Here is a 72089-nt window from a genome sequence, read left to right on the forward strand (position 1 = left end):
TAAAACCCGACCACAATGCTTTTTTGGGTACCGTCATTACACCAAAATCGGTAACCTCCTCCGAGGCACCTGACTCAAGCCCCTCCAAAAAATTGTGGATATCAGCCGACTCCTGAATGCCCACATAGGACCGATCCTCCAACATGCTGGCCTCTCGAATCATGGCATCCCAAATCTGAGGAGATCCGTTAATGTCAACTATCCCGAACTCATCCCTTGAAATATCTTCTACTTCCCGAGAAGACCCACCCTCGGTATCCCTTTCAATCATCTTAGCTCGAGAAGGGATAATCTCGGCTTCTTCTTGTTCTGGGATTATGGCCAGGGTTCCCTGATTTGCTTCTACCAAATTGGAAGACTGTTGAATCACAACATTAGCCCGTACGCATGCTAAATTCTCCTCTCCTTCTTCGGGCTCATCCCTTAAATAGCGGACCACTTCCGAAGACATAACACCAGAGCCCCCCTTCGGCTTTCGAGATCTCTTAGTCGGTTTCTTCTTTTCCGAGCTCGGGGAGCCCGATACGTCTTTTCTCTTCCTTTCTTTTACCTGTTTCAGGGTAGGAATTCTTCACCACCAGATGGGGGCCTCATGACTACATCTTTCCCGAGTCCTACAAAGGGGAAAATGGGAGATTTACCGTACAAACTGATAAAGAGACAAATCGATAAAAAGATGTACCATGACTGCGGGCCTCCTATCGACCCTTAGATAATTCGACCCAAGCACGCTTGGAGTACGGTCTCTACAACACCAGACCTTCGACCCATTATTTAAGATCCGGGATCGGTTCCGGCATCCGAGCTACGGTTGTGATAAGAAAAGAAAAATGGATCAACAAAATGAAAGGCAATCATAAAATCAAAATGGGCAAAGAGAAACGTTTACTCACGGCTCATATTCTATTTTTCGGGAAATGGCAAGTCATCGGCAGGGATCAGGTTCAAGGTTTTGATTCGAACAAAACGGCCCATCCAACCCCGATCCCGAGTCTCGTCTATGCTCGAGAATGGCGCTTTGGTTGCTCGGCGAGCAAGCTTGATCAACCCTCCTCGATAAAGTCGGGGACTGTAAAGGCGCATAAGATGATCGAGGGTGAAGATACGCCCCTCGAACTTGCTCGAGAAAAATCGAAGAAGAATCACTATCCTCCAAAAGGAAGGGTGGATCGGGCTGAGGGTCACATCATACCTCTTACAGAAGGCAACGATGACAGGGTCTAGAGGGCCCAACGTGAAAGGATAAGTGTAAACACTTAAGAACCCTTCGATATGGGTAGTAATTGATTCATCAGGCGATGGGATTACTACGAGTTTATTATCCCAGTTGCATTTTTGTATGACCTTATCGAGAACTATCTCGTTAATTGAACATCGGTACCTCGACATCGGCTCACACCGACCCGTATCAGAGAAGGCTTTTCAATTTTAAAATCGCTTACAGTCGAGCACCCTACCAGAATGAATTCCTCAGGGCGGGGCTCTTCCACATCCTCACCACCAACAGGTCGAGATGAAGAAACAGTCTCTTTTTGCGGGACAATTTTAGATGTTTTTGCCATTTAAAATCCCGTGAACAAAGAACGAGAGTATTTGGTGTTTTAAGAAAGAATTTGCAGTAAAACTCACAGATTTGCAGACAGAAAACTCTGAAAAGACGAAAGGGAACTTAGAAAATTTAGAAGATTGAAGACGTAAAAGTGATGAATGTGGAAGGAAGGGCTATTTATAGATTGAAGCAATGACGGTTCAATATCAGCAGTGGCTAACCATCATCTGACACACATTAAATGCCTTGGCAAAATTGAACCGACGGGATAACTATCACGTACGTCATGCTCGGGATCGATGCAAACATCAGCATATATCTGATCGAGCTGTTGGAAAATTATATCGTTTCTCGCCACATCCTTTCCCGAGAAACTAGGGGACTATCTGTATACGGTCGAAATAGATTTCGACCTTCGTACGATTGATCGAGGTTGAAACATAAAGGATCGAAGAAAGACTTCATAATATCAAGATGGGTTCCGAAGATGGTATGAACGAGCTTCAGATTTCAGGTATAGATCAAACACCGAGTTCGAAGTCGTTATCGAGGTCGGGTCCGAATCAAATTATGATGAGATGATTTCGAGCTCTAGAAGCAATACCGACCAGCATCGAGGCCGATCGAGCCCAAATCATCACCTGGTTTTGAGTCCATATCGAGCTCTAGAAGCAATACCAACCGGCATCGAGGCCGATCGAGCTCGATATCACAGACAAGATCCACTGCAAACACACTAAGGAAGAGAATCTCGGCGGAAATTAGGGAAAAGCTGATTTATCATGGGTTCTCCACTATATATTTTTTTATTATATCTAAAGTAGGATCCTTCACTATAAAGAGGATGAATATATTTCTGTGGAAGAAGTTTTTTGCTTATATTGTAATTCAAGTACCATATTGTTCCATATTGAAGAATTGTTCTTGTAAGCTTCATTAATTGGTCTATTGTGCTAAGTCCTAAAAATCATCTTCTTTCCTACCTTGTTTATATCGCATTCTTTACAATCCATATTCAATATTTCTATTTATCCCTACGGTTTGTATCAAGTTATATCATATATCCTTAGAACTACGTACTAATTCAACTCTATCTATTTTTCGGGTAAACATTCTGACATTCTGTGTGTAGAGGTGTTAGAAAGTAGTTAATTTAACAATTTTAACAAGATTGAATAGATGTCAAGTTATCGCGTATTTTACAACTAGAAGGGAACGATAGGATTTGTTGGCTATGAGGTGCAAATTATTTTGTTACTTTGTCTATTACGGTTAAATATTGAGGTGAGTTACCGGTAGTCATACAAGGTAACGATTCCTTTTTTTTTTATACCCAAACATCAATGAATGTAAAGAAATATATTTTTGAGATTTTCAAATTGTATAGTCACTCATTCAACAATATAGTCGGCAACAACAATAACAACAACAACAACATTCCCAGTATAATCTCACATGTGGGATTTGGGGAGGGTAATGTGTACGCAGACCTTATCCCTACCCGGGGAGGTAGAGAGGTTGTTTTCGATAGACCCTCGACTCAAGAAAGTGTGGAGAGGAAGAGAAGGAAGAAGAAGAAGAAATAGGGGGAAGAAAGAAACAAGAAGGAGACAAAGGGCGATAAGGCAAGGGGGAATAATAACATCAAATAATATCAATCAGGGAGCGGCAATTCTAGTAAAAGTCGGAAAAAAAAAGTAGCATCAAATAGTAATAATCAGGGAGCAACAATTTCCAGTAGCAATTTACAAAATACTGAACTTGCTGCCAAGTACCAGATATAATAATAAACAAGAAGAAAGTATCTTTCAACTGACAACAAGACTATTACTAGTACTACTGGTAACCCCAGGAGAAACTCACAACTACCAGTCAACCCACCACCTTAATCGTCGACCTCCATACCTTCCTATCGCTAGTCATGTCATCGGTTAGGTAAAGCACTAACATGTCGTGCCTAATTATCTCTCCCCAATACTTCTTTGGCCTACCCCTGCCCTTCCTCAATCCCGCCATGGTCCATCTCTCACACCTCCTGACCGGGGCATCTATGTCTCTCCTCATCACATGCCCAAACCATCGCAACCTCGATTCTCGCAACTTGTCTTTCATGGCTGCTACTCCCACCTTGTCCCTAATAACTTCATTCCTGATCTTGTCTTTCCTGGTATGGTTCACACATCCATCTCAACATCCTCATTTCAGCTACGCTCATCTTCTGGACATGGGACTTCTTGACGGGTCAACACTCAGCTCCATACAACATAGTCGGTCTAACCACCACAATGTAAAATTTGCCCTTAAGTCTAGGAGGAACATTCTTATCGCATAAAACCCTCGAATCTAGCCTCCATCTCATCCATCTCTCTCCAATGCGGTGAGTAACATCCTCGTTAATCTCCCCGTTGCCTTGGATTATAGACCCAAGATACTTGAAACTATCTCTTTTGGGAATTACTTGAGTATCCATCTTTACTTTCACTTCTTCTCCATGCCTCTCATCACTAAACTTGCATTCCAAGTATTCAGTTTTCGACCTACTCAACTTGAAACGTTTGGACTCCAGCGTCTGTCTCTAAATTTCCAACCTAGCGTTAGCACCCCCACGTGTCTCGTCAATCAGTACTATGTCATATGCAAATAACATACACCATGGCACCCTCTCTTATATGTGTTGTGTCAGCACATCCAACGCTAAGGCAAACAAAAATGGGCTAAGGGTTGATCCCTGATGCAACCCCATCTCCACATGGAAATGTTCTGAGTCTCCTCCCGCCATCCTTACCCGAGTCTTAGCACCTACGTACATTGTCACGACCCAATTTCCCCTATAGATCATGACGGCGCCCAACGTTACCGCTAGGTAAGCCAACAGTGAACTAACCATGTGATTATTTCTTTTAATAACTTAGAAATAGTTGATTTTTAATTATTGAACAATTAAGAAGTGAAAATTTTCATAAAAGTGAGTAATAGACAATTTAAGAGTAAATGAGATGAAATAAATAATCAAAATCGACAAGTGTCTACTAGCATAAATTTTCAAGACCTGGTGTCACAAGTATATGAGCTACTAGTAGAATATACAAAACATGCTATCAAGTAAATAAACAGCTCTTTCACTGATAGTAAATCCCAGATCAACTTCCATCATTTAATCATTTAACCTCTCAAACCAACAAAAATGATATCAAGTAAAATTGGGCTCCAAGTATTATTACGCACAAATTATGCCGAGGACGTACGACCCGATCTAATAATACATATACATATATTGTGTGCACTATCGAGGATCGAACGAAATGAACCATAGATGTATCTATTAACCTGCCGACGCGAATGGCCCGCTCCCATGAGAGTAGTAGAACTTTTATCTCGCTCGCGAAAATACTTGCGGCGCGAGTGAACATAGATTTCTCAAGTTATTATAAAATTTCTTCAATTCTTTCCAAAAATAAGGAGGCTAAACTGGAAACTTTAAATCTTGAAATCCTCAATCTCAGTTCTGTGCAAGACAATTAATAAACATAATCAAATCACGGCATCCACAAAACATGATGTGAACCTAATACTACTCGGACATCACATGGAATATAGCTACGCACGGACTCTCCTCACCTGGTGCATACGTAGCTCCCCACACAAGTAATTTATAATAAAACACACATAAGGGGATGAGTTCCCAATTACAAGATTAGAAAAGAAACTTACCTCGTCTCAAAGCCCACTTTCTGGCCACCAATTCGCTCTAAAGCCTCAATTCAGTGCGGACAATCCGAAACTAGTCAAATGTTATTTAAATTAATCAATGCATGTTCAAAAAATCATAACTTAACTATATAAGTAATTACCCAACCCAAATTAGAAAATTCTTAAAATTCATCCCCAGGCCCACGCGCCCGGATACCGAAAATTTTCGAAGAAAATTGTTACCCATAACCCTACGAACTCAGATATATGATTTCCACCAAATTCCATAACAAATTTCGTAGTTAAATTCCATTTTTATCAAAACCTAGGTTTTCATCTAAACCCACAATTTTCACTAATTTACATGTTAAAATCTACCCACAAACTATGTATTTAACTCACATTAGATAGAAATTACTTACCTCAATTAGTTGGTGAAAATCCCTCTTTAACCAGCTCCAAAATCGCCCCAAGAAGTGTAAGAAATGAGCCAAAAATGCTCAAACCCCGACTTAAAACAACCCCATTGCCCCCAGCGATTCCCGCACCCGCGAAGCCACTGCCGCACCTAGGGACCGCTGCTACACCATTTCTTCTGCGCCCACGGCTCTGGTCGCTTCTGCGGTTACTGCCTTCACACCTGCGCATTCGCAGGTGCGCAAAAATCCTCCGCACCTGCGATTTCTGGGCAGCCCTTGCTGGTTCGCTTCTGCGGCTTGTGGCTCGCTTCTGCGAGCTCGCACCTGCGGCTGGCCAAGCGTATGTGCGATTGCACTAGAAGCTGGGAGCTTCAACTGTTGCTCCCAAGTCCAAACTTGGTTCGAGCCTCGTCCGATTAACACCCGAGGCCCCCAGGGCCCCGCCCAAACATACCAACAAGTTCGAAATAGTAAAACAGACTCGCTCGAACCCTCAGAATGTGTAAAACAATATCAAAACTAAGAATCACACCCCATACTAATTAAATCAAAACATGAACTTCAAGTTCTTCAAACTTACTCCGAACGCGCCGAAACATACTTAAAATACTCGGAATGACACTAAATTTTGCGTGCAAGTCTTAAATGACATTACGGACCTACTCCAACTTCCGGAATCAGAATTCAAACCCGATATCAAAAAGTTCATTCCCAGTCAAACTTCTCAAAAACCTTCAAATTTTTAACTTTCGCCAAATGACCCCGAAATGACCTACGGACTTCCAAATCCATATCTGGACGCGCTCCTAAGACCAAAATCACTATACGGAACTATTACCAAGCTCAAAATCCCAAACAGGCATCGATAGCAAAAAAATCCACGTCAACCCAAACTTATGAATTTTACCCAAATGCCAACTTTCAATATTAGGCGCCGAAATAATCCTGGGTCATCCAAAACCCGATCCAAACATACGCCCAAGTTCGAAATCATCATACGAACCTATTGGAACCGTCAAAATCTGATTATGAGGTCGTTTACTCAAAATGTTGACCAAAGTCAAACTTAGCTCTTTTACCAACCTTAAGGAACCAAGTGTTACTATGTCAACCCGAACCCTTCTAAATCCCGAACTAACCATCCCCGCAAGTCATAAAACGGTAAAAGCACATACAAGGAGTCTTATTTAGGAGAACGGGGTTCTAGAAAGCAAAACAATCGGTCGGGTCCTTACATACATGTCCTTAATCACCCTGATGTACGCTACCGGGACTCCGCTAACCTTCAAACATCTCCATAGCACCTCCCTCGGGACTTTGTCATAAGCTTTCTCGAGGTCAATGAACACCATGTGCAAGTCCTTTTTCCTCTCCCTATACTGTTCCACCAAGCGTCTCACAAGGTGAATGGCTTCTGTAGTTGACCATCCCAGCATAAAATTGGTTCTCAGAGATAGATACACATGTCCTCACTTTCTTATCGACCACCATCTCCCAACCCTTCAAAGTGTGACTCAGCAGCTTGATACCCTTATAGTTGTTGTATTTCTAGATATCCCCTTTATTTTTGTATAACGGAATCAACAAACTCAACCGCCAATCTTCGGGCATCTTCTGCGTCTTGAAAATGACGTTAAACAAGCTAGTAAGCCACTGTAAGCCTACCCTACCCTCTTCCTTCCAAAATTCTACCGAGATCTCATCAGGCCCAGTCGCCTTGCCCCTAATCATCTTCTATATTGCCACTTCCTCCTCCTCACACTTAATATGCCTACAAAACCCAAAATCTCTCTGACTCTCTGAGTTCTCCAACTCACCCAGTACGATGTTTCTATCCCCTTCCTCGTTCTAGAGTCCGTGGAAGTACCCCTGCCATCTACGCCTGATACCCGCATATTCCACTAATACCTTGTCGTCTTCGTCTTTGATGCACCTTACTCTATCCAGGTCCCGAGCCTTCCTCTCCCTAATCTTGGCTAACGTGTACAACTTTTTATCCCCGTCTTTGCCCCAAGATCTTTATATAATCTCTCAAAAGATGCAGTCTTAGCCGCCGTGACCGCGAGCTTCACCTCTCTCTGTGCCTTCTTATAACACTCCCTATGCGACATCCGTTCTTCCTCGTCCGTGCTCCCCACTAGGTTCAAATATGCTGCTTTCTTAGCTTCCATTTTTCCTTGGACCTCCCCATTCCACCAACAGTCCCCTTTGTGGCCACCTAAGTAACCCTTCGAGACCCCTAACACCTCCATAGCAACTTTCCTAATGCAGTTCGCTGTCGTGGTCCACATACTACTCGCATCCCCACTACTCCTCCAGGCCCCCAGAGCCAACAGCTTCTCCCTCAACTCCTGAGCCTTTCTCTTAGTCAAGGCTCCCCACTTGATCTTAGGTTGGACATACACCGCTCTCTTCTTCCTCACTCTCTTGATGTAAGGCCTCGGAAAATTTTGCTAAGGAATTTAAGGTTTTGTGGTGCCGAGATAGGCTCATATGTTTGAAAATTATAGAAAACGAGCCACGGTGCAAACGTTTTGGGTTGAACAGTGCACTGGGGAGTAAAAAGAAAATTTTTGCGCTGGGTACACTACCGCGCTTCGCGCCATGCGGCGCGCTTGTGGCAATTTCCAGTGAACTTCAAAAATGCATTTCTAGCAAATTTATCATTGTCGCGTCGCGTCCCATGCGGCGCGCCTGTGTTAATTTTGGATTTTTATAACCCGACCCCATTTTGTTAAATAGTCTTTGGGGCTTAATTTGGGACGATTTTCTGGTGAGTCTAGAGAGAGGTAAGAGCATTTTAGAGATAGAAGGAGAAAACCTAACACCCCAATCATCCAATATTGCACCAATCTTCAAGAATCAAGGAAGCCAATCACTAGATTATCATTCATCCATTTAAGTCCTACTTCTAAGCTTTCATACAAGAGGTTATGAGTTCAAATATATTGTGGGGTTGGAAATAGGCCATGCATGTGACACAAAGTTATAGTATGTGGGGTTAATGAACCATTTTGGGTAGTTCTTGTTGAAATTGGTTGGGTGATGAAGGGATCTCCATTGTAGAGCCTTGTAGTCTATTTTGCATGTTAGGTGTTTGACAAAATTCTTTAGAGAGTTACATCATGGGAATCCTTCTAATCATTAATTGATTTTCGCTATCTTCCTATAGATTGTTATTGCTAGAAGTGTTGGGGGCGTTGTAGTAACTTAAGAAAAGCTCGGACAAGGTATGTTGGCTAAACTTTCTCTCTTAGAATCGAATTCTATAATGTTCCCCTAAGTTCAAGTATGGTTGGCTCAAGATTCCTAATTTTTATATTCCAGGTTATCCCCTATAAACTTGACTATTCCGGATGAGCCTTATGTCAAAAGATATATATTTAAAGTATGGGTTGCGTATTAAAATGTTATGGCTTTGAGTCGTGTTTCAAATGAAGGCAAGTATGCCAAATTGTGTGAGAAAAACTCAATATGCTTAAGACTCAAATTGCTCATATGTGCACTTAAAGTCTTAATTGGAAATGTCTTGTTGTTGATAATCTTTAAAGATGTTTGAAAATGAAATAAGTGAATTGGGGATATAGAGTGTGGCCAACGTGCCAAGAATTTAAGTTATAATTGTAGCTAGTGGTGCTAATGAAATGAGAGGATGTGATAAAGATTATGAAATGGGCTTCGACTCAATTGTTTAAAAATAAATTCGAAAATAGAATTGCCTAAAAGCTTTTGTACTCAATTCATGCCCATAAGTGGCTGTTATAACTAATGTTTTGCTTTATAAATATATCCAGTGTGATTCGAGTTCTTACATACTCAGGTGTTGAAATTGTACGTTGTCATTTCTGGGAAAGAGTATTGCAAGAATAAATGGTGTATTGCTAGTTGATGATTTTGATGTATGTTTCTATTGCTGGTCGGTATGCCCCATTCTTTGGGAAGAAACCTTTTGTGTTTAAAATTTACATCACTAATGAATTTGAGGTTTATGATTTCCGAAATATTCTATATGTTGATGTTTGATGGTGATCCTTGAAAGTAAAAGAGGTGAAAGTGTGGAACATGAAATTCGACCACTGTGCCATAAATAAAGAATCTTATGAATGGCCAAAAGAGCCAAGAAAATATTGTGGTTGTGAGTGGTTAAAAATACTAATGAATATTTATACAACGTGAAAGAAGTTGAGGTAAGTAACATTTCTAAACTTGGTTATGAGGGTATGAATCCCCGAACTTTGTGTTATATCAATTGTTTGAGGTGACGCACATGCTAGGTGACGAGCGTGTGAGCGTGCACCATAGAAATTGTAACTTAAATAAACTCTGTGGAGTTATAAAATTAAAGAATCATGTTGTTATCCGCGTATCCTCCACTTGTTGGAGAAATTGAGCTTAGGCTCGTATTAAAGATCATGTTTAGACTACGTGCCGATATTTTAGGATGTTGCTGAATTAATTATTTTAAAAATATACATTTCATACTCAGTCATGTTCATCCATTGTGAGGATATGTATAGGATCGGGGCTGCCCGCCTGTAACTGGCCATATCGGCTGTATATATATTTTTATTTTTATGGGATCGGGTTGCATACCGCAGCAAGTCTTATAGGCTTTATTGTTCTGGATCGGGCCCGCACGCTACAACGGGCCTTATAGGCTTTATTATTATGGATCGGGGCCGCACGCCGCAGCAGGCCTTATAGGCTTTATTGTTATGGATCGGGGCTGCCCTCCCACAGCATGCCACATTGACTTTATATCACGCTTGGGCTGAAGGAGCCCCTCCGGAGTCTGCACCCCACACAGTGAGCGTAAATGATTATATATTCGGGATGGACTTCCCAGGGCATGGACTTGCCTTACTTATTTATTTATAATTGTAATTGAAATTGTGATTGAGATTGTGATTGTGGTTGATGTCTCGGATGAGATGGCCTAGTTGATCGGGTCGTGATCGGACTCCGTGTCAAGAGTACGGTGGTATTGTGAATAGTGGTATTGTAGGTTGTGGTATTGTGAACTGTGGTATTATCAGTACTAAAGATCTCCCAACAAAAAATATATATTATTTTCGTATTTTTAAAATTGTTAAGTTTCAACTGGGCATTTAGGTATTGTTGATGGTGACTTGCTATTTCTATGATTTTTCTTTTCTTATATGTACATTCTATTTTGAAAGAGGACTTTTAGCTTTACATACTAGTGATATTCGACGGTACTAACGTCTCTTTTGCTGGGGGCACTGCATCTTTAATGGATACAGGTGGTTTTACAGCAGGCGACATTGATCAGTGAGAGTGGTACACTCTATTCCCAGCTGACTTGGTGAGCCCCACTTCATTTCGGGGTCATGTATCTTTTGTTCCTCATGTATTGTGTTTGATGTATAGTCGGGGCCTTGTTACCGACATTTCCATATTACTCTTCAGTTGTACTTAGAGGCTCTGTAGATAGGTTGTGGGTGGTATTTGATGTTGGGAATTGAATTAGAAATGTTGGTATTTGGCAAACATGTTTTTCATTATATCTATAAATTAGTAATATTTTGGAAATTTTGAATGAAGCTGCTAATGGAAATAAAATGAAAGTTGCTAATGAAATCTTATTAGTGTTTGATTGATGGAGTACATCTCCTCTTTATTTATGGATGAATTTGGATAGAATAAAATCTAACATACTTGCTCAGCCGGGTTTACTCAGTTGAGCGCCGTTCGCGCTCCCCGAGTTTGGGGCATGACACTTGACCTCCAAGTCCATTACCAAGAGCCTATACTGCGTCGAGAGGCACTCACTTGGGATAACCTTGCAATCCGTACAAAGGCCTTTATTTCCTTTCCTGAGGAGAAGATAATCAATCTGAGTCTTTGTAACCCTACTCCGGAAAGTGACTAAGTATTCCTCCCTCTTCTGAAAACCCGTGTTAGCTAGTACCAAATCAAAAGCTTTAGCAAAATCCAACAACGAAGTACCGCCCTCATTCCTAACCCCGAAACCAAACCCGCCATGCACCTTGTTATAACCCCTAGACGTCTCCCCAACATGACCATTGAAGTCACCCCCTATGAAAACCTTCTCGGACTGCGGGATACCACGCACAACCTCGTCCAAATCCTCCCAGAAATGCCTGTTGACCTCCTTGCACAGCCCTGCTTGAGGCGCGTAAGCACTAATCACGTTAAAAGTGAACCCATTAACCATTAGCTTAATAATCAACAGCCTATTATTCACCCTTCTGAAATCCACCACTAACTCCCGAAGATCCCTATCAACTAAAGTACATACCCCGTTCTTGCCGCCAACACCCCTCGAATACCATAGCTTATACCCATTAACATCCTGAGCCTTCGTACCCTATCTAGACTCCTGGACACATGCTATATTAATCTTCCTCTTCTGGAGAATCTTCCCCAACTCTATCGACTTACCCATCAGTGTCCCTATGTTCCAGGATCCAACTCTCAATCTTGTGTATGCCTTACTGTCACGACCCAAATTAACCCTCCGTAAAGTGTCGTGATGGCACCTAGTTTTTACGACTAGGTAAGCCTAACATTTGCGAAAAATATAAAAAAAATACAACATTTTTTTTTGATAAACAGTATATTTTAAATAGCCAAGAATAGTACCACTCGGCATACATAAAATAATTTCCCAAGACCCGAAATATCAATAAATCACAAACTGCTATAATCTATGTAGCTCTATACAAAAGGCTGAAGATAATAAGGAAAATCTCTAGACGAGGGAGTAGAAGGGGACTCCGAAAATCTGCGGACGCAAGTAGAGGTACTTTGAAGTCTCCTAGAATCAGCAGCACGTACTAACCCCGAGGCTGATAGCTCGCACCTGGATCTGCACACGAAAAACATGTGCAGGGAAGGGCATGAGTACACCACAATGGTACCCAGTAAGTGCCAAGCCTAACCTCGGTCGAGTAGTGACGAGGTCAGGTCAAGGCCCTACCAGAGTAAATATAATAAATTAAACAGTAAAAGATATAAGTAGAATTTACGGTAACACGGTTAAAGAAATTCTCGAATATTTAACAGTTAAGGGAGCCCTCGGCTCAAAACAAGGTAAACACAGTAGGAAATCTCTCGGGATACCGTCCCGTAGTTTCAAATGAATATGCAGTACAGGGGGATTTCCCGAAATACGTCCGTAGTCCCAAAGTAAATATGCAGTGCTGGGGGATCTTCCAGAATACGTCCGTAGTCCCAAAGTAAATATGCAGTGCTGGGGCATCTCCCGGAATACGTCCGTAGTACCAATTTAAATATGCAGTACATGGGGATCTTCCGGAATACGTCCGTAATCCCAATTTTAATATGCAGTACAGAGGGATCTCCCGGAATACGTCCGTAGTTCCAATTTAAATATGCAATGCAAGATGAAATGGCAGGTATGGCATCGAGTTATAAAGTTTATACTGGACATAGATAAGGCAAATAAGGACTTAACTAAACATGATGCACAAAATGTCAACTAGGCAGTTAAAACACGTAAATATGCTTTTCTAGTCTAAACTACACAATTAAACATATTAGTACAATTAATAAGAGAAGCAATTTATGATTTAAAAAGGTTAAACATGATTTTTGAAATAATAGCCCGTGTACGTACTTGTCACCTCACGTACACGGCGCCCACACACCAAATAATATCAAGATATCTTAAGGGAAAAGTCCCCAACACAAGGTTAGGCAAGCCACTTACCTCGAACAGCTCAAATCAACTTGATATCACGTTCTTGCCACGAGTATACGACTCCAAATGGCCCGAATCTATTCAAAACAGTACAATACCATCAATACGCGCTAATGGAATGAATCCCACAAGAAAAACTACAAAATTAGGCCAAAACCCGAAATTGGCTCAAACCCGGCCCCCGGGGCCCACGTATCGAAACCCGACAAAATTCATGAAACTAGAAAGCTCATTCACTCACGAGTCTAACCATATCAAATTTACTAAAATCCGACACCAAATGGTCCTCCAATCCACAATTCAAACTCCCAAATCCCTAGTCTCCAACTTTAAATTTCCACCTTAAATACACATTAACTAAGTGGGAAAATACATGGCAAGCAAGATTATTGACCAAAAATAAGCACAAGGAACTTACCTCAAGAAATGCCTCGAAAATGCTCTCAAAAATCGCCCAAACCCGAGTTTGCAAAGCCAAAAATGATAAAAATTGCGAAGCCCTTCGGTTTTAATCACTGCCCAGGTATTTCCGCACCTGCGGAACCTGGGCTCGCACCTGCGGGTGCGCTTGTGCGGAACAACGTGCGCATCTGTGCAACTCACTTACCCCCTCTGCCTTCGCACCTGAGACGAAAGGGCCGCATCTGCGCCCTCGCGCCTGCGGAGTCCCTTCCACTTCTGCGCATCTTGCGTATGTGCGAACATCCTTGCACATTTGCGGGCATCGCAGATGCGAAAACTTCCTCGCACCTGCGACCCCAGGTCAACTCTTGATTTATCGCATTTGTGCTTCCATCTCCGCATGTGCGGCTCGCGCACATGCGGTCTCTTTTACGCAGGTGCGAAAACAGCAGAACCAGCAAAGTTCAGAAATTCCTCTAAGTCCAAGTTTTCACCCGTTAAGCATCCGAAACACACCTGAGGCTCTCGGGACCTCAACTAAACATACCAACCAATCCTAAAACACCTTACGAATTTAGTCGAGCTCTCAAATCCCATCAAACAATGCAAAAATCACGAATCACCCTCCAATTCAATTTTAAAGAACTTGAAACTTCAAAATTTTACAACCGATGTCGAAACCTATCAAACCACGTCCGATTGACCTCAAATTTTGAGCACAAGTCATAATCAACATTATGAACCTACAGTCATTTTCAGAATTCCATTCCCAGCTCGATATCAAAATTTGCACTATCGGCCAAAATCGCCGAAAAACTAGCTTTCGCCAATTCAAGCCTAAATCTGCTACAGACCCCCAAAACATGTTTCGGATGCGCTCCTAACCCCAAAATCACTCAACAAAACTAACGGAGTTGACAGAATTCCATTTCGGATCCGTCTTCATGCAGTTCCAACTACGGTCCAAATCCTAAGTCTTAAGCTCTCATTTGGGGACTAAGTGTCCCAAAACACTCCGAAACTCAAAACCAATCATCCCGGCAAGTCACAATAGCAGAAAAACATTTGGGGAAAGCAGTTAATAGGGGATCGGGGCTATTACTCTCAAAATGACCGGCCGGGTCATTACATCCTCCCCCTCTTAAAACAATTGTTCGTCCTCGAACAAGTATAAAGACATACCTGAAACTGTGAAAAGATGAGGGTACTGGCTGTGTATATCCTGTTCAGTCTCCCAAGTCGCCTCCTTGACCGGATGACCCCTCTACTGGACCTTTACTGAAGCAATATTATTTTACCTGAGCTTTCTGACCTGCCTGTCCAAAATGGCTACTGGCTCCTCAACATAAGATAGATCTTTGTCCAACTAGACAGAGCTGAAATCCAATACATGAGTCAGATCACCGTGATACTTCCGGAGCATAAACACGTGGAATATCGGGTGAACTCCTGCTAGGCTGGGAGGCAAGTCAAGCTCATAAGCAACCTCCCCAACTCGCCGCAATATCTCAAAAGGACCAATGAACCTTGGACTCAGCTTGCCTTTCTTCCCGAACCTCATGACACCCTTCATAGGCGATACCCGAAGCAAGACCTGCTCACCAACCATAAATGCCAAATCACGAACCTTACGGTCTGCATAACTCTTCTTCCTGGACTGGGTTGTGCGAAATCTCTCCTGAATTACCTTCACCTTATCCAGGGCATCCTGGACCAAATCTGTACCCAACAATCGGGCCTCGCCCGGCTCAAACCATCCCACTGGGGACCGGCACCGCCTACCATACAAAGCCTCATACGATGCCATCTGAATGCTGGACTGGTAACTGTTATTGTAAGCGAACTCTGTAAGTGGCAAGTATCGGTCCCATGAGCCTCCAAACTCTATCACACAGGCACGGAGCATATCCTCAAGAATCTGAATTGTGCACTCGGACTGCCCGTCCGTCTGAGGGTGAAAGGCCATGCTTAACTCCACCCTAATACCCAACTCCTGTTGTACGGCTCTCCAAAACCGTGATGTGAACTGTATACCTCTGTCTGAAATGATAGATACTGGAATACCATGAAGGCGTACAATCTCTCTGATATAAATCTCAGCCAACCTCTCCAAAGAGTATGTAGTCAGCACCGGAATGAAATAGGTTGACTTGGTCAGCCGATCCACGATCACCCAAATAGTATCGAACTTCCTCAAAGTCTGAGGAAGTCCAACCACAAAGTCCATGGTGATCTGCTCCCACTTTCACTCTGGGATCTCCAACCTCTGAAGTAATCCACCCGGTCTCTGATGCTCATATTTAACCTGTTGACAGTTAAGACACTTGGCCACAAACCCAACTATGTCCTTTTTCATTCTTCTCCACCAATAGTGCTGCCTCAAGTCTTGGTACATCTTCGCGGCACCCGGATGAATGGAGTACCGCGAGCTATGGGCCTCCTCAAGAATCAACTCCCGAAGCTCATCTACATTGGGCACACAGATCCAGCCCTGCATCCTCATCACACCATCATCACCAATAGTCACATCTCTGGCATCACCTCGCCGAACCCTATCCTGAAGAACTAGAAGATGAGGATCATCATACTAGAGTTCCCTGATACGGTCATAAAGAGAAGACCGAGCAACCACACAAGCTAATACTAGGCTAGGCTCTGAAATATCCAATCTCACGAACTGGTTGGCTAAGGCCTGAACATCCAAGTGCCTCTCAGCTGCCGGAAGATATGCCAAGCTCCCCAAACTCTCTGCCCGATGACTCAAGGCGTCGTCCACTACATTGGCCTTCCCCAGGTGGTATAATATAGTGATATCATAGTCTTTAAGTAGCTCCAATCACCTCCACTGAAGCAAATTAAGGTCCTTCTGCCTGGACAAGTACTACAAACTCTGGTGATCAGTGTAAATCTCACAGGGAACACCGTACAAATAATGACGCCAAATCTTCAGGGCATGAACAATAGTTGCTAACTCGAGATCATGAAATGGATAGTTCTTCTCATACACCTTCAACTGTCTAGACATGTAGGCAATCACCCTACCGTCCTGCATCAATACCGCTCCAAGGCCAATCCTCGAGGCATCACAATAGACAGTGTATGACCCTGAACCTGTAGGCAATACTAATACTGGGGCTGTAGTCAAAGCTGTCTTGAGCTTCTGAAAGCTCTGCTCACACTCCTCGGTCCACCTGAACGGAGCACCCTTCTGGGTCAGCCTGGTCATAGGTGCTGCAATGGATGAAAATCCCTCCACAAAGCAACGGTAATACCCCGCCAAACTAAGGAAACTGCGGATCTACGTAGCTGATGACGGTCTAGGCCAACTCTGCACTTCCTCCACCTTCTTCGGATCTACCTTGATCCCATCACAAGACACTATGTGGCCCAAGAATGCCACTGAATCAAGCCATAATTCACACTTAGAAAATTTTGCATACAACCTCTTCTCTCTCAAAGTCTGAAGCACGATCCTCAGGTGTTGCTCATGATCTTCCCGAGACCGGGAATATACCAGGATGTCGTCAATAAATACAATGACGAAGGAATCAAGATAAGGCCGGAATACACTGTGCATCAAATGCATAAAGGCTGTTGGGGCATTGGTCAGTCCAAATGACATGACAAGAAACTCATAATGACCATATCTGGTCCTGAAAGCAGTCTTCGGGATATCCGGCTCCCGAATATTCAACTGATGATAGCCAGAATACAAGTCAATCTTGGAAAACACCCTGGCACCCTGTAACTAATCAAATAAGTCATCAATGCGAGGCAAAGGATACATGTTCTTCACTGTAACCTTGTTCAACTGCCAATAATCAATACACATACGCATAGAACCATCCTTCTTCTTCACAAATAAGACCGGAGCACCCCAAGGTGATACACTGGGCCTGATGAAGCCCTTATCAAGCAACTCCTGCAACTGCTCCTTCAACTCCTTTAATTCAGGAGGAGCCATACGATATTGAGAAATAGAGATGGGCTGAGTGCCCGGCAACAAATCAATGCCAAAATCAATATCTCTATCGGGCGACATACCCGGAAGATCAGCTAGAAACATATCTGGAAAGTCCCTCACTACTGGAACTGACTCGACTGTAGGGGTATCAATACTGACATCTCTCACATAGGCCAAATACGCATCACACCCCTTCTTAACCATTCGATGAGCCTTAAGAAATGAAATGACCCTGCGGGGAGTATACTCTAAGGTACCTCTCCACTCTAATCTCGGCAAACCTGGCATAGCCAGCGTCACGGTCTTAGCGTGACAATCAAGAATAGCATAATGGGGCGACAACCAGTCCATGCCCAAGATAACATCAAAATCTACCATACTGAAAAATAACAAATCGGCTCTGGTCTCAAAACCACTAAGAGCAATCAAACACGACCGATATACATGGTCCAAAACGAGAGAATCTCCCACAGGAGTAGATACATAAACAGGGGAACTCAATGAATCCCGAGATATCCCCAAATGTGGGGCAAAATAAGAAGACACATATGAATACGTAGAGCCTGGGTCAAATAATACTGATGCATCCCTATGACAGACGGGGACGATACCTGTGATAACTGAATCTGAAGCAACGGCCTCTGAACGGGCTGGAAAGGCATAGTACCTGGCCTGGCCTCCCCCTCTAGGGCGACCTCGACCTCTCCGACCTCCACCTCGAGCTGGCTGAGGAGGTGGGGTAGCAGCTAGTGCCGAAAAAATGGTCGGAGGACCCGGTGGAGCACGTGGAGGCTGATAAGTCTGTGGAGGTGCACCCCTCCTGGCTCTGGAGCAATCTCTAACCAGGTGACGAGTGTCACCACACTCAAAACAACCTCTCGGAGGACGCGGCGGCTGAGACTGACTCGGACCTGACCTACTGGACTGGCCGGTAATAGCACCTCGAGTATGAGGCATACTGGATACTGGTGGTGCATAATAGGGCTCCTGAGGTCTAGGAGGAGCTGGGACACCGCTGGATGCTGGAAGAGCTGAATGAACAGGGCGACTCACAAAACCCCTACCATAGCATGTTGTTGGTGCACGAGCTCCTGAATAATGACCAGCCTCCCGAGACCTCTTGGCCTCTCTCTCCTCTCGGTCACGGGCGAACATGCCCTCCACTCTCCTGGCAATGCTCACTGCCTGCTGATAAGTGATGTCCATCTCCAACTTCCTGGCCATACTGGTCCGAATACTGGGGTGGAGTCCCTCAATGAAGCGACGAATCCTCTCTCTGACTGTAGAAACCAGAGCAGGTGCATGGCGAGCTAACTCACTGAAACAGACTGCATACTCCGACACAGTCATAGAACCCTGACGCAACTGCTCGAACTCTGCACGCCAAGCATCCCTGAGGCTCTGAGGAACATACTCACACAAGAACATCTCTGAAAAGTGAGTCCAAGTGAGTGAGGCTGCCTCGTCCGGACTACTCAGCTCATAGGCATGCCACCACTGATATGCTGATCCCCTCAGCTGGAAAGCGGTGAAAGGAACCCCACTCATCTCCACAATGCCCATATTGCGGAAAATACGATGACACTTCTTAAGAAAACCCAGAGCATTATCTGAAGCTAGTCCGCTGAAAGTATGTGGGTGTACTTCTTGTTCCTTTCAAGTCTGAGCTGCTCTGCCTCAGAAGCAGCTACCCTGATCTCATGCTGAACCGGAGCCACTGGGAGCATAGGAATATACTCTAGGGCCTGATCAACCTGGACCCTCTGCTCAGGGGTGCGGGCTGCGGGAGTCTGTGCCCTTCCCCCGGCCTGAGATGTAGCGGGAGCTATCGGAAATAGTCCAGCCTGAGCCATAGTGCTGAACATGCTCAAGAACTGAGCTAAAGTCTCGTTGAGGGCTGGAGTAGCAATAGGGATCTCCAGCGTTGGCCCTCCAGCTGAAGCTACTGGGGGCTCCTCTGACGCAGCTCTCGCAGGTGCTCGGGCTGCACCGCATGGTCATCCTCTACCCCGACCCCGGCCTCTGGTGGCTCTGGCAGGGGGCTCGGGTGCCTGATCATCGGTCCTCCCATTGCGGGTCCTCACCATCTGTGAGAAAGAATATAATAGAATCTTAGAATTGTTTTGGTGTCAATAACTCGCACGACAAGGAAATCAAAGAAATATGATTGTTCTTAACAGTTACATAGCCTCCCGAAGATAAGTACGGACGTCTCCGCACCGATCCGTGAGACTCTAATAAATCGGCTTGTGACTCATGATTCCTACGAACCTAGTGCTCTGATACCAACTTGTCACGACCTAAATTAACCATATGTAAGGTGTCGTGATGGCACCTAGTCTTTACGACTAGGTAAGACTAACATTTGCGGAAATATAAAGAAAACGCAACATTTTTTTTTGATAAACAATATATTTTAAATAGCCAAGAGTAGTACCACTCGGCATACACAAAATAATTTTCCAAGACTCGGAATATCACTAAGTCACAAGCTGCTATAATCTATGTAGCTCTATACAAAAGTCTGAAGATAATAAGGAAAATCTCTAGACGAGGGAGTAGAAGGGGACTCCGAAGATCTGCGGATGCAAGCAGAGGTACCTTGAAGTCTCCTAGAATCAGCAGCACGTACTAACCCCAAGGCTGATAGCTCGCACCTGGATCTGCACACGAAAAATATGTGCAGGGAAGGGCATGAGTACACCACAATGGTACCCAGTAAGTTCCAAGCCTAACCTCGGTCGAGTAGTGACGAGGTCAGGTCAAAGCCCTACCAGAGTAAATATAATAAATTAAACAGTAAAAGATATAAGTAGAATTTATGGTAACACAGTTAAAGAAATTCTCGAAAATTTAACAGTTAAGGGAGCCCTCAGCTCAAAACAAGGTAAACACAGTGGGAAATCTCTTGGGATACCGTCCCGTAGTTTCAAATGAATATGCAGTACAGGGGGATCTCCCGGAATACGTCCGTAGTCCCAAAGTAAATATGTAGTACATGGGGATCTCCCGGAATACATCCGTAGTCCCAAAGTAAATATGCAGTACAGGGGGATATCCCGGAATACGTCCGTAGTCCCAATTTAAATATGCAGTACAAGGGGATCTCCCGGAATACGTCCGTAGTCCCGATTTAAATATGCAATACAAGATGATGGCAGGTATGGCATCGAGTTATACAGTTTATATTGGACACAGATAAGGCAAATAAGGACTTAACTAAATATGACACACAGAATGTCAATTAGGCAGTTAAAACACGTAAATATGCTTTTCTAGTCTAAACTACACAATTAAACATATTAGTACAATTAATAAGAGAAGCAATTTATGATTTAAAAAGGTTAAACATGATTTTTGCAATAATATCCCGTGTGCGTACTCGTCACCTCACGTACACGGCGCCCACACACCAAATAATATCAAGATATCTTAAGGGGAAAGTCCCCAACACAAGGTTAGACAAGCCACTTACCTCGAACCGCTCAAATCAAATTGATATCATGTTCTTGCCACGATTATCCGACTCCAAATGGCCCGAATCTATTCAGAATAGTATAATACCATCAATACGCGCTAATGGAATGAATCCCACAAGAAAAACTACAAAATTAGGCCAAAATCCGAAATTGGCTCAAACCCGGCCCACGTCTCAAAACCCAACAAAATTCACGAAACTAAAAAACTCATTCACTCACGAGTCTAACCATATCAAATTTACTAAAATCCGACACCAAATGGTCCTCCAATCCACAATTCAAACTCCCAAATTCCTAGTCTCCAACTTCAAATTTCCACCTTAAATACACATTAACTAGGTGGAAAAATACATGGTAAGGCAAGATTATTGACCAAAAATAAGCACAAGGAACTTACCTCAAGAAATGCCTCGAAAATGCTCTCAAAAATCGCCCCAACCCGAGTTTGCAAAGCCAAAAATGATAAAAATCGCGAAGCCCTTCGGTTTTAATCACTGCCCAGGTATTTCCCTACCTGCGGAACCTGGGCTCGCACCTGCGGGTGCGCTTATGCGGAAAAACATGTGCATCTGCGCAACTCACTTACCCCCTCTGCCTTCGCACCTGCGACGAAAGGGCCGCATCTGCGCCCTCGCGCCTGCGGAGTCCCTTCCACTTCTGTGCATCTTGCGCATGTGCGAACATCCTTGCGCATTTGCGGGCATCGCAGATGCAGAAACTTCCTCGCACCTGCTACGCCAGGCCAACTCTCGATTTATCGCATCTGTGCTTCCATCTCCGCATGTGCGGCTCGCGCACCTGCGGTCTCTTTTACGCAGGTGCAAAAATACCAGAACCAGCAAAGTTCAGAAATTCCTCTAAGTCCAAGTTTTCACCCGTTAAGCATCCGAAACACACCCGGGGCCTAAAACACCCGAGCCCCCGGGACCTCAACCAAATATACCAACCAATCCTAAAACACCTTACGAATTTAGTCGAGCTCTCAAATCCCATCAAACAACGCAAAAATCACGAATCACCCTCCAATTCAATTTTAAAGAACTTGAAACTTCAAAATTCTACAACCGATGTCGAAACCTATCAAATCACGTCTGATTGACCTCGAATTTTGCGCACAAGTCATAATCAACATTACGAACCTACAACCATTTTCGGAATTCCATTCCGAGCTCGATATCAAAATTTTCACTATCGGCCGAAATCACCGAAAAACTAGCTTCCGCCAATTCAAGCCTAAATCTGCTACAGACTCCCAAAACATATTCCAGACGCGCTCCTAACCCCAAAATCACTCAACAGAGTTGACGGAATTTCATTCCGGATCCGTCTTCACACAGTTCCGTCTACGGTCCAAATCCCAAGGCTTAAGCTCTCATTTGGGGACTAAGTGTCCCAAAACACTCTGAAACTCAAAACCAATCATCCCGACAAGTCACAATAGCAGAAAAACATTTGGGGAAAGCAATTAATAGGGGATCGGGGCTATTACTCTCAAAACGACCGGCCGGGTCGTTACACTTACCCCCCTTGCCACCCTTGCTCCCCGCCTCCTGACCCACCCGCTGACCCATCCGAAGACATGAACTTACTCTACCATTGCTCGGAGTAGCCACTACACCAGCAAAAAATACAGTGGTATAAACTAAGCCTTAACTACTACAAAAGCGGACGAGCAGATCAAGCGTAAAACAAACAAAGCCTAAATATAAGCTGAAATGTAGTGTAACTTGAGCACGCCAAAGATACGAGTGATATACCTAATGGCAGATAAATGTAAGCAAGCCGAAGGGAATACAATAGCCAAGAATAAAAGGCAGCTGACCCAATATTAACAAATAGTAAATTCTAAGCAAGAACAATAGAACATGGAGTCACAACAAGTGCCGAGAAAGGTGTTGTCCGCAACAACTATTTTGGAAGTTCCCGCCCGCTTCGCCCGAAGCTCGCTGGAAAATTGTCTCAGCCACCGCTAGGCTAGGTCATTGCGCCAAAAAATAAGGGGACAGGGGGTGGAAGAGACGAGGTATAGGGGAGAGAAAGAAAGGAGAAGAAGAAAAGGGGAATATAAAGGGGGCAGATCTGGAAAGCAAGGGGAGGGGGGAAGGGGGGAACAAGAAGACAAGAAAGAAAGGGAAGTAATGGGGAAAAAGAAGAAAGCATGAGAGAGAAAGAGAGGAAAAGAAGACATGGGTGGGTGGGTGGTGGGTGGGTGAAGGTCTTACCTGGTCCGGTGGTCACCGAAGGTCTGATGATAGGGACGTTAGAGAGATCAGAGAGAGACGTTAGAAAGAGAGCGGAGAGACGTTAGCTTTTGACGGCAAATATTTAATATATGTTAATGCATGTATATTAACTATAAATATTTTAGGTGGAGAAAGTAACTTTTGCTAAAATTACACCACCGGTCCAAAAGTCAAGAGCAAGGAAAAAAGTCAAACAACAAAACCAAACTTTCACAATGTAAGACTAGGCAACCAACTTTCTGTTACATTTATTAGGCTAAAGTACACTATAGTTTTAACCCTTTTGTTCCACTCATCTGGCAAACTGGCAGTGCCAGCTTAAAACGCATCGTCCCCTTCCCCTCGTGTGTATCGCCCCCTTTTCTTCCAATTCCTTTTCTTTGGATTTCCCTTGCTAAATCTCATCAATTTCACCGTCCATTTCTCTTCTACAAAACCCTCCAATTCCCACTCACAATCACAATTTTCTTGAAAAATCCCCTTTTCTCCAATGGCTTCTTTCAGTGTCCCTTGTCCCAAGATTTCTGTTTTATCCGTTGCTTCTTCCCATTCCAGCTCGACCCAACAACCCCACGTCTCCGTTTCCTTGAGATCCACTCCTGCATTGCTCCCTCGTCTTCAGGTTTGTTTTCCCTTTGACGTAAATCTTAAAGATTGAAACTTTACCATGCATTTGATTGAATTTAGTGTGTGTGTGTGTGTGTGTTTTCCTTCAGGGGTCCAGTCGACTCCAATCTCAGGTGTTTAAGGTGAATGCCCAGCTCAATGAGGTAATTTTCTTTGATATTCCAGGTTTCTTGTTAAAATTTTGAGCCCCGCAAAGAAATGTTCTGTGATAAAATTATAATTCTGATTGTGTAATTTTAGACAAGGAGATTGCTGTAGGCTGTGACATCTAAGTGGAAAAGTTTTATCTCAATGTATCATTTGAATCATTATAGGTTCTGATTTATCAGGAAAAAGAAAAGAGACAGAAGATTCATATAGTCTGAATCCAGTAAATTTGGGATTGAAGCTTACTTGATTGAATGAATTTTGTAAATTTAAGGCTGCTATTGAGAGTAGTAGTTGAAGCTTACTTGATTGAATGAATTTTCTAAATTTAAGGCTGCTATTGAGAGTAGTAGTTTATAAAAAAATTCTAGTACTTTTTTTGTACAATATTGGCGTGAAATGGGTTTATATGAAGTAACATGGTCAGTCGGGATTCAAACAGATGACCCTAGCTTGTTTGAGACTGAGGCTTAGTTGTTGTTGTTGTAAGGTTGCTATTGACAAGTCGACCAATTCAAAACCGGTTTCTGAGAAAAGCTTGGAGGAAGTCCCAAAGACTGAGTACTCAATTCCAGATGCTTCATCCATTCAAGCATTCATGTCTCAAGCAGCCGATCTTGTTGAGTGCGTTGAGCTCTCGTCACCTGTTTAGTTCATTTTCTTGTCTTTTGCTAGAGTTAAAAGTTTTTGGGTTTTTGTGCTTAGGCTTGTAGATTCGAGGGACATTGTGGAGCTGCAGCTGAAGCAAAAGGATTGTGAAATCCTTATAAGGAAGAAGGCGGCATTGCCCCAGCCACCTGTTGTTATGGCCCCACCTTCTGTTCAGCAGGGCTTTTATCAACCACAGTTGCCTCCTGCAAGTGCCCCGGCTCCTGCGGCTCCAGTAGCTCCAGCAGCTCCTGCACTTCTGCCACCTGCACCTTCAAAGCCGAAGTCTTCACATCCTCCGATGAAATGTCCCATGGCTGGAACATTCTACCGATCGCCTGCCCCAGGGGCACCACCTTTTGTAAAGGTAAACACACACATTGCTTTCACCTGTGTTTTAGTTGCCATTGGATCAAGAGCACTGTATCCTGATATTTTGCCAAAAGTTATGAGTCTCATTATGAAGTAGGCTAAGGAGTACCTTGGTTTAATCACTCCATATATTTAGTAAATTAGCAATTGAAGTAAAGGGGGTAAAGAAGAATGGAGCAGTTATTAACGATTACTATGAAGCAATTAGACTTGCATCGTTGCTCTTATAGTTTGAAGTTCGGAGTAAATTTGTCAGAGCAGGGGCCTACTCGCACTGTCAGTAGATTGCACATTTTGCTGCTGCTGTTGACTGTTATCCCCCCCTCCCTTTATTATGATATTTTTTTGGGAGGGGAGAGAAAGGAGGGAGCTGTTGCTTTTTGGTCTATATGTAGTGTCCTGTAGGCAAAAGAACATCCTTGAAGTTTTGTAGAAAGAGAATGAAAAGAGGAAAGTAAAAGCTGATTAATATTTTCATGTTGCACTATAGCATGACTCTGGATTCCTTAATTTTATGTGAATTTTGGCGTTAAATGTTTAGATTAGTCCGGAAACCAGAGAAATATTTAATCAAGGGCAAATTCACTATAACACGGTTCACATCTAGCGACCAAAGTAGAGAGTGTTTGCCACTATGTGCTTGCCTGCAGCTTCTCTTTTCCCTATACTTTTTGGTCTTCTTGTTTTCTCATGACCCTGACTAAACTGACGAATTACCAGGTAGGAGACAAGGTCCAGAAAGGGCAAGTAGTTTGCATCATTGAGGCCATGAAATTGATGAATGAGATTGAGGTAAGTTCTAGATTAAGATTTGTGTTCCTTCATGTGCAAGCTCAGTTCTATAGTTGCTGTGACAGATAGATTCATAAAAAGATGATTATGATAAGGTACAAACATGGATAATCAGATAATTTCTAATGTGGAACATGTCTAAGTGTTGTATTTTCAGTTTTCCTTTTCTGTTGCATCCATTTCATGGTAAGAGGCCTATAGGAATGACGTAAATAGGCAAGTGATGTGTCATAAAGAGCAGCTCCTCTCAACATTTCCCATTTTGGTGAAATTGGTCGTAAATTTACCTAAAACCATTATCATGTTGAATGTTTAAAATTGAAAGGTATCGTGAACTCTGGGGAGAGTCGCACCATCACCTATAAGTTTTTAGTTCCTTTTTTACCTACTCCATTCATCATTTTTGAATTCTTTATCAGGCCGATTCATCTGGAACCATAGTTGACATAATTGCAGATGATGGTAAACCCGTTAGTGTAGACACGGTACGTCACTCTCTTTCTCTACCATATAACTTTAGACTAGTTCTACTTGTGCTTTGTGTGATTTCCAATATTTTCTTGCAGCCTCTATTTGTCATTGAACCATGAAAGGGAGAAGTCATCTAGTATGCAACATAGGTGGAAGGCGCAGAGTGATATTCAATAGTTATTGAGGCCAAAATCTGTCTTTAGCTCTAGGCAGATATGCTCTTCACAGAGATTGGATCACCATATGACTGTAGTTCAAATCTAATGATCATATTTTTAAATTTTATTTGTCATTTTGCTTATGCTGCTCATAAATTTTGGAACGATGTATTTATCTTTATAAAGTTGTGAGTTACTTATATCCTCTAGTCTCTATCACCACTCCAATATCTCTCTCTCTATATATATATATATCTCTTTAAGTACTTTAATGCTATGAGCCCCCAAGGCTTTGGTTCAATGATACATGCAGCGTGTGATGTGTCATGTGTGTGGGTTAGGCATATGTCACGAGTTTGAACTTTGCGGTGGATAAAAGCCTGAAATTTAAGTAGAGAATGATAGAGGGACGAGCCTACCATCATCGAGCTTCGAGTTTTGTGCAAGTTGACTATCAAGGGTTTCTGGATTATTAGAATAAAGTTCTTTAATGCTATGAGCTGAGATATGATAGATGGCTGCAATCTAATCTTGTTTATCGTTCAAATGTGGCCCAGTTCAAGATATATGCCTATGAGATTTGTTGTTTGTTTTATAGGCAAAGAAATGTAGGTCTAGGCCCTAGGATCCAACAATACACCAGTTTTGGAATATTATTCAGACTCGACTATTAAAATAATGATGAACAGTTTCATCTGAAAGGTTGATAGCCATGGGAGATGAAGAAATTATTACAAATAGAAGCATAAATAAATTTTCCCCAACTGTTTGTAAAATCTGTGATTACTTTACAAAAACATAAATTATACATAAAGTTCGTCTACAATTCCTTACACATACAAAGTATATACCCTTGTACTATACGAAATTGAGCACATTTGTCATTCGTTAATACTTTAGGTCAAATATGTCCTTACCATCACATAGTTGGTCCATATATGCCCTTAGAGTTACACAATTAGCTCATATATGCCCTTTTCGAAACGGAATTCACCCAAACTAATTAGCTCTTTCGTTAATGGTACTAAAGTGTATTACAAACACTATTTTCTTTTCATTAGTACTTTTTTTTCTTTACCTTTCTCTTTTCTTTCTTCTTTTTTCTTTTCTTCTCTTTTTTTTCCCTTTTTCTTTCTCCCTTATCTGATTTCCTCCATTACTGATGTCTTCTCCATTTTCGTCACCAATTTCACTTGACAAAACTCATGAATTCCAATTACTAAGAAAATTCTCCCATAAGAATATTTTTATAGATCATATGTTTGTCAATTTTTTAATTTTTACTGAACATATATTTAGTTCTAAAAAATTTAATAAAGTAAAATTGAAATAATATTTATGTAACAAAAAATCCGAAAAATCCAACAAAATCATAATTTAAATATTTTGGTCTTTTGAGTATTGTTAAAGGTTGAGATGCTTTTATTATTTTAAAGTTTAAACCATAATTTTTGGAACAATTTAATTTCGTTTATTTAGAGGGCCAGTAAAATTGGAACTTGATTACCTTATGGGAGAATTTTCTTAGTAATTGGAATTCATGAGTTTTGTCAAGTGAAATTGGTGACGAAAATGGAGAAGACATCAGTAATGGAGGAAACGAATAAGGGAGAAAGAAAAAGGAAAAGAAAAAAGAAGAAAGAAAGAGAAAGGTAAAGAAAAAAAAGTATTAATAAACTTTAATACAATTAACGAAAGAGCTAATTAGTTTGGGTGAATTTCTTTTCGAAAAGGGCATATATGGGCCAATTGTGTAACTCTAAGGGCATATATGGACCAACTATGTGACGGTAAGGACATATTTAAGTTAAAATATTAACGAAGGGCAAATACACTCAATTTCGTATAGTACAAGGACATATTTGGACCTTTGCCCTACAAAGTATTGCTACGAAATGGTGAATAAAGCCTAAGAGTGAGTAGTGAAATGACAAAGCAAATATATTAACTGCGTAATTGAAAGAGTGAATCTGATCCATAAATTTTAATTAAGTTGCAAGAGCTGAAAATCTAAAAGATGGCTTAAACAATTCCATCAAGTTTTCTTGCTTCGCCGGGAAGTGGGAACCAATGCCCATGTAGTTTGTTATGAGACCCATAATTTCCCACCTGAGTTAACAAAAATAACAAGTTCTGATTAGGCGTGCAATCTTTTTTTGTTTTGCATTTCTCATCTAACAAATAGGCGACTTTTTCATTACTCCATTTATAAATAGCTTATTATAATATTTAACCAATTCATAAAATATTACTAATATTAGCCAATTAGCTATTTGTAGCCAAAAAAATGTCAAAGTTTTTTACTTTCTTTTGAGTGAGTGTTATTAGAATAGATTGGGTACATCTTAAAGAGCTTGAATCTCAGTTTTGGATGATTTGGTGGAGTTTTGAGGTGGTTCGAATTGAAAATTTGAAGTAGAAGATGAACATGAAAAAAAAATGATGTGTATCACACTGTGTATCATTTATGTATCACATATGTATCATATTTGTATCAAATGTGTATCACATGTATATCCATATATACCTACCTGTATGTGAGATACATGCGTGATACATGTTTGATACATGTGTCGCAGAAAAAAAATTGAACTCGATTTTAACTACGAATTTTGATATCAAATCACTTTCAATCTTCCTTGCATTTTGTGTATTAGCTTATCTATATGTTTTCAATGAATTTCAACCATACCCATTGAAAAAAAAGATATTTTTTGCTTATTTTTTGGAATCGTGTATATATATTTTCTTGTATTTCATAACCTTATTTGATGCCCTATCCTGAAATTTCATTTTCGTCTTGCATCTAATGTTGATGATCACGCTTAAAAATATGGAAGGAGATCTTTGCTTATGATTCTTGGAGAGAAAAATTCTTATTAATTTGGGGTTTTAATTTTTATATGTGCTTGACTAATTTTGGTAAGCGTAAAAGTTGGTAAATTGGGACTTATTTAAGACTTTTATGTAAGATTCCCTTAATTATTTATTAGTTAAAATCTGATGTGGCAATCCGTTACTTTTAGGGGTAGATGTGAGCCATTGGACTAAAAACGAGGGCATATTTAGGACCAAATTCAGACGAAAGTTATAGTTGTTTCATTTTCAATAGGTGAGGGGCAATTTTGGCCATTTTTCCTTTTTAAATAAATTTTCTCAATTTATTTTAGAAAATAAAAAAAAAATTGACATAGGAATCAGTAGCCAAAATTGGATGATTGGACTAAGGAATTTGAATCTATTGTTCTTTTTAAAATGGAAAACTATTACTTACTACTTCTCTAATTGGAGTTACTTATGTATGTAATTTTCTTTTTTGAGGTTTCAAAAGGGACGTGTTACAATGACAATTGATTAATCGAGGGATCTAAGTGCTAACTTTCTAAAATTGAAGGTGCTAAATGATCCCTTTTACATTCTACCTGTTTACTACTAGTACCTTAGCCATCAGTCTGTCACAACAATGGAGTCCAAATTCCTCTCTTCAATTGCTCCGGCGCCGTCGCCGACACTTTCTACCTTTCCGGTTTCCTCCGACGAAGCCACGAACCGGACTATTCAAAGTCCGTCTGCAAAATCTCCGGCGCCCCCAACAACGCCGTCGACGCCGTTATCCACTCAAGATATACGGCGATGGAGACCGGCGGCGCAACGAAACCTGAGAAACCAATGGTCGAAGTTGGCTGCTCTGAGGACGCAATGGTTTTCCTTATCCTCCACTGCTCGATCATATGCCACTTCTGTAGTCAATTCACATCTCTCCCAAAGGTAAACTTCAAGCACACGTTTAAATAAAATTGCAAGTCAGGAACTTGCTGGAAGATACTATAACTCACTATTTTTATAGTTAAAAGCATTTCCAAAACGTATGAATAAAAAAAATGACGCCAAATATAATTGTGTTAGTGGTCAGAGGAGAACCATGAGTTCTCAGCAGAGTAGTCAAAAGCAAAAAGAGTAAAAAAACACCAAAATTTTTGTGGAGCTTTAAGCATTGCGAAGAAAATTTACAATATAAAGAGACTACAACTCATACCCTCAACTGGTGCAGGACTCTAACAATTTACAATATTGACTTGTCAGTGATTTTGAATTACATCCTTTGAAGATTTGGTGCAGGTATATGGATGCGATGGACTTGGGTGTTTTAACAGATATGCCTGATATACGTAAAAAAGCATGTAGGAAATTGTTCAAGCAGCAGGTGATTATAGTAATTGCCTTTGTCCTTCTGTCTTTTGGCTTCAATTTGAGTTATCCTAGAAGCTGGCTATTTGCACACTGCATAAAGTTGATTGAGAGAATGTGTGTTGATGTCCCTTGTTGTATCCTCATAATTACATGGAAAACCTATTGAATTTGAAGTGCTGAGAATATATTAGCTCCTTCCAAGCGACAAATTTCTTAATATTCTTGTCGCTTGTCGAGCGCAAAACACAACACAAAATTGATGCTCGCTAGTCAAAGATAGTATAGTATGATTATCGTCTCCACAGGGATTGGATTTAAACAGTGCTCTAGTAATTCTTGGTTTAACTGCTATTCAGGATGATCAAAACTTGATTGTAATGATTACGAACTACGATTAACTACTAAAGTAGATCAATTGACAATTGACTGCAAAGAACTAGAGATTAGCAAAGTAGGTTTCTTATCAATGTGAGAAATAAGGGTTTTGACATGATAGGTGCAAGGTTGTTATTCTGGATATGATACTGTTATATTTCACTCTTGAGGTTCTATCGATTCTCACGAATTCAATAGGCGATTAGCTTATACTTTCGATTCAGACTCCTCTCTCAATTAAATCTAAATCTTTCAAATAAACTAATGTGAAGTGTGGTGAAACTTGCAAGAATCTATTGGTAGGAATGATCTAAGAGAAATTTCTCGCGAATATTTCTCAATCTTAATTTAAACATCAACTCAAAAAGCTCTCTCGATTACTTCGAAGAATCACCAAAATAAAGCGAGGCATACGTTGTAATAATATTCAATAAGATGTTCCTCTTTCTATTAAACACTATAAAAAATAAAATCACAACTATATTAAAGCTTCTCCAATAAATTCAAGCAATTAAGCAGTAGTCGAATCCATAAACAACAATCAAGTCACCAAATCATGTCAAACCCTAAGGTAAACTACTCCATAATTATGGTGGAAGTCATCACAAATATAATTAAAGAGTGAGAAAGCATCAAGCTAACGTTACAATCCAAACTCCCGTATTGAATTGATGGAAAGATGATGAAATCATGTGTCTTGTAGCCTCCAATGCTCTCCCAAAGCTTCCAAGGTCAAAAGTACTCTCTATATATAATGTTTTGAATCCCATTGACATAGCCCAAAAGCATAGCTTAGAGGTCAAGGGGTTCAAAATCTTTGTGAGGTCATTGGTTCAATTCCCACTAGCTAAAATCTCATTTGATTTTTAATTTTTTTTCTTTTTGAACTCCCTTAGCGAAAATTCTGCCTCCGTCACTGTTTATACCATGTAGGAGTGGGCCCGGACGAAACTACCCTTTCCAAACCGAAATAGGAAAAACACTCTACGAAAAATACACTGGCACGGCGTAGGGCGGTCGCCCCACGCGGCGCGCCAGTGGACAATTACAGGGTCTCGTTTATGACAGGCTTGGCCATTTTGCACAGCTGCGTCGCGCCCAGCGGCGCCCCATGCGGCGCGGCTGTGGGTTTTTTACAGAATAATTCTTTTTCGTCATGTTTTGATATTCAGACTTGGCTCTCGACCCCCGAACGCGATCGTGATTTAATTTTTTGGACTTTTACTCAGACTTCAAAGGTCTAACTTGTTCGATTTAGCTCCCGATTATCTTTTTAACTCGGAATCACTTCTTGCAAGGCATAAAACACATAATGAGTGCAATTCACTATCATTTAAGCTCAAACACAAGTAAAATGCAGTAATTAGAGTGCAAACTATAACTAAAACACGGGTTTCTAGCCTGCCATCATTGCTAAATTAATGTTGTTGGATTTCTCATTGAGTATGCTCGAGATTGTGCTGGAAATATTGTCTGAGTGCATGTCAGACGTTTTCCTCATTATTTAGTTGCTCAAGTATGCTGGAAATGAGTCTGTAAAGTAGAATGGAAAACCCATCTCTGTTTATTGACAAAATCAAACTGTACTCTGAGTAATTTCTCACAGCTGTCTTTATTTTTCAGGAGACTTATAGGAGTAACCTCTTGTCATCTTACAAAGATATGGTATGCACACTACATATTTACTGGTTCGCTTCATAAATGTGTCAATGATTAGCTTGCTACTCTGAGTAAAGATGGTAAACATTTTTTTATCAAATAGATGTATTCTCTGCTGTGGTTTTCTTCTGTGTTGCTTGGAACCTGAATATCGTTTTGTGTTATTTACACATCTAAACCTGTTGGTATCTCCCTACGTAATCCTTAACATCTTCTTTAATAGTTCAGGCTTCTCCAAATGTCTTATAACTTCATTACTTTCAAATGCTCCCTATTTCATTCGACCCTCTCCTGTGTTTGGAAGGGAAACATCCCTAAATGAATGCCTCATGTACAGTTTGAACGACTGATTAAGCACAATGTTACTTCTATAATCCCCAAGTATTTGGAAGGCTAGTAGTGTGTTACGTATTTCTAAGTGAACGACATATCTGCTGTTTAGATATCCTGGCACAAATTCCTTTGATGCTAATTTTAGTAAAAAGCAACAAACAGACATCTCTACTGGTCTTTTGAAGTGTTTACTGTGTTTGTCTTCCATGCTTATCTGTGCTTGTTTGACATCCAGAATTGCATTTATCTCGTTCTTGAATGTCCAACGTCCTTGAGATCACAATCTCAACCTATAGTTGTATGACTATCCATTTTTAACCTTATCTGACCAAAAAACATTAAATAACTAATTTGACAAAGTTATGTAAGTGAATTTGTAGGGTCAAAAAGTTTTAGCTATAAGATAAAGTATTTACTGCGAATTGTATATATATCGTTAGGTGTCAGTATACAAATTGCAAAAGTTTTGGTATCTTGGGAAGCTGGGTTCTTGAGTACTTTTTAGTCAAGGGTGCAAAAATCAAGACTGAATCAGGACGTGCGTATGTAGTTCTTAGTTGTTTGTGTGTCATTCACTCATTGACAGAAACCAATTGCCAAGTGACTTATCTTCGAGACTCGGTTCTTGTTCTCTCCGTCAATCAGCTCTTGCTTAGGCATGGATCTTACTCCTTACATGACTATATTGAAGCTATGATCGTTTAGGAGTCTGGTATACTGACATTTTACTTTCTTAGTTCCAGTGACTTCTATGAAATTGCCATGCCTGTTTATTGCCTGACTATTTAACTGTCTGCAGGTGGCTGTTGTAACTCAGATGGTCAATGTTTCTAAATCTATGAGGTGTTACCGCAAAGGAACAAATGGCAGTGCACTTACTGAGTTTTCTTTGTTCCCTGGAGATCAGAATGACACTGGTGATGGTGATGGGATTCCTGTTTTCACCTTTTGGTCAATCTTTGATTTCGGTATGTTTTTAAAACCTTTGCAAGTTGCAGACTGTCCCCACAACTAGAAATTCCTGCAGAGATTTGTCAATGTTTTGTTAAAAGGTTTTCATATGTTAATTCGTAGTCCGAGCTAATCAATGAGTATTAAATTTATTGTCTGCGTAGTTAGTAGTACAAGGGTATCACATAGCTTAAATTAAAACTTTTGCTCTAGTGTACTACAAATGATATTGGCCTTAGATGAGTTCAAATGGAATATCATGGTCCAACAACAGAAGTAATCATATAAAACCTACTTATCAAAAGAAAAGAAGTAATCATATAAAACCTAAGCAAATCTGGTTGTCAATGTGGTATAAGTTGCTAGAGCTCGATTTTGAGTTTGAGTGGTCAGGATTTTTGGTTTCTCCCCTTCATGGTTTGTAGGGTTTTGGTGATCACATGATAGTCTTTTCTGCCTGGCCAGAGGACATTCTGCAGTCACCCTTAATCTCCTTGGTTAACTATAAAATATTGCTTTAGGGGTGGATAATCTATGCATAGCCTTGACATATCGGGAATGGAGAGTTTCCCATTAAACAATCAGTAAAAGGAGTTATACCTTGGCTTCCTTTTGGTCTTAAACTGATAACTAACTTCTCCTTTTATCTACTTATCTGCTTAGCACTTCATATTTACAATTTTCCTCTCTAATGACTTCAGAGAAACTGGCATTGGAGCTGGTCCAGATGTTTGTGTCAGAAACGAATATAAAGGTGATTTTCTCATCTCCTCCGCCACAGTGAGGCATTTTTCACTTTATTGGTACAAACCTTCTATGGCCTACATATTTGTTTTGCCTTATTGAAAGTTGAGTGATGTGCAGCGGTTGCTTGTAATGGAAATATGCTCCATTGGTTCCGAGGAATTTTCCCAGGTCGACAGGCTGAAATGGAGTGATCATTTCTATGTAGGAGAGTTTGATGATCTGCTCAAATGCAATTCAAACTCAAATGAGGTTCTTAAGCAACTCGTGCCCAGGCTAGAGAGCTGCAATTCTCGGACTTCCCCCATGCAATCGAGTAATCAATTAGAGACCAATATTCTCCAGGTATCAGGTCACCTGTTGTATATGAAGTTATAGTTTTTGGAATAAATTTCTGTGCCTACTCCTCTGTGTGTCTATAGTTTTTAAAATTATTAGCACACTGAGGCACATCCCTAGTGCTTCAAAGACTCTAGGCTTGACGGTGAGTGATATATCATCTCTGGGAGAAGCCCCTAGGCTGGCACATTGAGTAGGATATCATAGTTGCTCTAATGGTACCATCAATAATTATGTATATCCCATATAATTTCTGAAGGTCTTACTTCTAACACACAAATTGTCTTTCTGAAGGTCTTACTTCTAACCATGTAAAAAAACTTTTGGCTCTTTTTTTTGGGTATCCAATTTCTCTTGAAGTTGCTGCAAGATAGCTATATTGGAGATATTATTACTTATCTATAACTTTTTTTCCTCTTTAAGTTCAAGACAGGCTTTCCTGTCTCTTCTATGCATTGTTTCAACTCATTAAATCATGTTTTCTTTTTCAAGAAGTTTTTTTTTCTTTAGGATGACTGATGACACTGAATCATGTTTTATTGTCAAGGTAATAGTTTATAATGGTGGAGTGAAATACGTATACAATTGCTGATGATCAGATTAGAAAAATCCATCATTGTCTTATTGGACGGAAAAATTTACCAACCTCCAGTTGGTGTTTCCACTTTCATTATGTACTCATTAAATATTTGAATTGTAGGTTTACTTAACAACCTGGCTTGCAGAAGTCAATGTCGATAGATTCAGGTAAAGTGATTCTGTGGCACTTTAAGTTTTTTGATCTTTGATTCTGAAGCTACTTCTGCGTTTTTTGGCTTCTATTGGTATTGGTGTTCACAAGTCATATAATGTTGTAACTTCGTCTAGAATGAGATATTTACCCTTGTATATCATGTTGTAACAGATTAGTGTTTCTTGACAGGATAGGTGAATTATTTGCTATGGTAGGTGAGGAGATGCATGTTACCATATCTTGAAGCCTCAACTACACAGGTAGGCGAACAAGGGTGAAAAAACCCTTTAAATTTTAACGTTGTAATTCCAAGATCAAGCTTGAGCTCATCCATATGCCTGATGAAGCATTGAGCTGATCTTCAAGCTTCTAAGATTTTTATCTTCATACTTATCTGTAGAAATAATGCGGATGTATCTATTGCACCTGAGCAGAGCGGAATGGATACAAAAGATTAGCATGGATAGCCCCAACTCATTTGGTCGAGGCATGTATATATACATGTAATGGTGATGGGTCTATTCGCCAATGAGGTCGATAGAGCTTGAAAAGATATAAAAGCGACCTAAGCTGGGATTTAAGATGGTGAAGTTGTTCTTGTCCAGGAGAATCATCCAACTTACAAACAATGCTACTGTTGTTTCCCGGGCAATGTATCCAAGTATCAGGCTAATGACTGCCTAATGCTGTCTTTGTCTGTTAAAGCAACTGGCGGGTGAAGTGCCAACACTGACATATTTAGTACTCCCTCTGTTTCAATTTATGTGAACCCATTTGAATGGGCACGGAGTTTAAGAAAAGAAAGAAGATTTTTGAACTTGTGGTGTAAAATGAGGCACATACATTTTGTGTGGCTATAAATCATTGCATAAAGGTAAATTGTTTCCAAATAAGGAAAGAGGTCATTCTTTTTTACACGAACTAAAAAGGAAATAGGTTCACATAAATTGAAACGGAGGGAGTATATGAAAGTGAAGAAGCTAAGGCTAGCAAGAGCCGCTATTTTTTAAAAAAGAAATTATATATTGGGGTAGGGGAAGGGGATTACATGGTGAGGTTGAACCTCCACCAATAAGGTGAAAGTTTAGGTAGCCAACCAACTAAGCTACAGCAAGAGCAACTATGAATGTTAGTTTTCTATTTATTTGTTTGTTTATTTATTGGGTTTTTTGGGGGCATAGATGCTAGACTTGTTCCATTGATAGAATACTCCTCTTATATTAACCCTTGGTCTGGTTGGGTTGGTGTCCAGTATAACAAGGTAGGAAAAGCATCGTATTTCTCAAAAAAAGGATGTGGTCACGAGACATGTACTTTATGATGAAGTTACTGTTTGTAATTCATTTTGTGAACTGTCTATTCTGGAAATTCTCATTGGGCAAGGAGAACTTTTTTCTCAACGTTGCAGAAATACTCTGCAAACTTTACAGGTTAAAAAAAGAGAAGTAAAAGTTGGTAATTTTGTCGGTAAGAGAAAGTCAATGCATGTAATTGAAGTAGCAAGGCGGTAATCTTCGTTTTCCTTTCACGTAAGATGGTTAAATAAATTACCGTTTAGTTACTTAATTCGTATTATAATTTGAAGAATTTGAATAAGCTACCTTATGATGTGAAATGGTATGAATTAATATTAATACCTTCGATTTCAATTGCATAAATTACTACACTCGTCATGCTTATCATTTCGTAAAGAAACGTTTCTACATCTTCTATTGCTTTTGAGAAAAATTCTTAATAGTAAAACTTTTGTGAATTAATTTGTATTATTCTTGCTTTACCTCATCCCTAAGTTCTTACACATTATAAAAAGCAAGCAATTCTCAGATATAACTATTAATCAGCAAATGTTCAAGTAAATTAAACAGTTCATTGCGTGGCTTACTCCAGTTACATCCCATCGAACTTTGGTTTGCTTAGTTACACCTCATTCTGGGCATTCACTTAACCTTAGGTTACAGTTTGGAACTACTACTATTCAGCTTCAGCTTATGCTCAACCTCTTCGTAGTTTCAACACGCATTTGGGCATTCTGTAGCACATAGAGAACACAAGCAAGTACTTGATCAACCATATAACCAAAGTTTCTCTCAGTTCGTGTATCAACCTCTTTTCTGGACCGTCAAAGCTATGCTGGAGGAAAGTTACTGTTGACAAATCCCGCGTCAAACCAAGCAGTTGTTTATTCACTCCGAGACAGACAACAAAACACCGAAAAGAGAAAATATGTCCCCTAAAGTTGCAAAATTTCACTTTGTGATAAGGTTGGGAGGCATGTCTCCTTTATTTCCCAAAACGTGGTTGTGTGGAGGGAGGGGGGAGGATGCGAGATGGGACCCTCAGAAAAGAGGGTATAATTCAACACATAACAGGAGAAAACATCAACATTTTAGACTATAAGAAGTCCCAGAACAAGTTATCAAAAATCTGCCCAGCAGTTGCACATTAAGAACCATACAAGGCAAAGTACAGGCATTGATCTAAACCTCTGTACAAGGGAAAGAATTAAATATCAAGCTGTTCTGAAAGCTCCTTTTTCATCTAAACTATGTTCTGAACAATCTGAACAGCTTAGCACTGTTTCCAGCTGTTAACTATAAACTACAAATGGCTGAGGGAAGCATCAACAGAATAATTAACCTTTATCGGAAAAGAAAAAAAAAAGAAAGGCATCACCAGAATAAATTATGAGCCTAGGCATCACTTATACTTGATGATGCCAATACAAATACATGGACCTGCCTAAAGCAATTATAATAACCTTCACAATTCTGCAAGGAGGTGACATATATAACAGCACCATTGACCAACTACATATCGACAGCTTTTAACCACAGGGTATATATTCTCCCCACTTCTGGCAAAAAATGATGGGGCACCCTAGTCTTCGAAGAGATGTACATGGATTGAATCATATATTTCTTGATAATGACAATATTTTCTTTTTTTTAATGCAAAGGATTGGACAGCCTACATTGCATCTAAGGTGAAAATTGAGTGTATGTTCAGCAATACTGATTGTGTGGTTCTATTTTCTTCTTGCTAGTGCTAGTACATGACTAGGACAAAAATTTCTACCAGAAGTTGAGGTAATTGATGACAGAGCACAGGGAAAGATCAATTCATTTGTGATCACAGAGAAAGACAATGTACCCCACTAGGGAGATTTTTCGGTATAGGAAGTGCAGTGATGTATCTCTGGGGAAAAGGTTTATGGGTATGTGCAGCTGGGCCTGATGAAGATGAGGTCTCAGCACCATCAGATTGTCCCCGACCGTGGAACTTCGCGAACCGATTGATAATGGCGAATTTCTCTAGGTCTTGCCCTTCTACTATCACATCTAATAAGGATGCTCTCTTGTCCAGTCTGATCATAGGAACAACAAATTAGAAATCAAAACAGAGTTCAATAAAGCAGATAGAATATATAATCAACAGAAGTGGAACAGCTCAAAAGATAAAATGAACTCCCAAAAACTAATAACAAGTCAAATGGCAGTAGATATTAAAGACTTCAGAAGTGTGGATTTCCGAATAAAAAGTTCATGTTTCTATGCAACCAACCAATAAGTACTCTTAGTACTTGTGCCCTCATTTTCATCAGCTTTATATGTTTTAAGATGTGCTAAACCAGAAGCAAGAAGTCAACAGAAATGAAAAATAACTTGTAAAAAGAAACGTGACTCAAGATCATATTCCAGAACGGGAAGAGAAGAAATATAAGCAGGAAGAAAATGTCTAAAGCAACAGGAGAGCTCAAGTTCTACAAATTGAGGAAATATGATTACCTCCCTAAAACGTGAAAATATCACTCAATATTGATATTGACCGCAGAAAAGTCAGACCTACTCAATGACTTCATGGCGAGAGACTGCGATTTCCTTCGAGAGGTGTTCTTTCACCTCCAACTAGTTTTTTCCCCTCCCACCACCCAAAAGCCCCTAAAACAGTGCAGGGTGTTCTCTGGATCCTAAATATAATGTTATAGAAACTCATCTGCTATAGCCAGCCGTGTGCAGTCAACACTTGTCTGCACATGTTGCTGTTGGAGAAAAAAAAGAACCTGAATGAAACATTAAGCATTACCTCAAAAAGTCACTTTCTAATCTCCTCGCTCTTCCCATTAACTCTTCTACAGCTTTGGCAAAACAATGTTTATTAACCCTCTCTGAAGTATTGCAGTTTTCAGGAAGTCTACAAATTACATCAAACATATCATTAGGATCAGAAGATCAACAAAGTTATAGACATGACTGAACAATCTCAGGCAACAACCAGAAAACTCACAGTGTTTTATCATCATGAGGCATATTCAGAGCACCATTTGAGATACAGACCATGCTGCATGCATCCCCCAATGCCAATCTAGCGATGGAGTAAGCCACACTCTCATGCTCTGAATTAGCTTCTGCAGAAAGAATTGCTGCAGGTGGAGGGCGAAGTAGTTGCTGCATAAGCTGAGTGGTCAATAAAACCCTTCTTTTAGCTTTAACCCCTAGTGCCCCTTCCTCAATAAAATCAATGCCTTCTTCAACCTGATAGTAGAAAATAACAGGTAGTTAGAAAAGTAAAGGTAATCAAATTTTGAAAACAAGAGGATTTTAGTAGTCAGTTCATGATACCTTTTCAGTAAGCCTATTAGCAGCTCTAGCCCACTCTCTTTCTGCCAGGCTGCATAGAGGAAGTTAAACACACATCAGCATGAAGCAAGAGGATTTATTAAAGAAATTGTAATGCATAATAAGAACCTGATTGTCTGATTGCTCCGTGAATCCACTGAAACTTCTTTATACCAAGGAGTATGATCAGATGTCGCACGTTTCCGCTTCATGGGTTTCAAAATTTGGTGCTGATGACCAGCATTCACTGGCAATGTCGGCGGGGAAGAAAAATGCTCAATTGCAGCAGAGCTGGGGATAGAATTTGGCCCAAGATTACTGATTGAACTTCGATCAGCAGTTGCAGGTATGACTTGCAGCATAGTATTAAGTGCATGCAAACTACTGGATGACTTCCCAATAGTGAAAGGTTGTTTGACTGTCTTCATTGCAGCAGCTCTACGTGCATCATACATCTGTAACATCTGCCTGTTTTTTAAGGTTCTGCACTGATTAAACCAGGAAGGTTCCAGCTGAGGACCATTTTGAGTTTGCTCAAGCTTAACAGAATTTGTATTATTGCTGTGAGCGCCGCTCTGAGAATCATCCTGACAAAGTGCAAGTACATCCTGAGGAGTCATTTTCCCCACTTGTTGAGATGAAATGCTTCTATGCAAATTCTCTGGCCCGGACAATCCTAGCATTCCAGTGTCCCCAGAAGGAACTTGCAGAGCACCTGCACTGCTGTCTGCTACTTTCATTCTTTTGAAGGCCCTATTGCTTGGATCTATCTCCACCTGTTTCATGGCCCGCATTTGGTTTAATAGGGAATAGTTCTGATGAGATAAGTTATTTGGCTTCAAAGATCGGCCAAAGGCTTCGATATCTCTCTGCATAGATGCAGAATTTGCAGGAGATCCTCCCGGGATATACTTGTCAATAGATTCTCTACCCTGCGAATCATTCATCTTCTGGACGAGGTCAACATTTCTCAATGGTACTTGCGGAGAGCTTCCCTCTGCACGCTGTTCTTCCCCTTCAGCAGACCCCAGGGAATTCACTGAGCTGGTACCAATCTGGGGAGTCAAATTCCCTCCTCTATTGGAGTATTGATCACTTCGCCTCCCTGGAGCAGACAACGATGACTCCACAATATTCAACTGATGTGATTGGGAGATATGGGAAGGATTCTTGTCATACTGAGCACCAAAAGGTTGCTGAGGTGGTGGAAAATTAGTCCACATACTGGAGGACATTTTTGAAGACATATCCTGCTGAGCAATGCCGGACACTAATGGCTGAGACACTGACACTGGCTCCTGGGATGAAACATGATTGGTAAAGATACTTTTCACTGTACCATTGGCATTACTTAATTGGGACTTGCATGCAGGGAGGACACTCTTATCTTGTGTATTGCCTGCCCCATCCGGCAAAGAAGCCTCCACAGTTTGACCACTTGCAGATCCTCTGTGAGAGTCGCCTTTCTCTGTATGACAGGAAACATGTTTATCAAAAGATACACTAACAGATTGATTTGTTGAGACTTGCTCAGTTGTCCTAACCACATTTGGATTTTTAATCTGACCTCCCATATAGGGAAAACCAGAAAGAGATTCAACTGCTGGAGAAAGTTTTCCGGGCATTGTGTACATAGAAGTTTCATTATTGCTACTTCCTGGAATACCAAATCTATTATTCTTCAACCCTTCCTGGGAGAGGTCAGAAGGTGGAAGTAAGGATTGAGCCTGATGAATTAGACCTTGATTCTTCTCACCAGTGTCAACAGCAGCATGACTTGAATGCGAAGAGCTAACTGCTTGGATAGCGCTCTGAGATGACAAAGAATGGCTTCGGACTGATGCACGTCCAGATGGAAGGCCAAGTTGCAATCCAAAGCCTTGAGGGGCAGAAGACTGACTTCTCTGGTGATGACTAACAGGCTCATCAGACTCATCTGCTTCAGGCATCTCAGATGATGCTTTGTGCTCAGAATGACCGAACAGTGCCACAGAACCACACTCTCTCGATTGGTCCACCTTCTGAATAAGCTGTAGCATGTTTGGACTGCAAAAAACAGAACAGTCTAAACATTGAAACCAAGGGGGGGAAAGCATTGGAAGGTAGATTATACTTCTCAACTTGACAGTCAACAAGGTTTTTAAGGTATACGGAAAGATATGTACAAAAGAACATCTAAATCTTACAGGATCTATAAAATGTACCTAATACTACTACTAATAAGTTCTGAGAATCAGGAAATTAACTACCTAGATTGTCCAACTTTATTAGGTGAATGTACGTCAAGAGATCTATTGAAAAGGCCAGGAATATTAGATACACCAGGAAACCTGCTCTGCAAATGCACCTCGTGAGAGCCTTTTCCATCCATCAAAACATCAGGCAACTGCCCCTGTAGATCAAGGAACATTCACCTCTTACTGTTGATCAAGGATTTATAGAACTGAGGGCTCTTCAAAAAATACTACATTAAGCACATATATTACCTTGTCTAATTCTGCCTGACTCTGAGGAACCTGACCAAAAACCTTTGATTGTCTATTCAAGGAATTGTGCTGCACTACAGACTGAGAATGAGTAGATTGCTTCATGCTACAAGGAGGATCAGCATCCTCATTCAAGTTTCCCAAGGGATGGTACTGAAACTTCGGAGGCCACAAATTTTTCAGACCACCCTGATTAGACAACTTCTGATTCCCCATGAGAAGACACCTAGAATCACTGGCATCTGATAATGCATTTTCCCTAACCCCACCAGCAGAAGAATGAGGATGTGAGTTAGAGTGATAGCTGTCATTTGAATTATCCTTCTTATCACTGTTCTCCATCTCATACATTTTAAACTCTTTGTCACCAACATCCGGTGATGAGTGCAAAACCTGGCTGTCTTTCATAACATGACGCTGCAAAACCCCCAAACTTTCACTTGCATTAGATTTAACCAAATCAGCATTTGTCCAGTAATTAGATTGATTATTATTTTGAAGAGATTGTTTGGTTTCTTCAGCACCCTTCATCATACTTGAGTTTGGAACTGTGGCCGAGTTATAGAAGCTAAAGACCTCTGAATTCCCCTGCAGACTAGCCACAGATGATCCCGCATGCTCCATACCAACTGCAGAAATACAGCGAGGACTAGATTTCAATGCCACACCACCATGAAAGACTTCGTCTTGGATGCATTTGTTCTGATTGTTGACCTGCAAACGTTTTGATGAGTTATCACTTGAAATACTTGACGCTGCATCTCCAGATGGTAATGCTGATCCAAGAACACCCCAATTAGCTGAATTCATCCACGGTTGTCTAGCTCCACCAAGCTCAGCTGTCAAATTACTAGAAACCCTTCTTGCAATCATCTCAGTGTCAAGAGGATGTGAAGTATTGCTAAATTTCTGGCTTGCTTCAGTAACTGATGTCTGCAGTGGACCAAAATCTGACGACTTGCTTCCTCCATCTGATGACTGGGCAAGTCTTAGAGAATTCGTTTGCATATTCTGGCCTCGCTCATATGGAAACCTGTGCTCCTGGACGTTGTGAAAGCTGTTATTCATATTGGTGCTATCAGAGGGCTGAACAGAAAAATTCAAGGATGGGGCTGGGGGCAATTTGTCTTCAGCAGAAGATGCTTTATGTCTCCCATTGTTGTACATCAAATTATGATTCCCTGAAGAAATTTCAGCACTGTGAAAATTCAAACCACTCCATTCCTCCTGCGGGGCAACATCACTGCTAGAAGCTTCTTCAACAGCAGACTGCATAAGAGCACTCCAAGTACCACCTTGGAGAGAAGGAAATCCGGTCAGTAATCCTGCACTATCAAACAGATTATCACCTTCCTCATTCCTATTAGGGCTTTTGGAGAAGGCATTCCATATACTATCATCTGAACCAAACAAAATTCTTTCTTCTGTAGGATCTAAACCAACTTCATTCTCTGGTGAAGAAGTTGGTGCCGCTTTCTCCTGCGAGGTCTCTGAGGGATTGGTTAGATCCAATCTGCCGCAGAAATCCTGGAGAGCTGAACCTTTTTGCATAATATTTGCTTGCTGAAGGTTCTTGATATTAATCGCATTAGATTGAGCTTGACTTACAGTATGACCTAAAAAACTTTCACCTTGTAATCCCTGTCTAGTAATGGAAGTCCCATCCGGCCCACTGACTTGATCTGACAATGCAGCACATTCATTACCCGGAAATGAACCAGTAAAGGTTGGCATTGGCTGTACTGCAGGCTTTTTTGTTCCCATCTGTAGAAATTGGTTCAAGCTTCCTCTTGAATTGGCAACAGGAGTTCCATATAGAGACTGATCAATGTGTTGAGGAATCAAACCCATCAAATGTTGTGCAGCTTGGCCATAATTTGTGGGATTGAATCCGTTTGAGGATCCTTGGAGAACTGGAGAACCACGTTGCAACCAATTAGTGTTGCCAATCTCAGTTGCGGGCGCATAATTTGCTGCACCGGAATTTGTAGTGCCGTTAACAGAAGCAGGGGAATGGCTACTAGATGCCACCTTAGCAAGGGGAGGAACCTGATTTAATGGATGTTGTGGACTGGCATCTAGTTGCTGAAGTTGCTGTTGCCTCTGAAATTCTTGCATCTTCATGAACATGACTTGCTGTTGCAGTTGCTGCATTTCGTTAAGCCCAGACTGCTGCCGTTGCAAAGATTGCAGCATGTTTGATTGCTGACGGTTCATTTGCTGTCCACCAAAAAGATCAAAACTAATAGGACCTCCAGAAGGTTCTGACCTGACTGGTCCCCTTGCCTGCTGTTCAAGACCCGCCCCTCGCTGCAATTCATGAAAAGATGAGGCCCCGGAGGCTAGATTACATTGATTAGAACCTGTATTCACAGCCAGAAATCTGGATTCATCCTGCTTTGTTTGGTAATACTGATTACCATACATGTTTCCATTCAAGTTTGGCTGCTGACTTTGTGACTGACTTTTAGCAAACTCATTCCATGGGGTTGATTGTGCAGATTCCAAGCCACGCTGCACATTAAATGGATAACTGCTACCTGCTCTCGTAGTTTCTGCAAACAAAGGAAAGTAAGAAAATTGCCCAACAAGCTACTTGGCTACCAAATAAAGTTTAGACAACATATCAAATTACCAGAGTTCTGTAAATTGTATGTGTTGGAACTCAGTCCACCTGTCTGTCTCTGGCTTCCAACCCCCAAAATATTACTTAGAGCTGGAAAATTCCCCTCCGCTACCGGGGAATGCTGTTCTCCTTGTGACAAGCTGTCTTGTGCGAAAAAATTGTGAACCCTATCTCTGACTTCATTGCCAGGCATAGATAATTTAAGTCCCAAACCTTTGATTGTTAAATGTTGCTATACAATTACTAACATAGCAAGATATCAATAAACTCAACCTTTTTTCTATCTGGCATTGCAATGTAAATTCCAGAACTTAAACATAATAACTTGGATCACTATTCTTAGAAGCTAAGAATCAGCTGCCTCCTCTAAAACTGCAAAAACCTGTAAGACATTCATCCAAGTTCAGTTGGGTGAAAGTAGAGACATATTAAGTGGCAACAGATATTAGCTGAGATGACAAAGAAAAGGCATACAGTACTACTTGAAGATTCAAACTTAGTTTGATGGAATTACTTCAATACACAACTAAAATTTATATAAACATGCAGATACATATAATCCATAGAATACATAATCAATGGCTAGTACATGTTAATTATCAACAGCATTGAAGCTCGCATCTTTTCCTCAGTCAGTAATCACAGAAGAGAGCCTGTAGTTGACCAAGTGGACATGACATAGACAAAAGAAAGACCAGCAATGGCTATAAAGAGTATTAAAAAAAAAAGGCATCCGCGATAACAAGTGTTCGATAAAACCGTCAAGACGAGGCAATTCAAATTTCAAACACATTAAGGATTAGTGCATACCGCACTTGTTTCCATCTGGTAAAAGAAAAGGAGGCGGCGGGGGGTAGAAGATACATGCAAAACTAAACTGGATCTGCCATTTTTCTGAAGAATGAGAAGCATCAGAATATCTAGTGCTTTGACTTAAGTGAGCATTTCCTTTGGCTTGCATCAGTCAAAAACTGCTGGCATAGCCTCAGATTGACCTTATGCAAGCTCATTACCAAAATCAGGACAAGTGCTGAATATGCCATAGTTTATGGTCAAGTTAAAAAGCTATACCACTGGTTAATGAACAAAGCCCTACTTGTCGTACTGATTTCTTATTTACCAAGGGCAAGCAATCTCACCAACCCAATAACATGCAATTGTATAAAATCTTGATTATAAATCGTCATCGGTCATTTGTTCAAAGAGGTGACATGGTCACCCACACTTTCTCAAAACTAGGGCTAGTATGATGATGCTATTCATCTAAGAAAGTCCTCACCCGCCCGCTCGATGTCAAAATGCTTCAAAGCAGACATAGATTACAAGCTTTGACCCTCACTTCCAAAACTAGGGCTAGTATGATGAGCAACTCAAAATGCTGTTGTGCCCACTGGGGATATCTTTCGTTGGTCTATATTTACCACTTAAAGGGCTGACTCCTGGATCGTCATTACCTTTGTTGATGAAAGGAATGAAATCTTGTTGAGAATAAATAAAATTCAGGATCTTCCTCTTAACAAAGGAGAGACCTAAAATCCATCGACAGGGACCTTTACTAAACTGTCAAGGAACACATTTCCTCCAAAGTTTGGCAAACGCCAGTTCTCCTTCTGGAATAAAGCAATCAGATATATCAATCAGAACTAACAATTTTCCAACTCCTAGTTAGTTTCCGAATGTAAAAGCATGTACTGATAAGTGATAACAGTAACTTACTAACAACAGATTATTATGTTGTTTACAATATTTATAAGTATAATTTTATGTTGTTGACTATGATCGGGCAACAGGTTTGGATGGAAACAAAGCTGGACTTTTGTGTCCAACTTTGCAAAAAATATATACTAACGTTAATCAGCTCCAACAACAACAACTACCTCAATGCCCAACTAGATGGACCCAACTTCCTGAAACTTCGATATCCATTTCTCTTCATTTTCGTCCGTTTCATTCAACTAAAAAACTAACGATGTTAATTGCCGAGCCTGAGAAGAGCAGTCAATTGTAAAAAGGCACCATTTTTACAATTCGCCAGTACCATCTGAAAGACTTATGGGATATCTAAATACAGATTACAGAGATTGAATATAAAAATGACAAAATTATAGTTCAAGCTGTGTATTCACTGTAAATTAGCCTGCAAAGTTAAAATCCCAAATCCACAGAGAGAGACTAGGGCTGGTGATAACACACGGAACAGAATTTTATAAAAATACACTTACAAGAAATCCCGAAGCTGCACCAACTGAGCTTGGACTGGATCCTTCGGGTATCCGAATTGTAAGGTTTTGAATCGCCGATATGGCAATTGCGCAGAGAGAGAAACTACAGTGAGAGAAGCTGAAGAGGGAGAAAAAAAGAAAAGAGAAAGATAAAGTGAGTGCGTAATTTTCAACGAACTGTTGAGCGTGGTTAGGTTCGGGTCGAGGGTGAGATCCCTATCCGGATCCGGATCTAAATCCGAATCCGGGTTTCGGAGCTTTGTGTTCTGATTGGTAAGTTCTCAGGTAGGTCATTGAAGAGTATGTGGGGCCCGCTGCGTAATTTGGGGATCCTTTTCCCGAATAATCCAATTGAAAGTACCTTAATTCAAAGTATAGTTCGTCTTAAATTTTCCCTCCAAAAAGAATCTATGCTCGCTTGATATATGGAAAATTTTCATAAAGTCGACCATGTTATAAATGAGATGAATACATGTGAGTGAGAGGAATGCATTTGTCTGTCCATTTAACATATTTTGTATTCATGTACTCAATTAAGAAATACATTAACTTATAACCTTTGAATGTATTTGTACAATTTATAAATAGGGAACTTTTGACCCTATGAATAACACACCAAGAAAAGAAATAACAAAATCATTCTCCATCATATATATATTTTATCTCCATTAGTATATTGTTCTATTGTGCTCTCATTTCTTAACACGTTATCAGCACGAGGTTCTAAACAATTGAGGTTATCTGCTTCATCCGAATTTTATCTTCTTCCTAAAAGAGGTAGTCAGTTTCTTTTCCGATTCAGGTATACATTCCTATGTTTATAACGTTTCTATTAGGATCTTCTTTAACCTGCAATTTAATTACCATATGCATAACTTATTTTGAATATGATTATAATAATTACATTGGTATGAAAACAATAAGTTTCGATTAAATTGTTATTTCATTATATAAACTACGAAGAAGTTTAATCTTACACATAAATAAATAAGTATTAAAATTGTATTACAATAATTAGACTAATTAAGCCCACATCCAAATATTCTAACGGAATATGCATTTAGAAGGAATTCTTACAAAATTTTCAAAAGGTTTAAATGTGTCTTCAATAAATTTATCACCCAAGTGTACAAATTAATTAATGACTTTAAAATTAACGACTGAACTATTAGATGAATCGCATTGAATGTTGAAACTTGTCAGAATTGATATCATCTAATTTTATGCCTACTTAGCTTATTGAAACGTATTCTAAGTAGAACAAAATTATACTAGTACATATTAATTCAACTTATTTATTCTATAAAAATATACTTACATGTCTAAAGTTTTTGTGTGTAATATTAAACACTAATTTATCATCGCACTGCACATAAATGTTTGTTTGATAATTCTACATATAGAATATTAATACACGATTATGTACTGCACTGAATTGATAATAATTCTTGTCATTCTAATTCACTTATTTCTATGATAGTTTTCACTATGTCGAATTTGTCAAAGCTTGAATTTATGGTACTTGACATCTCTGGGAATAACTATTTGCCATGGGTACTTGATGTTGAAATTCACCTTGACGCTAAAGGTCTTGGTGACACTATTAAAGAAGGAAATGAAGCATCAAGTCAGGATAAGGCGAAAGCCATGATTTTCCTTCGCCATCATCTCGATGAAGGGTTAAAAAGTAAATATTTAACCTTGAAAGATCCATTTCAATTATGGACTAGTTTGAAGGAACGATATGACCGCCTAAAAGCTACGGTATTGCCAAGAGCTCGTCGTGAGTGGATGCACTTACGGCTACAAGATTATAAGACCATAAGTGAATATAATTCTATTGTATATAGAATAATTTTCCAGCTAAAATTATGTGGGGAACCTATGAATGATGAGGACATGCTGGAAAAAACTCTTTCCACTTTTAATGCCTCAAATATGGTGTTACAACAGCAATACCATGAAAAGGGCTTTAAGAAATATTCTGAGTTAATTTCATGCCTTTTGGTGGCTGAACAACATAATGCCCTTTTAATAAAAAAATCATGAAGCCCGCCTCACTGGATCAGCTCCATTTCCAGAAGCAAATCTGGGAACGATAGATCCAAAGTCTGAAAAAAGACAAAATAATTATCGTGGCCGTATAAATATATGTGGGTGTGGCAAGGGGCGAAATAATAATCGCCATGGTGGTGGTCGTTATAAACAAGAGAACAATAAGGGTTCTCAGAATAATCCTTCGAAAGGCAAAGGTAATGTTTGCCACCGATGTGGTATGAAAAATCATTGGGCACGAATTTATCGTACACCTAAATATTTTGTCAAACTTTATCAAGCATCTATAAAAGGGAAACAAAATAAAGTTAGACTCGCTTGACTTTTCAAAATGATGTTGAGGCAGGCCCTATGAATAATCATGATAAAGTTGAAGCAAACCTTGCCTATAAATATGATATTTTTGAAGGCCTTGCAGATATTACTCATTTAGAAGCTGGAGACTTCTTTGAGTATCATAACTGAAGACTTATTATTGGGAAAAATTATAAGAATAAATGTATTTCTTTTTATGAAGTTCATATTTTGAATAAAAAAATTTATGTTGTCAGTATTTAATTTCATAAATGTAGTTTCTTTTGTTCTTAAATTTTTTAATATTACTTATGATGTTTTTTTTTCTTCTTGAAGAATATGAAAACTTCCCAGTCTTCAGTTGTCCGTATGAATAATAAAGAAGAAATATATCTTCTGGATAGTGCTATGACGCACACCATATTAAAAGATAAGAGATATTTCTCTTATTTAATTATGAAAGAAGCCAATATCCTAATAATATCTGGTAGTATAAAATTAATTGAGGGCTCTGGAAGAGCGACTGTATTACTACCAGGAGTAACTATATTGGTTGTTAATGATGCATTATATTGTAGTAGGTCTCAAAAAAACTTGTTGAGTTTCAAAGATATTCGCCAAAATGACTATCATATTGAGACCACCAATGAAGGAAAGGTTGAATACCTTTATATTACTACAATAAAAGCGAAAAAGAAGTATGTGCTTGAAAAGCTTCCCGCATTTTTCTCCGGATTATGCTACACTAATATTAGTGTAGTTGAATCACATGCCATAGTAAACAAGGAGTTTACTAATGATTTTATTATTTGGTATGACCGGTTGGGTCATCCCGGTTATAATATGATGCGCAAAATAATTGAGAATTCACATGGTCATTCATTGAAGAACCGGAAGATTCTTCAAACTAAAGAATTCTCTTGTGTTGCATGTTCTCAAGGAAAACTGATTATTAGACCATCATTAATTAAAGTTGGAGTTGAATCTCCTGCATTTTTGGAACGTATACAGGGTGATATATGTGGATCCATACACCCTCCATGTGGACCATTCAAATATTATATGGTTTTGATAGATGCATCTACAAGATGGTCACATGTGTGCTTGTTATCAACCCGCAATTTGGCCTTTGCGAGGTTACTAGCTCAATTAATAAGATTAAGAGCACAGTTTTCAGATTATGCAATTAAGACACTTCGTCTTGATAATGCTGGTGAATTTACGTCTCAGGCCTTTAATGATTATTGAATATCAACTAGGATAACAATTGAGCATCCAGTTGCTCATGTTCATACTCAAAATAGTCTAGCAGAATTATTGATCAAACGACTCCAATTAATTGCTAGACCAATGCTTATGAAAACAAAACTTCCCATTTCGGCATGGGGCCATGCTATTTTGCATGCAGCAGCTCTTGTGCGGATCAGACCCATAAGTTATCATATAGTCTCCCCAATACAATTGGCTTTGGGTCAGAAGCCAAATATTTTCCATCTTAGAATATTTGGATGTGCAGTATATGTTTCAGTTGCTCCACCACAACTCACAAAGAAGGGACCCCAAAGAAGATTGGGGATATATGTTGGGTATGAATCTCCTTCTATTATAAAATATTTGGAACCTATAACTGGAGATTTATTTACGGCAAGATTTATTGATTGTCATTTTGATGAATCAGTATACCCAATATTAGGGGGTAAAAATAAGCAGCTGCAAAAGGAGATCGATTAGAATGCATTATCACTATCTCATTTAGATCCTCGAACAAATCAATGTGAACATGAGGTTCAAAAGATAATTTATTTATAAAATATTACAAATCAACTACCTGATGCATTCACTAACCTACAAAGGGTGACTAAGTCACTAATTCCAGCTGCTAATGCTCCTATTTGAATTAATGTCCCGGTTGGACAATCTATAAATACAAATGAGTCTAAGCTACGCTTGAAACGTGGTAGACCAATTGGTTCCAAAGATAAAAATCCTCAAAAGCGAAAAGGAGCAAATGATCCAGGAGATCACAATATGGGAGTAATTGCTCAAAAAGAGCCATATGACATAACAAATGATAAGACCTCAGAGGAGGTCCAGATACCTGAAAATAATAAGAATGAAGAGATCTCAATAAGTTATGTCTCTACGGCAAAAAGGTGGAACCGAAATAATATTATTATCGACAACATTTTTGCTTATAATGTTGTTGTTGAAATAATGCAACAAGATGAGGATCTTGAACCAAGATCTGTCGATGAATGTAGAAAGAAATGATTGGCAAAAATGGAACGATGCTATCTAGGCAGAATTAGCGTCACTTGAAAAATGTGAAGTATTCGGACGTATGGCAACACAAAATTTGTTCACCTTAGTATTGTTCATCGTCATCGGAAAAATCCCATTCTGGTCCTACACGACACTATAGGTAATTGGGTCTTGGACCCGACCCTCATAAATAACATTATCATAACCCATTTTCAACGGATCTACACTACTGAACTTTTCATCACCTTAAAACAAACAACGGTACATGCACAGCAAGCACTTACCCTAGAAAATTCTCTACACCTAAGTCGCCCACTAGCTGATGTTGAAATATTAAAAGCCATCCACTCTTTTAAGCCGCTTAAAGCACCAGGTACAAATGGATTCCATCCTATTTTTTTCTAACAACACTAGCCTCAAACCAAAGGAGCCATCAACTGATTTTGTAAGGACATAATTTTCACCTAATTTCTTCCACCTGAAATTAATCAAACTTATATTTCCTTAATTCCTAAAGTCAAAATCCTGAACGTATCACCCAATACCATCCCATCAGCCTCTGCAACACCATTTACAAAAACCATTACGAAAATTATTGTCAATCGCATTCAACCCTACCTCCACTCATTAATTAGCCCATACCAGAGTAGCTTCATCCCATGTCGTCGAGCCATTGACAATGCAATTATTGTCCAAGAAGCAGTACACTCTTTCAACAAACGCAAAGGAACTGTAGCTCATATGTTGATAAAAATTGACATAGAAAAAATATTTGACCGCCTTGAATGGTCCTTCATACATTACTCTCTCACTAGCCTTAACTTTTCTCCATCCTTAGTCACACTCATTATGAACTGCATCTTCACCTCCTCCATCTCCATTATGGTTAACGGCAAACCTACACCTTTCTTCTTACTAACCAGAGGTATGAGACAGGGCGACCCCCTATCCCCATATATATTCATTATATGCATGGAAACACTTTCCCGCCTTATTCTACATGCCACAGACGCTAATGAATGGAACCCCATTCCGATCTCCCGACAAGGGCCTTCTATCTTCCAACTCATATTTGTTGATGACCTAATTCTTTTCGCCAAAGCAGATATTAAAAATGCATCTAACATTCACTCCATCATCCAACGCTTCGGCATTATCGTTGACCAACAAATTAATTATGCTAAATCAAAAATTATCTTCTCACCAAATACCCCCACAAAATTCTCGCCAACATGTCTCTACTATTCTTCGCATGCGTACATCCTCCACTATTGGTAAATATCTTGGACTACCCATCACAAACCTTCAACCAAAGAGTAGCGATTACCAATATCTTCTTGATCGCATGCGCACTCAATTATATGGATGGAAAATAAAGTTTCTATACGTGGCGGGTCGTACTACACTCATCCCATATGTTCTAGCCTCCATTCCCACTTATGCCATGCAAAATAATGTTCTACCTACAAAAATTCTCAACTACATTGATCAAATTCAACGAAACTTCTTTTGGGGCACTACTACAGAAAATAAATGTCTTCATCCAGTAAACTGACATCAAGTTACCCTCCCAAAACGACAAGGTGGATTGGGTCTTCAAAAAACTAAAGGCAAAAATATGGCCCTCCTTATCAGTCTAGCTTGGCATTTTCGCCAGCAACCAAATACCCTTTGGGCACAAGTCCTTCGCGCAAAATATCACCACCAACCACAACACCCGAACACTTTTACAACCAAAAAGCATGCTTCCTTCATATGTGTTACACCTTGTGCGTCCCAAGGTGACGTATAATAAATATGAGACTTGTTAATCATAATTCAAATGAGTTTAAAGTTATAACATGACTATATATGAGGTTTGGATAAAAAAATATAAAGTTTGAAAAAAATTGGATTAAAGTTGTGGAAAAACCGACTAAGGATTTGCCTTGTAATAAGGCTTTTTGAGAAATACATTTCGTATGCTATATGTGGTCTTGATGGGACATATTATATACCAAATTGAAGGTATTGGAGTGTAGTTTCCAATGCTTATAACCGTTCATTTATACGATACCCGGATAAAAAGTTATAGACGTTGGAAGAAGGGCCAATCATAGGGTGCCAAGTAGCACCTTTTTGACTTTTAAATAAATGGGATTTTTACATCCCATCTCGTCTCTTTCTCCATCTTTCCAGAGATCTCGCCCAAATAACACCCCTAACCTTACCCTTAAGCTCTCTACAATAGCATCAAACAAGATTATCATCCCGGGCATGAAATCAAGAAGCGATAACATTAAAACGATCCCTACGACGTAAGTATCGCTATATCGCCTCTCTTTTTCTTTGTAATTTGAGTTTTAAAATGTATTTAATAGTTAATAAAATTTTTAATTTCTGTATTTAAGCTTTAAAATATCAAGAAAGGTTGATAAATTCATTTCCTAATAGTTAAACCTCACGAGACGGTGATCGAAAGTCGTGAGTTCGAGTTATTTGACTTCTAGTGGGCTGTTTCGTGTTGCTTTTGGGCTGTCTATTATTCTGCTGATTTATGGAGTTTTGAAGGATAAAAGGGTGTGGAGAAATACCACATGTGGTAGGATAGTAGGTTGGTCACTCGTCGTTGTAGTTACATGCTAATTGATAACTTGTTGATTGGGTGTATTATGGTATATTTGGGGTTTTGTTGTATTGAAGGTCCCGAATTGTAATTAGGATGGTTTTGAGTTGCTGATGGTATTATATTTGTATCTCGCCTATAGTAGGCTTCAGGGAGCAGTAAAATCAGGGGAAATGCTGCTCGTTTTATTTTAGAATCGAGTTATTGTTTGAAATACGTAATATACTACCGCCATCTAAGTTGTACACATATTTCTTTGTTATAGGGTTGGCGCCATGCTCACAAGTCGATACATGATGCCCCTATGGCAGGTGCATCAAGTATCCAATCGGCACGGAGGTCTCGTTCCAACATTCGGCAGCCCGTGGGGCTGGCCGTTCCACACATCGAGCCTCCAGCACCACTTTGATGCCCAACGCTGGCCCAAAGGTTTGTTGTTGAGTTGCATTGACGACTTGAGGTATGTTAAGGCTATCCTTTCTTTCTTTTTGGCATGATTCAAATGATACAAATGAAACGAACAAAATATGCAACTTTCATAAATAATTCTATTCATAGAAATACTATATGTATCTATATTCTTGATTCCCCATGTGAATTATTATTATATCCTTTGTTCATGGCTCTCAGAAAAATACGTATTTGATAAAGTTTTTTCGAAAGGCATATTGATTTTATGATAGTCGAGAAATCTTATTAACGTATTTCTTATGCATTTATACATGTACATTGACCCATGACCAGAAGGCGTTATATACATGTATATTATATATATATATGGAATATGGGAAAAGGTTATGGCGTTATATACGCACCACCACTTGATCAGCTGGTATACGTTGATGATTTGCCCACAGTAGCCGAGATGATTTGATGAGATGCCCTCAGAGGCTTGATGATGTTATGTACACCTATACCTAAGCATGATACGACATTTATATGCACGTGCATGACGCTATAAATGTTTCAGAATACACAAAGTTATTTAGACTCACATGTGGAATTTTGTACTCCATGTTTCATCTATGTCTTTTATGTACTGATTTTCATGCCTTACATACTTAGTACATTATTCGTACTGACGTCCCTTTTGCCTGGGGATACTGCGTTTCATGCCCGCAGGTGCAGGTAGACAGTCTGACGGTTCCCCATATTAGGATCCTTGCTCAACGAGAGTTGGTGTGCTCCATTTGATCTGGAGCTGCTATTGAGTATTGGTACGATACTTTTGTATACATATGGTTATGAAGGGCCCCAGTCCCGTCCTTTATATAGTTGTACACTCTATTAGAGGTCTGTAGACAGTCATGTATAGTTATATAGTATGTGGTCGCCCTACCGTATTCCGTATATCGTATATGATATATATATATATATATATATATATATATGTGTGTGTGTGTATGTGTGTGTGTGTGTGTGTGTGTGTGTGTGTGTGTCTTTTGGGCATGTTTTCCCACGTATGTTGTTCATATGAACCAATAGTTTATTTCCAGACGTTACTCATGACCTACACTTATTTTATGTTTATATCTTAGACGAATGCTTAGGGGTATTCGATAGGTAGAACTCGGGCACTCGTCACGGCCCATCGGTTTGGGTCATGACAAAAGTGGTATCAGAGCAGTTCCATCCTAGAGAGTCTACAAGTTGTGTCTGGTAGAGTCTTGTTTATGAGTGTGTTGTGCACCACACTTATAAGCAGGAGGCTACAGGGCATTTAGGATGTTACCTTCCCTTCTTATCTTAGATCGTGCGATATAATAATTCATTTTCCTAACGATATGTTTTATTTTCAGTGATGCCCAAGAAGGCTACAGCCGCCCAGAAGGGCAAATCCGTGGGTGATGAGACTTCAAGTAGAGCGCCACGAGTTACCAGGTCTTGGGGAGAGTCGCATAGTGAGACTCTATCTCAGACTTCACATACCCTACCCTCTCCGGAGGAGATCCAAGGGCACCAGCTCCAGCCCCAGCCCTAGTACCCCCAGTTCCTCAGCCATATGCACAAGGTCTGGAGATGAGAGATGCTATTCAGCTATTGACTCAATTAGTGGCCGCACAGGCTCGACGCCAGGAGGTAGGTATCGGTCATGCAGATAGGGCCATCGGTGCGAGGGTTCGCGATTTCATTAATTTGGACCCTCATGTATTCACTGGAGCAGATCCAAATGAGGACCCTCAGGTATTTATCGATAGGATGCAGAGAACTTTAAGGGTAATGAAGGCCACTGCGATTGAGTCAGTTGAGCTAGCTTCCTATAGACTTCGGGATGTTATAATTAATTGGTACGAGTCTTGGGAGTTTTCCAGAGGTGAGGATGCTCTTCCAACAGTATGGCATGAGTTTACAGAGGCTTTTCTTCGTAATTATTTGCCACCAGAGCTTAGACGGGCTAGAGTTGATAGGTTCTTGACCCTTTGACAGGGTAATATGAGTGTTCGGGAGTACAACCTTCAGTTTGATTCTTTGGCTAGGTATGCTCCCACTATTGTAGCTAAGATGGAGAATCGGGTTCACCGGTTCGTGATGGGGTTGGAGCCGCACCTGCTCAATGACTATATGTCGGTCTCACTTCATCCAGGCATTGATATTTTTCGTATTCAGGCATACACTCAGGGTGTAAAGGAGCGTAAGCAGAAGCAGAGGGCCGATCGTGAGCATGATAGGGGCCAGAGTAAGAGATCGAGATCTTCAGGTCCTAGGGGTGAGTCAAGTTAGATGAGGCCACCCTTGCCACGATGTGATCAGTGTGGTAAGCAGCATGTCGGGCAGTGCCTTATAGGGTTGGGTGTTTGTTATACTTGTGGTTATCCAGGCCACATTATGAGAGATTGTCCGACGAGAGGTGGTGTATGTATAGTTCAGCCAGTGAGATCTGTAGCTAGTTTGTCATTATCAGTATGCCCCCGGGCAAGGTTCACAGGCACCAGCTGGTCGTGGTAGAGGCAGAAGTGGAGCATCTAGCTCGAGCGGTCCTCAGAACCGTATCTATGCCTTAGTGGGTCGACAGGATCATGAGTCATCACCTGATGTTGTTACAGGTATCTTATCAGTCTCCTCATATGATGTATATGCATTGATTGATCCAGGTTCCACCTTATCGTACGTCACTCCGTTGGTTGCTAGTAAGTTTGGGATAGAACCTGAGTTGATTGAACCTTTTGAGGTGTCTACACCTATTGGGGATCCGGTGATGGCTAGACGGGTATATAAAGACCGTATAATAGTAGTTCATAGTCGTTCTACAATAGCAGACCTGATTGAGTTAGATATGGTGGAATTTGATGTTATAATGGGTATGGATTGGTTGGCTTCTTGTTATGCTAACGTTGATTGTAAATCAAAGATGGTTCGGTTCCAGTTTCCAGGGGAGCCAATTCTAGAGTGGAAAGGTAATACTGCATCGCCGAGAGGTAGGTTAATTTCCTATCTCAAGGCGAGGAAGATGATCAGAAAGGGGTATATTTATCACTTAGTTCGGGTACAGGATATGAAAGCAGAGTCACCGACCCTTTAATCTATCCCGATGGTTAATGAGTTTCCTGATGTTTTTTCGATGAGCTTACAGGCCTTTCGCCAGAGCGGGAGATTGAGTTTGCTATTGACACATTACGAGATACTTAGCCGATATCTATTCCTCCTTATAGAATGGCACCTGCAGAGCTGAGAGAGTTGAAAGAACAACTGAGGGATTTGCTTGAAAAAGGCTTTATCAAACCCAGTACATCACCGTGGGGAGCACCTGTGTGTTATTTGTGAGAAAGAAAGATGGTTCATTGCGGGTGTGTATTGATTACAGACAGTTGAATAAGGCAACGATCAAGAATAAGTACCCGCTCATGAGGATTGATGATTTATTTGATCAGTTGTAGGGTTCCAGGTATTTCTCAAAGATAGATTTGAGGTCGGGGTACCATCAGGTAAGGGTGAGAGAGAAAGATATTCCGAAGACAACATTCAGGACCAGATACGGGCACTTTGAGTTTCGTGTTATGTCGTTCGTCTTGACCAATTCCCCGGCGGTATTCATGGACTTGATTAATCGCGTGTTCATGCCCTTTTTAGATCTGTTTATGATTGTATTTATAGATGATATTTTGGTTTATTCTCGTTCAGAGGCTGAGCATGCAGATCATTTACGTATTGTGCTTAGAGATCTACAAGAAAGGAAGTTGTATGCAAATTTCTCTAAATGTGAATTCTGGTGTCTTCCTTGGGCATATTATTTTGGGTGAGGGTATCCGGGTCGATACACAGAAGATTGAGGCAGTGAAGACTTGGCCCAGACCCACAACACCGACAGAGGTTCGTAGCTTCCTGGGTTTGGCAGGTTATTACATGAGGTTTGTAGAGGAGTTTTCTTCCCTTTCAGCACCATTGACAAAGTTGACTCAGAAGGCAACCAAGTTTCAGTAGACTGATACTTGTGAGCGGAGTTTCCAGGCATTGAATGACAGATTGACTTCAGCACCGGTTCTGACACTTCCAGAAGGGACCGATAGTTATGCTATCTATTGTGATGCTTCGGGCGTTGGATTAGGTTGTGTATTGATGCAACATGGTAAGATTATCGCTTATGCTTCTGGACAACTAAGAAATCACGAGAAGAATTACCCGACCCACGATTTAGAGTTAGCCGCGGGGATTCATGCACTAAAGATGTGGAGGCACTATTTGTATGACATTCATGTTGATATCTATACGGACCATAAGAGCCTTCAGTATATATTCAAGCAAAAGGAATTGAATTTACGTCAGAGGCGATGGTTGGAGTTACTAAAAGACTATGATGTTGATATTTTATACCATCCAGGAAAGGCGAATATAGTAGCCGATGCCCTCAGCCGTAGATCTATGAGTATCTTATCATATTTACAGTCAGAGAAGAGTGAGATAGCTCATAAGATTCATCAGCTAGCTAATCTTGGATTTCGATTACTAGATTCAGGTGGTACCGGAGTTACTATTCAGGATACAACAACATCCTCTCTAGTAACTGAAGTGAAGGAACGCCAATATGAAGATCCTATGCTAGCTCACTATAGAGATACAACCCCTCAAAAGGAGAAGACACCATTTGAGATTGCAGGAGATAGAGTCCTCAGATATCGAGGTCGATTATATGTTCCTAATGTGGCAGGGTTGCGCCTGCAGGTTATGGGAGAAGCTCACTATTCTCGTTATTCTATTCATCTAGGAGCGACGAAGATGTATCATGATATCAGGGGAATATACTTGTGGGACGGAATGAAGAAGGATATAGCAGAGTTTGTTGCTCAGTGCCCTAATTGTCAGCAGGTTAAGATTGAGCATCAGAAACCCGGTGGATTATTGCAGGCTATGGAGATTCCGACTTGGAAATGGGAAGTAATTAACATGGATTTCATCATAGGCTTACCTTGTACCCAGCGTAAGTTCGATTTTATATGGGTTATTATTGATATACTTACAAAATCAGCCCATTTTCTGCATGTCAGGACTACGTATTCAGCATAGGATTATGCAAGAATTTACATTAAGGAGATAGTACAACTTCATGGTGTCCCTATATCTATTATCTCATATAGAGGTGCTCAGTTTACAGCTAATTTCTGGTGGTCCTTCCAAAAAGGATTGGGGACTCAGGTGAGTCTTAGTACATCATTTCATCCCCAGACAGACGGTCAGGCTGAGCGTACTATTCATACACTAGAAGATATGCTACGGGCTTGTGTGATGGACTTCAGGGGTAGCTGGGATGATCATCTTCCACTTATTGAGTTCGCATATAATAATAGTTATCATTCTAGCATTCAGATAGCTCCATACGAAACTCTTTATGGACGGAAGTGTAGGTCACCTATCGAATGGCTCAAGGTTGGGGAAACTAAGTTAGTAGGACTAGAGTTGGTACAACAGGCAGTTGAGAAGATTAAGCTTATACGGGAAAGGCTATTAGCATCTCAGAGTCATCAGAAGTCCTATGCAGATAATCGACGGCGAGACTTGGAGTTGCAGGTAGATGACTGGGTATTCCTAAAGGTATCACCGATGAAAAGTGTTATGAGATTCGGTAAGAAAGGAAAGCTTAGCCCTTGGTACATTGGACCTTATAAGATCATACGCCGAGTAGGCCAGGTAGCATACGAGTTAGACTTGCCTTCCAACTTGGAGTCAGTGCATCCACTTTTTCTCGTGTCTATGCTCCGCAAGTGTATTGTAGATCCTTCTAGAGTCATTCCAGTTGACGATGTTCAGGTCACAGAGCAACTATCATATAAGGAAGCTCCCATTGCTATACTAGATAGACAAGTTAGGAGATTGAGAACTAAGGACGTAGTTTCAGTTAAAGTACTTTGGAGGAACAATAATGCAGAGGAGATGACTTGCGAAGCTAAAGAAGACATGAAGTCTAGGTATCCTCACTTGTTTCCGCTTCCGTAGGAGGATTAGACTGACACATCACAATCTTAGGTACGTATATGGTACTTGATTCTTATGTTAGTTATTGTCATTGGTCGTGTAAGACCATTGGTGTTATTGATGATTGTGGCCATGTGTGGTTTTGTATTGTTAGGTTTTTTGTCTGACAGGTTGGTAGTGGTACCATTACAGAGGAGACTCTGCCAAAATTTCTATAAATCTCTGGGAGTTTAACATTCGAGGATGAATGTTTCTGGGGGGGAGGGGGGGAGATTGTTACACCCTGTACGTCCCAAGGTGACGTATAATGAATATGAGACTTGTTAATCATGATTTAAATAATTTTAAAGTCATAATATGACTATATATTAGGTTTGGATAAAAAATATAAAGTTTGGAAAAAATCGGATTAAAGTTGCGGAAAAACCGACTAAGGATTTGCCTTGTAATAGAGCTTTTTGAGAAATAAATTTTGTATGCTATATGAGGTCTTGTTGGGACATATTATATACTAAATTGAAGGTCTTGGAGTGTAGTTTCCAACACTCATAACCGTTCATTCATATGACACCCGGATAAAAAGTTATAAGCGTTGGAAGAAGGGCCAATCATAGGGTGCCAAGTAGCACCTTTTTGACTTTTAAATAAATGGGATTTTTACATCCCATCTCGTCTCTTTCTCCATCTTTCCAGAGATCTCGCCCAAATAACACCCCTAACCTTACCCTTAAGCTCTCTACAATAGCATCAAACAAGATTATCATCCCGGGCATGAAATCAAGAAGCGATAACATTAAAACGATCCCTACGACGTAAGTATCGCTATATCGCCTCTCTTTTTCTTTGTAATTTGAGTTTTAAAATGTATTTAATAGTTAATAAAATTTCTAATTTCTGTATTTAAGCTTTAACATATCAAGAAAGGTTGATAAATTTATTTCCTAATAGTTAGACCTCACGGGACGGTGATCGGAAGCCATGAGTTCGAGTTATTTGACTTGTAGTGGGCTGTTTTGTGGGTTGTTTCGTGTTGATTTTGGGCTGTCTATTGTGCTGCTGATTTATGGAGTTTTGAAGGATAAAAGGGCGTGGATAAACGCCACATGTGGTAGGGGTAGTAGGTTGGTCGCTCGTCGTTGTAGTTACATGCTAACTGATAACTTGTTGATTGGGTGTATTATGGTATATTTGAGATTTTTGTTGTATTGAAGATCCCGAATTGTAATTAGGTTGGTTTTGAGTTGCTGATTGTATTATATTTATATATCGCCTATAGTAGGCTTCAGGGAGCAGTAATATCAGGGGAAATGCTGCCCGTTTTATTTTAGAATCGAGTTATCGTTTGAAATACGTAATATACTATCGCCATCTAAGTTGTACATGTATTTCTTTGTTATAGGGTTGGTGCGCTAGTTGTCATAAGCATGTTGTTGAGTTGCATTGATGACTTGAGGTATGTTAAGGCTATCCTTCTTTCTTTTTGGCATAATCCAAATGATACAAACGAAACGAATAAAATACGCAACTTTCATAAATAGCTTTATTTATAGAAATACTAGGGGTGTCTATATTCTTGATTCCCCATGTGAATTATTATTACATCCTCTGTTCATGGGTCTCAGAAAATACATATTTGATAAAGTTTGTCCGAAAGGCAGATTCATTTTATGATAGTCGAGAAATCTTATTAACGTATTTCTTATGCATTTCATGCATTTATACATATACATTGACCCATGACCAGAAGGCGTTATATACGCATATATTATATGTATATAGGATATGAGAAAAGGTTACGGCGTTATATACGCACCACCACCTGATCATCTAGTATACGTTGATGATTTGCCCACAGTGACCGAGATGATATGATGGGATGCCCTCAGAGGCTTGATGATGTTATGTACACCTATACCTATGCATGATACGACATTTACATACACGTGCATGACGTTATAAATATTTCAGAATTCACAAAGTTATTTAGACTCACAGGTAGAATTTTGTACTCCATGTTTCATCTATGTCTTTTATGTACTAATTTTCATGCCTTACATACTCAGTACATTATTCGTATTGACGTCCCTTTTGCCTGGGGATGCTGCATTTCATGCCCGCAGGTGCATGTAGACAGTCTGACGGTTTTCCATATTAGGATCCTTGCTCAGCGAGAGTTGGTGTGCTCCATTTGATCTGGAGCTGCTATTGAGTATTGGTACGATACTTTTGTATACATATGGGTATGACGGGCTCCAGTCCTGTCCTTTATACAGTTGTACACTCTATTAGAGGTCTGTAGATAGTCATGTATAGTTATATAGTATGTGACCTTATCTTTTGGACATATTTTCTCACGTACGTTGTTCATATGAACCAGTAGTTTATTTCGAGACGTTATGCATGACCTACTCTTATTTCATGTTTATATCTTAGACGAATTCTAGGGGTGTTTGATAGGTAGAACTCGGGCACTCATCACGGCCCATCGGTTTGGGTCGTGACAATATGGAAGTCCTTAGTAAAAGGATATTCCACTTCCACACAAACTGTTAAATGGCAGATCGGCAACGGATCACTCATAAATATATGGAATGATACTTGGCTACCTAACAACTGCCCCTTCGAAGCCTTATCCAAGGCCCCCTTAATTCGTCAGAATCTACTATCACAGTTAACTCACTCCTTCAACAAGGTCAATGGAATACCTATCTAATTTTATTCCAATTGCCCCCACACATCCTGTGACTCATATATAATACATATTTTCACCCATCCCTTAACTGATTTGATACACTCTCTTGGATTTTTTCACAACATGGCTTCTCCACTGCCTCCGTATATAGGCTTTATCTACACGTATCCCTCCCTTATCAACCATCTATCCCTGACCTACCCTGGATCTGGAAGCTCAACATTCCACCAAAGCTCAAAGCCTTCCTCTGGCTTCTCCTACTATAACGCCTCCCCACATCCTCTTTCCTAGTCTCCATCAATATGCTTACCACACCTAACTGCCACTCTTGTCCCCATGTCCCTGAAATACTCACCCACCTATTTTTTTCAATGTTCGACTGCACACCATACATGGTATTTCTTCCACATCACACCACCAACTATAAATTTCTCGGCATGGCTCAAGCTTTCTTGTGCCACCCCACATGAACCTTTCACCTATCATGGTATTGATATTCTTGCATCACTCCTGATTCCTTTTATCATCTGGTATAATTGGAAAATCAGAAATGATAATCTTTTCAACAACCTCAACAATCCCGTTCACCCACCAACCATACTCATCCACGTTATCGAATTTCACTCCTTATCTCCTATAAAATCAACAATCCCTTCTACTCATGTCCAACACATTAAATGGCACCCCCCTGAAACTCCTTTTTTCAAACTTAACACCGATGGCTCCTTTAATTCTTACACGCTGCAAGCATCAGCTAGAAGAGTTATCCGAAATCACCAAGGACAATGGATCTGAGGCTTCACTATGCCAATTGTTTGCTCTACTGCTTTAGAATATGAACTCCGAGCCCTCCTCTTAGGTCTCCAGCTTGCAACTGACCTACTTCTCCTACCCTTAAAGATTGAAACCGATTCACATGTACTTATCTCCATGATACGCAATGGGAATGATGTATACTCGCATCTTATTTTTTATTGGAGTACCTTACTCCACCAGCTGCAGACAACCACACTTGACCACATCTATCGGGAGGCAAACGGTGTAGCAGACGCCCTGGCAAAACATGGCATGCTCCTAACTCCTTCTGAAGGCCAATTGCAGTGGAGTTTCATACATTTTATGTCTCCCCAACCCTTTACTTTGGATGCTTTTAATAAGGACCTTTCGGTCGTTATTGAACCACCATTGGTCCCCTTTGTAATAATATTACTGTTTAGCTTTTAATATAATCGTATCCTTATTAGCAAAAAAAAATAGAAAAGAAGTGAATTAGACATGGTAGCAGTTACAGTGATTTTACCATGTAGAAAAATGTGAAAAATGGTCTCTTTTGCGTGTGCACGTCTAAATTTTTTCCTTCTTCTTCCTTTAATGTACTGATAATAAAGTTTTATCCTTCAAATTTGTCATAGTGAGTCTTTTGATCTTTGTAATATTCAACAAACTTTAGTTGTTAGATTTAATTGAGTTGCGGACAAAGGAAAATTTAACTAGAAACACTAGGAAGAACATATCAAATGACAAAAATGCCCAAGACACAAAAACAAATAAAAAATAACAGAAATTGCTCCTAAAAAAATTTGCGTAAGATACTAAAACAAAAATAACAGAAATCAAAGAATGCACCTCTAAATGTTAGTTACCGTTAATTATTTTTCATAATTTTTCTTAAATCTAACAACCAGAATATCGTTAAATATTTGCAAAATTAAAATTGCTTAACGAATATTTAAGGGACTATTTTAAACCTAACTCCAAATATAGATACTACCATTTATCGTGAATATGAGAGCAATGACTAAAAAAAATATTAAAATGAAAAGAAAACTACCTTATTACAGAATGGGACTGATAGTGAAATACGCTAAAATGAGGGTGGTGAACTGACATATCTCGGTCAATCCAGTAAAAACCAGAGACAATAAAACTAGGCCCACACTTTACTCCTCCATCTCCACGTCGCGGTTCAGAGAAGAACAATCTAGTAGTTTCTGGGCTCACCATCGAACTTTCCTGACTCTTCGCTCTTGCTTAACAAAAGGACCTCTCCCCTCTCCACTCTTCTTCGAACTCAAAGAATTACTTGTGAAATCTCCCTGAAACGTACACTAATCGAAACCAAGCACTCGAATTTCGCCAAATCACATTGAAGGAATTGCTAATTTTCTGGGTTTCTATTCGTTTATTGCCGTAAGGTATGCTTGCTTCACTTGCATGTCTGGCATTTGATCATTGGTTATCTCTGTTTCATTTCCATATTCTGCATTTTCTTTCTCGTGCTGTAACATTTGTTGATTCGCCGGCATTGCCGCTGCGGGCATTGTTTTGGATAGCATGTGTACTTCTTTGTTCCAGTTGGTTATTCAATCAATCATGTATTAACCCAGCCTTACATCACAAACTAGTTGTTGTCGGATGTATGATTTAATTGAATACGGTCTGCCCTTTTTGGTTATTTTGCATTACTTGTTTGATAATTTACAGAAAGTTCAATTAATTAGCGATCCTCTTTTTTCCCCATGTCTTTTAGACTCTTTTATTGGATATATATATCGAGGGGGATCGATTGTTGATTAACTCAATTATTATTCTCGTGCGGATTTGCAATAATTACATCTAGAACTGTAAATTTGCTATTCTAGCTAGTTTCCCATCTTAATTGATCTTATGGTGTACAGTGCACTTAATGTGGAAATAGGTATTACTTAACCGATTATTTGGAATGTGTGTGCTTTTGTTGCAGATTGTCTATAGGTGACTCATTATGAATCCTGAAAAATTCACCCACAAGACTAACGAGGCCCTTGCTGGGGCACTCGAGCTAGCACTATCCGCAGGGCATGCTCAATTTACGCCTCTGCATATGGCTGTGGCCTTAATATCTGATCACAATGGTATTTTTCGACAAGCGATTGTCAATGCTGGTGGGAATGAAGAAGTAGCTAATTCAGTGGAGCGGGTATTGAATCAAGCGATGAAGAAGCTACCTTCTCAAACACCGGCTCCTGACGAAATCCCACCTAGCACTTCCCTTATCAAGGTGTTACGCCGAGCACAATCGTCGCAGAAGTCTCGTGGTGACAGCCATTTAGCAGTGGATCAGTTGATTTTAGGACTGCTAGAAGACTCCCAAATTGGAGATCTTTTGAAAGAAGCTGGAGTGAGTGCATCAAGAGTGAAATCAGAGGTAGAGAAACTTAGAGGAAAGGAAGGAAGAAAAGTCGAAAGTGCTTCAGGGGACACCACATTCCAAGCACTCAACACTTATGGCCGTGATCTTGTGGAACAAGCAGGAAAGCTTGATCCCGTGATTGGTAGGGATGAAGAAATTAGAAGAGTCGTTCGGATTTTATCAAGGAGGACTAAGAACAACCCGGTTCTTATTGGAGAGCCCGGTGTGGGTAAAACAGCAGTTGTTGAAGGGCTAGCACAGAGGATTGTACGTGGTGATGTTCCAAGTAATTTAGCTGATGTTAGGCTTATAGCATTGGATATGGGAGCGCTAGTTGCTGGAGCTAAGTACAGAGGTGAATTTGAAGAGAGGCTGAAGGCTGTGCTGAAAGAAGTTGAAGAAGCGGAAGGGAAAGTAATACTTTTCATTGACGAGATACATTTAGTCCTCGGTGCTGGTCGGACAGAAGGGTCTATGGATGCTGCTAATCTGTTTAAGCCAATGCTAGCCAGAGGTCAATTACGGTGCATTGGTGCAACTACACTCGAGGAGTACAGGAAGTATGTTGAGAAGGATGCTGCATTTGAGAGGCGTTTCCAGCAGGTGTATGTTGCTGAGCCTAGTGTTGCTGACACTATTAGTATTCTCCGTGGGTTGAAGGAGAGGTATGAAGGGCATCATGGTGTCAAAATTCAGGACAGAGCTCTTGTAGTGGCTGCCCAGCTCTCATCTCGGTACATTACAGGTAACTATGCTTTTGCTATTTTTACGTAGCACCTTGTTTTGATGTCTGTTCTCCGTCGATCACTAAGCATGTATATGCACTACTTATTCCTCGTGCATTTCATTTACTCTATAGATCAGAAGGGGTCTTAGATTTGGTCAAGCAAATGAAGGGTGAATTTTAAACTAAAATGTTATGGTGTTGGAGCTATAGATGTATATTTGTCTAGTACTAAAATGACTTCTTGAAATAGTAGCCAGAATTTTGATTCATTTAAGCAGGCAAGGCATTGGACTTGATTAGCATATCATTGTCTGCACTTGCTTCTGGACCTTTACAACCGTATGAGTTATTTACGTGTTACAAGCTGCTCCCCATCTGGATAATGGTAGATTCGGACTTGTATGATTGTCAGAAGTGTACTAGAACTTCTTGAGGATAATTAAGAAGTACTCAAATCAAAACTGTAGCTTGTTTTCCACTTCACATTTTTGCAAAATGCTTTTTATGTCTGTGTCGTGACAAATTAAGCAGTCAGCCAGTTAAAGTTTGGCATGTATTCGTCTTTGCACATTCCAGGTGCAAAAATCACTAACCTCTTGTATTTTCAGGTCGACATCTGCCAGATAAGGCTATTGACCTAGTTGATGAAGCTTGTGCAAATGTTAGAGTTCAGCTTGATAGTCAACCTGAGGAAATTGACAATCTCGAAAGGAAGAGAATTCAGCTAGAAGTTGAACTTCACGCTCTCGAGAAGGAAAAAGACAAAGCTAGCAAAGCACGTCTAGTAGAAGTAAGTATTATATACTACCAATGCTTTTACTGGTAATCGCTCTATTTTCTAGAAGATATGTTAAGAATAGTAATGACTTGAATTATGCTGACACTTGTTCAGGTGAGGAAAGAACTTGATGATTTGAGAGACAAACTCCAACCTTTGATGATGAGGTACAAAAAAGAGAAGGAAAGGATAGATGAGCTGCGCAGGCTCAAGCAAAAGCGCGATGAGCTCATCTATGCTTTACAAGAAGCTGAAAGGAGATATGATCTGGCGAGGGCAGCAGATCTGAGATATGGGGCAATTCAAGAAGTGGAAACTGCAATAGCAAATCTTGAGAGTACCTCAGCTGAGAGTACAATGCTAACAGAGACTGTGGGTCCTGATCAGATTGCGGAAGTTGTGAGTCGTTGGACTGGTATTCCGGTCTCAAGGCTTGGTCAGAATGAGAAAGAGAAACTGATTGGTCTTGGCGATAGATTGCACCAAAGAGTGGTCGGGCAAGATCATGCAGTTAGAGCTGTTGCTGAAGCCGTGTTAAGGTCCAGAGCTGGTTTAGGAAGGCCACAGCAACCAACTGGTTCATTCCTTTTCTTGGGGCCAACTGGTGTTGGAAAGACAGAGCTCGCTAAAGCTCTTGCAGAGCAGCTCTTTGATGATGATAAACTGATGATCAGAATAGACATGTCCGAGTACATGGAACAACACTCTGTTTCCCGGCTGATTGGTGCTCCACCAGGGTAAGTTTGAATCTAATTCTTTTTTTTTTTATATCATATTATACAGTATTCAATCACAGATTCTCATGTGTTCCACATCTGCAGTTATGTTGGGCATGATGAGGGAGGACAACTTACTGAAGCTGTTAGGAGGCGGCCTTACAGTGTTGTGCTATTTGATGAAGTTGAGAAAGCCCATCCTGCAGTGTTTAATACATTGCTTCAAGTTCTGGATGATGGAAGGTTAACAGATGGTCAAGGCCGCACAGTTGATTTCACCAACTCCGTGATTATTATGACTTCAAACTTGGGAGCAGAGTATCTGTTGTCTGGATTAATGGGCAAATGTACCATGGAGACAGCTCGTGAAATGGTCATGCAGGAGGTAAATAGTCTCACATTAGCAACTCTTTAACTTATTGCCCCCTTTGCTGATAAAACTGGAACAATACAGTGAATAGTTTACCTTATTAGCTGGAATGACAACTGAATACATGTGTGTATGCTTTGTGATAGGTGCGAAAGCAGTTTAAGCCCGAGCTGCTGAATCGGCTGGATGAGATTGTTGTGTTTGATCCTCTGTCCCACAAGCAGTTGAGGCAAGTATGCCGCTACCAGATGAAGGACGTTGCACTACGGCTGGCTGAGAGGGGTATTGCATTGGGCGTTACTGAGGCAGCTCTAGATGTCATACTCACAGAGAGTTATGACCCGGTAAGTGTTATGTCTTGTAATCTAGTCCAATATTTTAGGATTATTTTGCGAACTTGTACTTATTGTGGTGTTCATGGCATTCAGGTTTATGGTGCAAGACCTATTAGGAGATGGTTGGAGAGGAAGGTGGTGACCGAGCTATCCAAGATGCTCGTGAAGGAGGAGATTGATGAGAACTCAACGGTTTACATAGATGCTGGGGTCAGCGGGAAAGATCTAACCTACAGGGTGGAGAAGAATGGAGGGCTTGTGAATGCTGCCACCGGGCAAAAATCTGATATATTGATTCAGCTTCCTAATGGTCCCAGGAGTGATGCTGTCCAAGCAGTCAAGAAGATGAGGATTGAAGAAATTGAAGATGACGAAATGGAAGATTGAAGAAGTTGAAAATTAATCAAAAAAAGATGAAACAGAGACTACTAACATTGCAATAGCTTCAACTTTGAGGATACTACTTGTATATGTGTTGATTTTATGAACGTATTTTTGTTGTCTTACAGGGTCTGAAACAGGGTTTTATCCTTCTATCATGTAAGTGTAAACTTTCTACTTGTTGTCTTTATTAATGTACTCACTTCGGTGAAAATTTCTCTAGTACTATGGTTGGCAAGTCAATAATAGAATTACTTTCGTCTAAAGGATCTGGAGTTGTTAGACAGCAATGAAATCGTTTTCAAGAAAGTAAATAAAATAAAATAAAACATCAATAGTCAAGCAGACTATTTCTAAAACTTCAGGAGTATTATTTTGGTTTTAAGAATTTTTGTAGAGCGTTATAACTTCTCATCATTTTTGTATAATTTTGGCCGCATTGTCGATATATGACAAGTGATCTACCTAGCGACCGTTAGGTGAGTTCGAGTCATGCTGGAGGTTAAGTGTGGAAACACTATAGATCCTCCTAATTTGGGAGGGGTTTAAAAAAAAATGATGAACTGGAGGTTAAGTGTGGAAACACTATAGATCTTCCTAATTTGGGAGGGGTTTAAAAAAAAATGACGAATTGGAGGTTAAGTGTGGAAACACTATAGATCCTCCTAATTTGTGAAGGGTTTAAAAAAAATGACGAACTTCTACATTTTTGTAAGCTATATGCACTGATATTATTTGAAGGGTAATTATCAGTAATTTTTATTTAATAAAAATAGAAATCTAGAATTAATAACAAGTAATTTGTTATAGTAACAAATTAAATTATATTAATAGTGGAAATATTTTTAGAAATAAATCCTAATTGTATTACTTAATCCTAATTAGAAATAAATCACTTATACTAGAATTGACAGAATTGAAAATCATCACGTTTTAGGAAAGTTTCCTAAATTAGTTACAGAAAGCAAAAACTTATGATAGATTCTGAATGGAAGTCCAACTAGTTCCACTAAAAGCACGTGAATGCAAACTCCAGTGATTTCGTTTATGGCCAACTGCTATATATATATATATATATATATATATATATATATATATATATATATATATATATATATATATATATATATATATATATATATATATATATATATATATATATATATATATATATATATGCATTCTTTTGTCTTTTCCTCACTCCACGTGAATTTATTCCCTGTTCAAATAAGTACTAAATCAGTTTCCTAATTCTTCCTCCATCATCAACACGGCAACCAATCGATCTCCTCTCCCGCGATTGCTTCCATTTCACGTCACCTCTAGGGTTTCGAATTTCGATTCAATCTCATC

At 40.1% G+C, this 72089-nt stretch overlaps 6 protein-coding genes across 10 annotated transcripts in view; 4 read left to right on the forward strand and 2 right to left on the reverse strand.

Moving 5' to 3' along the window:
• Positions 1-7634: 7634 nt before the first annotated feature.
• On the reverse strand, positions 7635-11857 carry LOC142175713 (uncharacterized). The gene is made up of 2 exons (XM_075242691.1): positions 11420-11857; positions 7635-8111 (listed from the first exon to the last, which is right to left on the reverse strand). Exons 1-2 carry the CDS (start codon positions 11855-11857, stop codon positions 7635-7637), a joined length of 915 nt encoding a protein of 304 aa, XP_075098792.1.
• Positions 11858-23755: 11898 nt separating this feature from the next.
• On the forward strand, positions 23756-26869 carry LOC107799007 (biotin carboxyl carrier protein of acetyl-CoA carboxylase, chloroplastic). The gene is made up of 7 exons (XM_016622063.2): positions 23756-24076; positions 24171-24224; positions 24719-24852; positions 24934-25243; positions 25969-26040; positions 26460-26525; positions 26607-26869. The coding sequence occupies exons 1-7, from the start codon at positions 23945-23947 to the stop codon at positions 26628-26630; spliced, it is 792 nt and encodes a 263-aa protein (XP_016477549.1). The 5' UTR covers positions 23756-23944; the 3' UTR covers positions 26631-26869.
• Positions 26870-30102: 3233 nt separating this feature from the next.
• Positions 30103-36882, forward strand: LOC107799006 (uncharacterized). 4 transcript variants are annotated; one of them, XM_016622059.2, is made up of 9 exons: positions 30103-30437; positions 30789-30882; positions 32859-32900; positions 34027-34195; positions 34880-34932; positions 35043-35267; positions 35962-36008; positions 36184-36254; positions 36429-36882. In XM_016622059.2, exons 1-8 carry the CDS (start codon positions 30133-30135, stop codon positions 36236-36238), a joined length of 990 nt encoding a protein of 329 aa, XP_016477545.2. In that variant the 5' UTR covers positions 30103-30132; the 3' UTR covers positions 36239-36254; positions 36429-36882. The 4 variants fall into 4 exon arrangements, with proteins under 4 accessions (XP_016477545.2, XP_075100773.1, XP_075100775.1 ...); XM_075244672.1 differs by having other exon boundaries at positions 30105-30437; positions 30789-30873; XM_075244674.1 differs by having other exon boundaries at positions 30137-30437; positions 30778-30873.
• A 1528-nt stretch (positions 36883-38410) lies between these two features.
• On the reverse strand, positions 38411-48096 carry LOC107799002 (uncharacterized). Of its 2 annotated transcripts, XM_016622053.2 has the most exons (10): positions 47945-48091; positions 45732-46104; positions 43097-45651; positions 42860-43002; positions 42367-42656; positions 40740-42078; positions 40614-40662; positions 40279-40526; positions 40078-40185; positions 38411-39358 (listed from the first exon to the last, which is right to left on the reverse strand). In XM_016622053.2, exons 2-10 carry the CDS (start codon positions 45913-45915, stop codon positions 39124-39126), a joined length of 5151 nt encoding a protein of 1716 aa, XP_016477539.2. In that variant the 5' UTR covers positions 45916-46104; positions 47945-48091; the 3' UTR covers positions 38411-39123. The 2 variants fall into 2 exon arrangements, with proteins under 2 accessions (XP_016477539.2, XP_016477537.2); XM_016622051.2 differs by having other exon boundaries at positions 40740-42656; positions 47945-48096.
• Positions 48097-66374: 18278 nt separating this feature from the next.
• On the forward strand, positions 66375-70950 carry LOC107799003 (chaperone protein ClpB1-like). The gene is given in 7 exon segments (NM_001325661.1): positions 66375-66452; positions 67001-68174; positions 68765-68946; positions 69049-69671; positions 69756-70035; positions 70167-70364; positions 70449-70950. Coding segments are annotated over 6 exon segments (2730 nt in total). The 5' UTR covers positions 66375-66452; positions 67001-67021; the 3' UTR covers positions 70743-70950.
• Positions 70951-71950: 1000 nt separating this feature from the next.
• The window catches only part of LOC107799005 (protein CANDIDATE G-PROTEIN COUPLED RECEPTOR 2), a 4360-nt gene continuing 4221 nt past the window's right edge, over positions 71951-72089 (forward strand). The window contains exon 1 of the mRNA XM_016622057.2: positions 71951-72089. This exon is cut by the window's right edge and continues 339 nt beyond it. The gene's annotated coding sequence lies outside the window, so the exon portion shown is untranslated.

This window comes from Nicotiana tabacum, chromosome 22 (genome assembly GCF_000715075.1).
Source record: "Nicotiana tabacum cultivar K326 chromosome 22, ASM71507v2, whole genome shotgun sequence".
Lineage (NCBI taxonomy): Eukaryota > Viridiplantae > Streptophyta > Magnoliopsida > Solanales > Solanaceae > Nicotiana > Nicotiana tabacum.

Bases quoted from the DNA above. Each gene is read 5' to 3' on its own strand.
- LOC107799007 (XM_016622063.2), top strand. From the start codon at position 23,945: ATGGCTTCTTTCAGTGTCCCTTGTCCCAAGATTTCTGTTTTATCCGTT. The intron at 26,041-26,459 runs GTAAGTTCTAGA...ATTCTTTATCAG, and splicing joins AATTGATGAATGAGATTGAG to GCCGATTCATCTGGAACCAT. The intron at 26,526-26,606 runs GTACGTCACTCT...ATTTTCTTGCAG, and splicing joins AACCCGTTAGTGTAGACACG to CCTCTATTTGTCATTGAACC.
- LOC107799002 (XM_016622051.2), bottom strand. From the start codon at position 45,915: ATGCCTGGCAATGAAGTCAGAGATAGGGTTCACAATTTTTTCGCACAA. The intron at 43,003-43,096 runs GTAATATATGTG...CTTGATCTACAG, and splicing joins GTCAGGCAGAATTAGACAAG to GGGCAGTTGCCTGATGTTTT. The intron at 42,657-42,859 runs GTAGTTAATTTC...TGTTTTTTGCAG, and splicing joins AATAAAGTTGGACAATCTAG to TCCAAACATGCTACAGCTTA.
- LOC142175713 (XM_075242691.1), bottom strand. From the start codon at position 11,857: ATGGTTAATGGGTTCACTTTTAACGTGATTAGTGCTTACGCGCCTCAA. The intron at 8,112-11,419 runs GTAATGGACTTG...TAAATTCCTTAG, and splicing joins CGACGCAGTATAGGCTCTTG to CAAAATTTTCCGAGGCCTTA.
- LOC107799006 (XM_016622059.2), top strand. From the start codon at position 30,133: ATGGAGTCCAAATTCCTCTCTTCAATTGCTCCGGCGCCGTCGCCGACA. The intron at 34,933-35,042 runs GTGATTTTCTCA...AGTGATGTGCAG, and splicing joins TGTCAGAAACGAATATAAAG to CGGTTGCTTGTAATGGAAAT. The intron at 35,268-35,961 runs GTATCAGGTCAC...TTTGAATTGTAG, and splicing joins TAGAGACCAATATTCTCCAG to GTTTACTTAACAACCTGGCT.